Source organism: Halichoerus grypus, chromosome 4, assembly GCF_964656455.1.
Source record: "Halichoerus grypus chromosome 4, mHalGry1.hap1.1, whole genome shotgun sequence".
Classification (NCBI taxonomy): domain Eukaryota; kingdom Metazoa; phylum Chordata; class Mammalia; order Carnivora; family Phocidae; genus Halichoerus; species Halichoerus grypus.
In genome coordinates this window covers 24249187-24321275 of record NC_135715.1, presented here as the reverse complement: position 1 = coordinate 24321275, position 72089 = coordinate 24249187, and the positions used below count along the sequence as shown (strand labels likewise).

Below are 72089 nucleotides of genomic sequence, written 5' to 3'. Positions count from 1 at the left end.
GATGCAGGGCTGGATCCCAGGACCCTGGGATCATGACCCCAGCCAAAGGCAGACACTCAACGACTGAGCCACCCAGGCACCCCTTACTTATTTTTTATTAACATATAATGTATTATTTGTTTCAGGAGTACAGGTCTGTGATTCATCAGTCTTACAAAATTCACAGCACTCACCATAGCACATACCTTCCCCAATATCCATCACCCAGCCACCCCATCCCTCCCAGCCCCCTCCACTCCAGCAACCCTCAGTTTGTTTCCTGAGATTAAGAGTCTCTTATGGTTTGTCTCCCTCTCTGGTTTCGTCTAGTTTCATTTTTCCCTCCCTTCCCCTATGATCCTCTGTCTTGTTTCTCAAATTCCTCATATCAGTGAGATCATATGACAATTGTCTTTCTCTGATTGACTTATTTCACTTAGCATAATACCCTCTAGTTCCATCCACATCGTTCCAAATTGTAAGATTTCATTTTTTTGATGGCTGCATAATATTCCATTGTGTGTGTGTGTGTGTGTGTGTGTGTGTGTGTGTGTGTACACACACCACATCTTCTTTATCCAGTCATCTGTTGAAGGACATCTAGGCTCTTTCCATAGTTTGGCTATTGGGGACATTGCTGCTATAAACATTGGGGTGCACGTGTCCCTTCGGATCACTGCATTTGTATCTTTGGGGTAAATACCCGGTAGTGCAATTGCTGGATCGTATGGTTGCTCTATTTTCAACTTTTTTAGGAACCTCCATACTGTTTTCCAGAGTGGCTGCACTAGCTTAACATTCCCACCAACAGTGTAGGAGGGTTCCCCTTTCTCCGCATCCTCACCAACATCTGTTGTTTCCTGACTTGTTAATTTCAGCCATTCTGACTGGTGTGAGGTGGTATCTCATTGGGGTTTTGATTTGTATTTCCCTGATGCTGAGTGATGTTGAGCAGCTCGAAATTATTTCAATGTGATTTTATTTATTTGAACTGAATGAAGAGTTGAATGGCAGTATACATATCAATTTTTTAGTTTAATCAGAAAAACTTTCTTATTTTTATCAGTACTGCTGAAAGCACTTGTTTGCAAACATATTGGGTAGCAAATGTGATCAATGAGAGCTCACTCTGTCCACCTTGCAAAATGAGCATACTATTTCTAGAATTCAGCAAGATTCCAAGTCAAAGCTAAGTTGCTTACTTGCCATGATGTTCTTCATCCTTAGGTCAATGGTGAGGCCACTTAGGCTAGGTCTGCCTCTTTCCTGTAACTCCACATTTTTATTTTAATGTAACTTAAAAAAATGAAAAGCCATTTTAGGTGTCTGCAAATTTCTGCTGGCTAAAGTAATTGATAAAACTGTAGCACCTTCAAACCTGGTATATATCCATAACATTGGAAAGTTTATGTAATTTATTTAATCTCTTCTTCCAAAGTAGCATTTTAGTCAAAAGAGCTCATAGTTCATCAGCACCATCCATAACCCTGAATTCAGAGTCTTAAATAAAGAATAAATTATTCTTGTAATCAAAACATTGCTTAAGTCAGTGGGTATCAAAGTGCTAATTCTTGGGTTTCACCCCAGACCTATTGAAATCTGGGGGTAGGCCCCAAAACTCTGTGGTTTAACAAGCCCTCCAGGTGATTCTGATGCACACTACAATTTGAAATTCATAGCTCTAAATAAACGATGTTCTAATAAAACCTTGCCATAAAAGAACTCTTTCTGGTCAAATTGTTCTACGAAGGGTATTTCTTTTTCTTCTCAAAATAAAGAACAAAAACTTCTACTTGAAGTTCGATCAAGTTCTTTAAGACTTTCACTCTGGAAATGTAGGAAATTTCTTTTTTTTTTTTTTTTTTTTTTTAAAGATTTTATTTATTTATTTATGAGAGATAGAGAGAGAGAGAGGCAGAGGGAGAAGCAGGCTCCCCGCGGAGCAGGGAGCCCGATGCGGGACTCGATCCCAGGACCCTGGGATCATGACCGGAGCTGAAGGCAGACACTTAACCGACTGAGCCACCCAGGCGTCCCTGGAAATGTAGGAAATTTCTACACATAGATTAAAATGACACATTTTGCTCCCATTTTATAAAAAGCAACATCCTTGATACAGAAAATAATTCAAAGTCTTGGCTCTAATGAAGCTGATGACATTCAGAGTAGTAAACAAGACATTCCAGTGGTATTAACTGAGATTTTATGACATTATATAAATTTGTTGTAAGCAATGATTTTGATGATGTGTGGTGCTACTTTCATCTCCAGAGCCACAAAATCAGATATGTTAACAAATATTACAGGTGATCACCAAAGCACAAAATACTCTGATTTTATTTTATTTGAAGATGTAGTCCTCAAAGAAAATTTTCACTCATTTAAACTTCAGACAACATTTAATGAGAACATATGTAACTATGTAAACCCAAAAGCTGGCCACAAAGAATGAAATGAACATTCTAATCTGCTGAATGTTGAAAGGAAAGAAATTTTAGCATCTATTTCTTCATGACTAGTTTCAACATACCAAGTTGTTTTTGGGGTGTTGATGGGAGGGTGTCATGTGTCATGTGTCAAATGGCATCTCATCTATTGTATTTCTTTCTGCCAAGCCACAACTTGACTTGGCCACTTAGAATAAATATCTTAACAAAATTTTGCCAATTGTCAATTTTTTAGTTTGACTGCATGATAAGCAAATTATAAGATGCTTTAAGGCAAGGATTGAGGCAAATCCAAGATTTAATTAGTGTCCAGCCTGGTTCAAATTGAGCCTATTTTTCACATGTGTTTTCAGGATGGACAGTTATAAAGAGCTCCTTTAGTTCTACTGGCTCCATGCTTACATTGCTAAATCCATGGCCAAAAAGACTCACTGCAGCTTTTTTACAGCATTATATTTGCATAATGACTAAATCCAAAAGATTAAAAACTTCTGTCTCCCTCCCTTCCTTCCGTTTCTTCCCTTCCTCTCTTTTGAGTAAGTCCAATGTAAAAATAAAGAAAAGTAATTCTGGAAAATATCAATGCCTTCCATGTTTAGTCCTCAGTATATATCATACATTTCAAGACAATTATTAACTTTGAGGTATTGAAAATACCAATTTAAAGCTGATTTGTTATTTAAGCTATATTAGTGAAACTCTAAATAAACTTCATTTTCAAAAATTACCCCCCAAATTTATATGTTGTTTGCAAAATTGTGTAGATATTATAGTCTTTTATGCATCGATTCAATATTTTAAATGATATATTTTATACATAAGTTCCTTTTTTAAAAAACCTTTGTATGCAGCAGAGCCATTTTTAATGAATGATGTTTGATCCTCAATAGATGATATAAATGAAAATTAAGTTGCTTTAACTGAAGCACTGGGAGAAACAAAACCCCCACAGGCACAGCCAAGTCCCTTTTTAGCCCATGGGACCACGAGAATATCTATGTATCTACAAAAATCTATCTCTGTATCTGTTTAACAGTCCCATTTCAAATCAGATTTAGAACAATGTAAAAGTAAAAATGTTATATATAAACAGTAATAGTAATAATATTTACTCACTGCAAGTCATAAATTGGGCTCTGACAGTCTATTTATTTGTTCTATTTCACTCAATTCTTACAAAATCCTTTGAGAAATGATTATCCCTCTTTTACAGAGAAGCAACTGCATCTTAACAAGGTTAAATAACTTGCTCATATTTACCAATAGAGGAATATAAGTGTTAGAAGAACCACAGTGAATTTTCAGTCAATACTAACACTAAGCAGATTTTAAGGCATGGATCAGAAAACCAAAGTGAATCCAGAATGTAGGAAACCTCAGGGAGGTAAGGGAAACTTTACAAAAGAAAACAAACAAAACACATTATATTTGTAAGATGTCTAATAGATTAGGCATCAGGTTATAAAGCCCATCTGAGTAAGATCCCTAGATACAAACAGGTAGAGCAGCAAAATCGGCTTATTGATTTGTTGCAACAAGGTAGACAGCAAACCACAGGTCCATGAAGTGTTCAGGTAAGTGCAGTTGGAGTAGGAAAGATTTCTGGTAACTTTTGAATTTGCCATGATTGATTCTAAGGCAGGGTGAGTACAGGAAGGATCAACTCTGGACTGACTGCAATTTCTAAGGTGGAAGTAAGATAAGTAGACTTCAGCCCTGGATTGGTTGCTGACTGAAGAGATGGAAGCTAACAATTAAGTGTCTCACTGCCTTTGATTCATAAAGTGAAAATGGCAAAGCAGGATGACAGTCACTCAAAGAAGGGAAGTCATTCTGATACTTTACAGTAGCAATGAGAGAAGTATTATTTCCTGTTAACGTTCCAGCTGGCTTTATCAATGTCTGTTGTTACAGTCTGACTAACTGCAGAGCCGCTGTTTACTGTCTCAGCCCTGAGAAGATTTTTCTTACTCTTTCAGATTCAGGCTGTTTTTTTGTTTTGTTTTGTTTTGTTTTTTTAGCTTCTTCAGAACTCACAATCTTTTCGTTATTTAAAAGGTGGAGTCTAGAACTAGAGAGTCTGGAAGTTAACTCTGCCCCTTCCAGTCACTTCCAGATTGAGCGACTGTGAGAAACTCACATAACCTCTAGATGCTTTGGTTTTCTTATATGTAAAACTGGTAAAATAATTACACTTTTGTTATATTTTAAACATAAATTTAGTACCGGGTCCAACATTTAGTAAATGCTACGTAAGTGCTAGAACTATATTAATCATATTCAAATGTAGGTAAAGTATTCTTAATGCTCACAAAATATTTGTGATGCAGACAACTTTTGCATTATGCATGGAAATACAATGCAATTCATTGTATATATAAGGACCATAAAACAAATGTGAAAGGCAAAGGAACAGATACTACAATACTTAGACTTTTAGCTTTCAATCTGTTTTTCTTTTCCCTATTCCAAAGCAGAGTCTTGCTGCCAGATCATATTATATACAACAATGTGGATGGAAAATCTAATTAAAACAGTGTGTTCTTGGCTTAATAAGAACTCAGGGAAGGCTAGAAAACTTTTTATAGATCTAAAACTATGATCAATGTGTATGGTCTGTGTCTACTCAGGAGTATGACTACATTTCAGGCAAGGAAACTGAGGTTTTAAGATATTATATAAATTTTATTTTCATTATCTCACAGTTTTCCTCAATTTATAACATAAAATCAGTGATGAGGCCAATACAAATAAGAGAACATGCTGAAAAAGAAAATTATAGAAAAATATCTCTATAAGGTAAAACTGGATTATATCTTTGGGATCGAATAGATCAAGTTTCTAATGTGACAGTAGAAAAAATAAGTAATGTGCAGTTAAAGAATAAACTTACCCTTTTGACTAGAGCTGATGTAATAAGCAATCAAGACTGAAACCACTAATTGTATATAGGTTAGAAAATCTATACATACAGTTAGTTGACCCTTGAACAACATGGGGGTTGGGAGCACCAACCCCTGTGCAGTCAAAAATCCAGGTATAACTTTCAACTGCCCCCAAACTTAACTACTAATAGCCTATTTTTGACCAGAAGACTTACAAACAACATAAATTGTAGATTAACACATATTTAGTACTGTATTCTTATAATAAAGTAAGCTAGAGAAAAAAATGTTAAGAAAATCATAAGGAAAAGAAAATACCTTTACTGTATTTATTTTAAAAAGTCTGCATAAGTGGACTCATGCAGTTCAAACCTATTTTGTTCAAGGGTTAACTGTATTTAAAAGCATAAATAAGGCTACTTATAAGTGTATATTAATTTTTTCTAAGATTTAATTTGTGCAAGCCCTTCTAGAATAGAAAAAAAATTGGATAATTAGGCAAAATATGGAGTTGAAACTATAAAAAATAAGAAAAAAACCCAGAAACTGCATTGAATAATATAATGACTATAGAGTATGATGGAATTCTCTTAATATGAAAGAATTTTGACATAAACTATTACAAGACTCTGGGGGAGAGTGATTATATGTAGTATGTTTTGACAGAATCTAATGTAATATAAAATAACTTCCATATACTTGTCAGTGGATTATGTTTTTTCTCCTAAATCATTCCTAATGACTGTTACATACAACTCAGATATTTTTCATAGTAGGTTTAAAGGCTATGAAACAGTCTCATAATTTTATTCATCTTTTGACTGTATTTTTACTTTCTTGGCTCAGTTCATTTTTCTTCTTTTCAAGGAAATCCTGAGATTGACTCATCAGATATAAAAAAAAGAAAATACTGCTTTGGTACTAAATTGTGAAACCAAGGATTTTGCTCTGTCTGTTCAAGAGCTTAGCAAAAAGAAATCAGAACTATCTGTGTTTGTGACAATATGTAGCACATTTCAGGAAGTACAAAGTGAATTATTCTCGTTACATTTGCCACTTCTTTTTTTTTTTAAGATTTTATTTATTTATTTGACAGAGAGAGGGAGAATACAAGCAGGGGAAGTGGGAGAGGGAGAAGCAGGCTTCCTGCTGAGCAGGGAGCCCGATGCGGGCCTTGATGCGGGCCTCGATCCCAGGACCCTGGGATCATGACCTGAGCCGAAGGCAGATGCTTAACGACTGAGCCACCCAGGCACCCCACTTTTCTTCAGGAATCCTTCCTCTTAAACATTTCTGAAGATAGTTTTCCAATACTCCTTTTTAATAGGATTTTTTTCCCTACTAAAAGATTTCTAGATTGCTCTGTTTTTGGAAAAGAAGAAAAAAATCTTAACGGGGGGAAGGGAGGGCAATTTTCTGATCTTCTTGCCTGAAGAACAGATGACTTACCCTTCAAATGACTCCTGTAATTAGGGAAAATAAATGAGTATAATGCACCAGGCTTTCAAATACTCCATTTTCCTGTCATTATGGCATGCTAAGCTTAACATTTCTAATTATATACATCTATAATTTTTATCCAAGACTCTTGTCCTTTAGTGAAAGAATCTAGCTTTCTCAATCTTAGCTAGTGACAAAAAAATAAATTTTCCTAATCTAATTCTAAATTAGATTAATTGAAAACCCACTGAATTATACTGAATAAAAGATTACATTCATCTAACTTATCACTGGATGAAACAATTTTTTTTTCGTGTGGACTATGATTATTTATCTAATTATAAATTTTCTTTATGCATGTACTCCTCAAGTTTAGAATTCTTACCTCCTTTTTGAAAATCATTTTTACTCAACTTTATCTTCTCTGATTAAATGTTATAAACTAAACTAAGCCAATTTTGACATGAATAACTCTTAGTATCATTTATTTGTAAATAATTAAAATTTTTTGAAATGGATGAAATTCAATATGTCCCGACAACCTTGCTATCAACTTATAATTAAAACAGTCCTCAGACCAAATTCCATCATACATACAGACATTTATTAAGTAAATACATATTAAGAGGCGCAGACTATTTCATAAAACCTATATTCTAAATTGAAGAAATCCCATCTTCTTGCTCTTTTAAAAGGCTATCTGAACACAATTTTTATGAAATTATTGATAGACACATGCCTGACAATATTCAAGAAGGAGGATTCTCTGATTTTGATTACTGGGAAATGGCAAGCTGAAATTCTCCAATTTAATTTCTATATGCAGAATTCTTTATGGATAAAATTTTACCTTTCTTCCTACTTCTTAGATTCTTCTCAGATTCTTATGCTTGTTCATATAAGGTTGGGATTTGTCCATAAAATATTTTAGCCATTTTACATTTATTAACTACTATAAATTTCATCAGAGAGAGAGAGAGCCAATTTGTAACACCTATTGGGCTAATTTTAGATTGACTAATTTGACCAGCTGATCAGCTCTGAAGTGGGACAAATAACTGGCCTTAAAGTGTTGCTTACATCAACCCACTTTTTTATATTGTGCTGTCCTGGTTGATTTGTTTTAAATTAAATTCTGGATTTCATAACACTTAGTTCGCATATTGTCTTCTCTGGGAAGGAACCCTCCTCTATAGTGAAACAGTGAAGAAAATCAGTTATTTATTATTTTACATGAGTTTATTTTCCACTATAAGTGTTATTATGTGGTTATATAGTTAGGGCCATCTATAACTATTAAAAATTATTACAGTAGATTTTCCAAAAGCCTATGCTTGAATGTTGGATAGCAATATTGCAGCTGTATGAGGAAGAGAAAGTGGTTAGTCAGCTATAATTGTCTGTAAAAGACCTTAAAGGCTCACTGGTTTTACTGCTTAGAGATTGGGACTGGTAAAGGAGAAACTGACATGAACTAAATCTGTTAGAGATCCTGAGCAGGGATATGGTAGATTGGCTGCCTTGCTCAGATATGTAGCTGGGCCTAAGTCTAAAAACACATCCTGAGACAAAAAAAAAAAAAAAAAAAATTGAAATCTCCCAGAACAGGCACTGTCAGAGAGGAAGAAGCATCTCTTAAACATAAGGAATCAAGCCAGAATGCCCAGATCAGTCTTGGACACAATAACAAGGACTAAGTACTTAGAAACCTATCAAACTTGAAGAGTGTGTAGAGGTAACAGGAAAGCAAGGATCTCCATGCATGAAAAATGGTACAAATTCATTCAGACAAGCAGGTGGTTCTTCAGCTGTCTTTATCCTGATTACTGCCAGCACAATGTTTTCGCTCTCTGATCTTAAAGTTTCCTCAAATGGCCTCTAAGAGACAGCAAAATAGAATTAACAGCAAGATGCAAATCCTGTTTCCTGAAAATGTGATTCTTCCATGCAATCTCTTTAATCTTTTGATACGTCTCTACTGGGTAAAGGCTGCTTTTAGTATTTAGACTCCAGTGCAACTGACCTCAACCACCTTGGTTATTTGCACCTACCAAAATTTTAGTAACAGTCTAGGAATATCCCTAATTGACGCTTATTCTTTTTAGTCTTGACTGGAAATTAGACAGAAGGGATAAAATCATTTTAATATATAGGCACTCAACGATGTAGAGGTGAGAGATTTTTCTTTCCTTGCTTACAAGGAAGTAACAAAAATAATTTCTTTTTTATGTAAGACTATTATAATTGAGAAAATGATCTATTTATTGATCTTCTTTTGTAGCCAATTCTATTCAATTCTTTTGGAAAGTTTGAATATGCACTAGTGCCTACTATGTTAATCTCCAAAGTACAATGATAAATAATATGCAGTCCTAGACTTTGAAAATTTTACTTCACCTACCAAATAGATTTTTGGCAATATAACAGATTCATACTTTTACAAACAAATTATTTAATGAATTCTAGGTAGTTTGATTTTTATTAAAGTAATTGTAACAAAAATGGCTATCATGTTTAATGAATGATCATGTTATTATTATTGTGTGCCTACACAGTGCTTAAAAAATAAATCAATTCTTGCAATTATCTTATACAGTAGATACTACTATTATTACATTTTACATGTTCAGAGAGGTTAAAGTAACTTTCTTCTGGTCACACAACCAGTAGTAGATAGGAGAAATTAACTGGATGTTGCACCCACCCATCTTATCTGATTCTAAATTAATCCTACTACCATTGACTAAATCTTCTTTTTTCTATTTTTCTGACAAGTACATATTAAATATGTATTATCTGCAGACACAGCTCAAGGAACTTGTAATACATCTGTGAGCAAAGACAGACAGAAAGTACTGCCTTTCTAGAGCGTATTTACAGGGATCATGATATTAAACAAGAAACAAAACTAAAAATAAATAATGGCATATTACCTTAGGTGATGATAAGTGCAATGAAAAATAGTGCAGCCAGACATGTGAAATTTGGAAGAGGGAGATTATAGTTTTAAACGGAGTAATCATATCAGACTTCATTGAGGCTCCGGAGGACTCTTAAGCAGAGACTTGAAGGATATGTGGAATAAAGATATAGATACCTAGGGGAAAAAATGTTCCAGGCAAAGGGAATAATCAGCACAAAGTCTCCAAGTGGGGGAATTTGGAATATTTGAGGAATTACACACACACACACACACACACAAATCAGCATGGATCCAGTGGTGTGAGAGAGATAGCAGTGGGAAAAGCAAAAAAGACAAAGGGAGACAAATGATGTGAGGCTTTCAGGGCTTGGTGTGGTTTTACTAGTTTTCCCAAAGAGCAACAGGGATATATGAAAGCATTTTGAGAGTGAGAATGACATGATCTGTCTGATCAATCTGACAAACATGTTGAGAAAATTATTGAAGGGGTATGTATGTGGTAGGGATGAAACCATAGGGACAAGTTAGGAGGAGGTTACTGCAGAATCTAGGTAAAAGGCCATAATGGGTAGCAACAGGGTAATTAGGGAGAAACTGTCTGAGTCAGAATTTATTTGAAATTAGAGCCAACAGGAAAATTGGGCAGGTTAGTTTTGAGACAAAGAGAGAAATTAACATTAACTCCAAGTTTTAGTCCACAACAACCAGAAATACTAAGTTACCATCAACTGAGAAGGATGGTAAAAAATGTGGCTGGAATATCTTTTTGTCTTTTCTTTTGGGGATGGAGGGTGTGAAAACCAAAGATTCAATTTTAAATATATTTAAGTTTTAGAAGTGGAAATATCAAGTAGGCTTCTGTATATATATTTGGAAAGAGAGTTCTAAGGTTGAAGATGTATATTTGAGAATTAACACATAGATTTATTTACATCATAGAATTTAAACTCCTAAGATTGGATGATATTAGAGAAAGTGAGTATAGATGGATAAGACATGAGGTTTCCAAACTGAGCTGCGGTCATTATGAAGTTGGGAGAGAAGAGGAACCATCATGAAGACTTAGCAAGAGCAACAAGTGAGCAACAAGATGAAAATCAAACAACGATGACAACAGGGATGAGAGTGGAAGACTGAATGGCATAGGTTCAAAATAAAATTGGAGGGAGAAGAAAAGAGTCTGCAAATATAAACACATCCTTCAAACTGTTTTACTGTAAAGGGAACCAAGGAAATGGCATATTAGGTGTCTGGGGAAGTGGGGTCAGGTTAAGTTTGTTTCTAATTGGAGAAATAACATCATTTTGTATAAGGAAAGAAATAATTTAGTAGAGAAGGAAAATGTGATGATATAAGTCAGATGGAAAGGAATTGCTAGAGCAATGTTCTTGAGTAAGTGTGATGAAGATGAAAAGTATAAGAAATATAAGCTATTGATAGGAATATGAGCAGCTAATCTACAGCAAAAGACAGAGGGTGGGAGTGTGTCTGTGTTTAGATGTTTTTGGAGAAACCTGTGGAAGTTCTTTTCTGATTACTTAATTTTGTGAAGAACATTAAGGTCGAGAATAGGGTAGGAAGTGTTGAAGACAGGAACAGGTGTCAGAGATATCTAGGAGAGTAAGTCAGTGATTGGATTAGGGGAATATAGAATGACTACAGGACAGCATTAAAATCCTTTGAGGTTTATAATCAGGAATTTAAAGTAGACAGAATTTTGTGGCTGTATATTTTCCCACATCCACATTGAGCTGCATGGGTACAAGAATGAGGTAGGCAGAGGGTTGGATTTAAAACGGGTTGTGGTTTTGTTAAGTGAGTATGATGAAGAATGAGAGAGGCAGGGAAGCTGAGGTGTTAAGTTTTATAATGATTGATCATGGTATTTAAACTGGTTAAGGAAAGAAGAAAGGACATCAATGAGTTGAGTGACAGCAAAAAGCCGGTAGAAGCACATTAATGGCATCCTGGTAGAGGAAGTTCACAGGAATCAAAGGAGGCAGTGATCAGAGAGAGGGCTGCATAGAACAGAGACAGTGGAGGGTTGAATTTTTGAGAGTGACATGGATGACAGTAGCTGTGAGTGGCAGAAGTAGGATAAAGGTGAAGGTGGAGGAGAGTTCAATAAACAGAGTTCTAGAAGAATCATCCAGGTATATTGAAGTCACTAATATTTTTAGGGAGAAATGTACGAGAATAATCTGAAAGTCAAATAAGGTACATGGAGCTATGTATCCCACACTGGTCATTAAATTCTTAATTACATAGTTTGCTGAAAAGCGAGGTATATCGTTTTACAGTGTTCCTGTAACAATGTAAAATTACAAAGGAAAGTATTCATACATTTCATGCACAGAGGTTTATCTCGTATTTTTAAGATGTGTAATTCCATGCCTGCTACATTTTTCAAGCATCTTCAATATTATATTCAACTATGCTTTCCTGAATCTTCAGCTTTTTTATAGTTAAAATGATTTCCACATCATTTAATACTTTTCTATGAATGACTCTGCTTTTCTAATCTGTTTAGTTAAAAACTGATGCTGTTTATCCAATTCAGTTCTCAGGTGCTTGGTTTCTTGCTTCTACAGCTGCTTTTTGCTCGCCTCACCTCTCGAATGCTGTCAGCAAGAGAGCAAGGCTAAAATGGAAAACACAGAGTTCACATTCACACTCCTTTTCTCTGAATCCTGGCGTTTTTCCAGCCACCTACTCCCTTGTTGCAGTTCACAGTAATTTAATCTCACTCTACACAAAAAAAGTAAATTTTCCAGTTTAATTTAGAGTATATAAGATTAGAAATAAGAAGCACTATACAATTAAAAAGAGGAAAAAAACCCTCAGCCAATCCAATAAAAGAAACTGACATCTCAGAGGGCAAATAAGAAACTCACACCTTGTCCCATAGTGTTCTATTTCATTCCACAATGAGGCCCTGCAGTAGATTTCACTTCTCTATTGGGAAATAAGTTTTCCTTTCCAGAAGAACAAATATATATGATATGTGGTTGACAAGCTGCCCAATAACCCATAGCTATTTATTGCCAAGAATTCCATGCAAAGCAGACTAATACTATCAGAGCTTAAGATCCCATGTACTACAAGATTGACGAGCTTTTTTGGAGAGCTTCCTAAGAATACAGTGATGTGATGTTTAATATATGCAGCCAATTTCTATTCCTGGTGAGTTCCCCAATTACCTGGCTTGATCCTTCTGCATTCTAAAACACATAGCAAATCCTCAAGAGTAATCCCTAATAAATTCCTTAGCTCAAATCAATAAGATATATTTAAAAATATTCTGCTCTCTTTCATTTCTTAATTTTGCATAGGTTAGAGCTGTACAGTTCTGTATTTGTCTACAAAATAATACCACTCCCTTCATGGCTTTTGCCCCAAAATACCTCTCTGTACTTTGCTTTCACATCATTTCTAACAGAGCTCTTTATCTTCCTTTCCTCTTTAGCTTTCTTGGTGAGTCAAAATCTGAACCTTTAAATGAGTTCTTACACCTCTGCCCTTAGAAAACTTGATTTTGACTATAACACCATGGCTAATTTTACATTTTCTGATTTAGTTGTTCTCTTTTCCTCAGAAAATTACCTAAAATTATAACATGAATTTTAGTTTCGCATGTTTAAGTGGAGAAGAAGGCTCATGGGTGCAAATAGTATAGTCATAGTTTCCCTGTGTAATTTCTCAAAAGCTACCCTTAGAATTTGGATGCAATGCTAAATATCCTCTTCCTGAATTCATAGCTTTAACACAGAAGACTCCTTTGTACTTTGAACAAAGGAGCCAAAGCCAATAAAATAAAATTAGAAATACTTACTACCATGGACACATGTACATCCATATACTACATACATTGATACCTCTTCTTACGAGGTCAGATACTGGTTCCATCCCAAGGGGTTTAACCCATTGCTTCTCCTATGCCAAGTATGTACAAAGAAGAAAGGGATCAATTTCTTAGTTTTCATCTTGCTTATTTAACTATAGTTATTTGATGTACTATATGTTGGCTAACTGAACATAAAAAATATATATATTTCCATATATTAAAATAAATAAATAAATAAATCTCACCCCCACCCCCAAATAAAAACAAAACCCCACCAGAATTTACTCCTCCATATAGTTAGAAAAGCAGATAATTAAAGAATTACCTCTTATGAGATCAGTTGATAAAAATATCTTTTGGGGATCACGAGTAACAAAGCCCTGTGAGCTACTGTGGGAAGGGAAGCTCTCTCTGGGCTGGAACCCCTTGACCCCCTGTGGAGAAGAGAGGCCATTCATCCTCTATTTTAAACTTGACTCTGGCTGAAACAAGCTAGAGCTAAAATCTTCCTCCATATTTCCATTTTTCTTAAATGAAGTATCAGTAGTGTTCCAACTGTATTCTTTTTTCTTTACAAATATTTTGGATATGTGAGGCAAAGGGTAAGTTTATACCTGCTGGAGAGGAAGGGGCTATATAGGTTGTTCTTAAGGTGTGAACTACTCTTAGGATTGAAAATCACTTTGGATCTCTACAATTAAGTATACTTCAGCTAACAATCTTTTTTTTTTTTTTTTTAAAGATTTTATTTATTTATTTGACAGAGAGAGAGACACAGCGAGAGAGGGAACACAAGCAGGGGGAGTGGGAGAGGGAGAAGCAGGCTTCCCGCGGGGCAGGGAGCCCGATGCAGGGCTCGATCCCAGGACCTGGAATCATGACCCGAGCCAAAGGCAGACGCTTAACAACTGAGCCACCCAGGCGCCCCTTTTTTTTTTTTTTTAATTTGAGGCTGTACACAGTTTTATTTATTTATTTATTTATTTATTTATTTATTATTTTTTATTTTTTTTAAAGATTTTTTTTATTTATTTGAGAGAGAGAATGAGAGAGAGAGCATGGGGGGGGGGTCAGAGGGAGAAGCAGACTCCCTGCCGAGCAGGGAGCCTGATGTGGGACCCCATCCCGGGACTCCAGGATCATGACCCGAGCCGAAGGCAGTCTCTTAACCAACTGAGCCACCCAGGCGCCCCTACACAGTTTTAAAATATAAGCTCCATCTTTTTATTTTTTTAGATTTTATTTATTTGAGAGAGAGAGAGAGCACAGGAGGAGGGGCAGAGGGAGAAGCAGATTCCCCACTGAGCAGGAAGCCTGACACAGGGCTTGATCCCAGGATCCTGGGATCATGACCTGAGCTGAAGGAAGACGCTTAAACGACTGAGCCACCCAGATGGCTCTATATGCTCTTTTTTATAAATATATCTATCTCTCATACTGATGATTGAATTCTAGTTCTTTTTTCATAACTCTATAGGTATTTAAGAGGTAAAAACAAACTGTTCTCTATATATTTACTGTGAATAGGAAACATTTATGGACCACATTCATTTGGAGGCATTAAATAATGGTTATTTTATATTGTTTTAATATCTGAATAGTAGTTTAATTTTTTAAAGGAATGAATTTGTGTGAATTCCCATTAAGCAAAATGTTGCTTGGTGGATGTGTTTGTATCTACTGTTGTATAACAAATAACCCCACAATTTAGCAGCTTAAAACAAAACATTGATTTTGTCTCAGTGTCTGAGCATCAGGAATGTGGAAGTAGCTGAAGTATGCCTCAGGGTTTCTCATGAGATTTTAGTCAGACTATGCACCAGTCAGTGCTGCAGTAATCCCAAGGCCGGTCTGAGATGGTAGAATTTGTAAGCTCCCTTACATGTCTGTTGGCAAGGCAACATGTTCCTTCGTGGCTATTCACCAGAGAGTTTAATTCTTCCCCCTGTGAGGGTCTCATTAAGGCTTTTTACAACATGGCAGCTTACTTCCTCCAGAAGGAAGAAAGGAAAGGTGGGGGGGGAGGGGAAGAGGAGACCCTAAGATGGAGACCATAGTCTTTTATAACCTAAATTCAAAAGTAATATGCTATCATGGAAGTATATACTATATATACAATAGTACAAAGCATATACTATTGAACACGCAGATCAACCTGAATACAATGTGAAAGGAAATTATACAAGAATATAAATAGCAAACAGTGGGGATCCTGGGCCATCTTGAAGGCTGGCTACTATAGTTAGATATACAACTAAATCTGTTTTATTTACTATTTGAAATTAGAGAATTTGTACTTATGACAAAAAGTAGCAAAATTAAACTCTGTGTATGCATAATTAAACTATAAATGAAATTAGGATCACTTGGAAAATTAAAACATGTTTACTTGTAATAAGTGCATTTATTCAGCATGCAAATTTTAAACAATGGGATACAAAAGGTAACTGATAACTTCACAATTTTATTTTATTTTGTTTTTTTTTTTAAAGATTTTATTTATTTATTTGAGAGAGAGAGAATGAGAGACAGAGAGCATGAGAGGGAGGAGGGTCAGAGGGAGAAGCAGACTCCCTGCCGAGCAGGGAGCCCGATGCGGGACTCGATCCCGGGACTCCAGGATCATGACCTGAGCCGAAGGCAGTCGCTTAACCAACTGAGCCACCCAGGCGTCCCTAACTTCACAATTTTAAACTACTTATTTGAAATCATTAAAATAGAGTTATATGAAGTTCAGATCAGGTACGTAGATTCTAGATAACTCAAATCTTTTCTATTAAGGGCAAATTACAAATTTCAGGTTACTATGAATTCTAGCATTTACACTCTCTGTTGCAAAATTAATAAGCTGCAATGAGGTTATAAATATACAACCTTATAGGTTGAAAATCACTTTGGATCTCTACAATTAAGTATACTTAATTGATGAACATAAAAAATATATATATTTCCATATATTAAAATAAATAAAGATGTCTGAAAAAGACCAAAGATGATGAAAATAAAAGAATACCATTCTGTTATTTCATTCTAAATATAAAAAGGGGGAAAATTACATAATGCTAGGAAAAAATATGAATGGTCAAAGTTTGCATACTATTTATATTTGATCAACCCATTATAGGAAAACACTTTATTTTTTGAAGAACACAATACAAAAATCATAAATTGAATATTTAAAAATTGAATTTATTTTTCCTGCTTATTTTAACTCTGATGAAAAAAAATTAGATCATTCTAATGGAAAAGAGATTGAAATATTAATTTTTTCCACTGTAATCTTTGCAAGATTTTAATCTCTGTTTTATTTTCACTCCTTTGCTAAACACATATTGTCTAACCAATAGTTTTCTAGAGGGCAACCGTCATTTCACTACTTCCCCTGTGTGCTGGTCTGAGGCTGAGGAAATCTACAACTCCCCATTTCTTCAGAGGATAGGAGTAAAGAAGGATTTTAGGAACAAGATGAACTTTGATGTTCCTCAATCTATCCTAGTCTCTCCCCCCAGAACCTCTACTCTCTATTGCTGATTTCATATAGATAAATTTAATAAAGGCTTAAGTTTTTAATTAGCTTTTACCCTCTCATACTCAGTGTGAATAGTAGGATACACATAATGGACTCAATTCAATCATATTTCATGACTACATATAGACATAAATCAGGTATATAAAGTTTAGTGTCATGGCTATCTAATAAATTGCTTAGTTTATGATTAAGTAATGACACTCTTTTTCCCTAACAATGTTTTTTCACTAATAACTAGATAACGTTCCTGCAATAATTTCTCTTTTCAATTAGCCTAGAATACTTTTTTATATAATTCTGACCCTCAATCTGAGGCATATTTTAGTTGTATTTCTGAATCATTTTGCTTTACTGATTAAACAACAACAAAAAACTAACCTGAAATGTGTTTTGAAAAGCAAAATTTTAAAATATTATTTCTGTATTCATGATTAGTTTGAAGTAATCCTGACTATATCACTTTGAATTTTCTTTTTACCATGCTTTTTCTTTGCCTCAGTCTTAGCTTTTCTTTCTTTCATGGTATTGATTACGTGTTTGTCTTTTTGGCTTCCCTCCTGGTTTGGATATATACATTTGTTTTGTATTTCTAAGTGATCATTCTTAATTTTTTAACATGTATATTTGATTCAACACAAATAAACAAAATTAATATTTTATCCTCCTCCCTGCACAAATACCTTAGAATTCTTTAACCTTATATTGTTGTCCATTATTAAGTTCCAACTTTAAAAAATGTTCTCAAATTTGTCACTATTACACAGTTAATATTTATGTATAACAGATGTTTATCATTACTTTTTGTTCAACATTGCTGTTCATATTTCTGACTTCAAATTTTCTTTTTCTGAGGTTTATGTTTAATTCTCTCTGCAACGCCCTATAAGCAGTAAACTCTTCTGTTTCCAAACATATTTTAAATTTTTCATGACATTTCATAATATTTAGCTGAGTGCATAATTTTCAGTTTACAATAGCACAACAGCAGTTTCATGACTAGGATCCATTTTCTTCTTCAGGCTCTACTGTGGATGATAAAAGAGACTAGTCTAATTTTCAATACTTTTGTATATATTTTGCCTCTCTTTTTAATATTTTTCTTTGCCTCTGGTGTCGTACACTTTCAATACAATATCTAAGAGAAGATGTGACTTTGTTTTACTGATTAAAGACATCTTAATTTATCTCTGTTGACTGAATTGAAGATAATTTCTTCAAGTCTATTTCCAGGTCACCAGTTTGCTTTTCAGATGTTTATTTTACCAATTAAGTTTTAATTCCAATAGCTATATATATTTTTCACATTTAGATAGTCTGTTTCCTTTTAAAATTTGATTCTTATTCTTTTACTATGACATGCTTTATTTGATGATCTCTTAAACAATTTTAAACCTACACAATTTATAGATATATTCAGATTACTTTATAGTTTTGGAGGCACCATCACTTGTGTTTCCTCTATCTCTTTACTTTATCACTGTTATTGTTTCTTATGTGATGTAATTTTTTGTTGTGAACACATCTTCAAATAAATTTCTCCACCCCAGGAAGCTTTCCAACAAAAGGACCACATCATCTAAGTTTGCATTTCCTTACTGTGGACAGCACACATCCAATGCAAGAATGTAAAAATCTGGACCCCTCACCCCCACCCTGCATGCTGTATCAATGTAATGTAAAAAACTTTCACAAGCAGTAAAAAGTATGGGGTATTGCTGGAAGGCAATGTGCTGAGGGGTACAATTCCTGAGGCATTTGAGAGTTTAGAGGGAAGTAAATTTAAATCTAAATTCTGTAAAATCATATGACTCTCACTGACCGCCATCAATACAATAAAGACATCAAGGAGTGAGGTAATTACACAAGAATAAGGCAAAATGTGGATATCCAACAGCCTCATTGGTAGAAAAAGACTTTCATCTCTGTAGCTGGAAGTCAGGAAAATCAGGAACTAGACTTAATTAGGCTCCATACAGTGTAAAATTCTAAACCCTTGGGTGTTGGTTTTGCCATAATTAGTGACCTGGTTGAGAAAGAATGGATTCTCAGATTTGGGATGGAGACACAAGGGTTGATGTGCTCAAGATCTTGAAAACTCAGATTTTCTAAATTTTCTGGGCCAGCAGAATTAGCAAATTTGTTCCTAATAAGATTAGCACTCCACTCTTGCTTAAAGACAATGCAGAGGCTTCTGTCTTGCAAGACAAGTGTAACTCCTTTTTGGATTTACAGCCACCTTCAATACTGGCCAGACCTATAACTAAGGTTAAAGCACAGTGTAACGGAGCCAGGGATGTGTTGGCCTATAAAATGAGGAAGGTCACTATAAACTGAAGGAGCTGTAGGACTTGGCCAATGTGTACTGGTAGGAGCTGGGTGAGTATAAATGGGACAAGATCTTGAGAGCTAGAATATGAGAGGGTGGAATATAAATTTGGATAAGAGAGTTTATTGAAATGCAATTACTCTCTCTTACTATAGCATTTAACGTTCTATAGGTTGTGAGGAGATATATAATTAGTTAGGCTAATTTGATGCTTTGAAGCTTGGAAAAAGCAATGGCTTTCCCAGCAGTAAGTAAAAATACAAGGGATACAATGGAAAATGGTGGAGGTAAGAATAAAATGGTTCAGAGAAGTGACAAGTTGGGATGGATATACTACGAAGGTCAGAAAAGCCACTAGCAAACTATGTTCTCTAGGAAGGGATGGAAGACACTATTTATGAAAGCAATAAAGAATATCCTATTGAGAGGGTCACCGGCAATTTTGAGAAGCTCAATAGTGAATGTCTTTTGTGTTCCATGGCTTAAAAGACATGGAAGTGCTAAAGTTACTGATTCCCTGATACTAAGAGGAGGTGATAAGATCCCAACATACTAGAAGCCAGGTGGTGATATATAATTAATAAGAACAGCAAGGTCAGAGTGGCAGCCAGTGGAGACAGATGTGTGGAGAGATATGAAGATGGTTACTAAAATCAAAATGTCATAGAGACAGCCAGCAATGCTGTCTCTCAAATAGCAATGCTATTTCTCAATCTATATAATCAAAATAATAAATTACGGATGATCTGGAGGTGGAGGGCAGCTGGTGCAATAAAAAATAATTATTCTTTCTCAGATTCTGGCCTAGAGCCAGTTTTCAAAACTGGTATAGCACTGATTGATGGAAAGGGCACGTTAGCAAGGGGAAGGAAACTAATATCACAACAAGTACATACAGTTATGATTTATCTACCCTCCCACAAAGAGACCTATGGCTGTTCTCTTGGATAAAAATACACTAAAGAAATGGAAACACACAGATATTTCAAGAACTGTTGGGAAACACAGACGTATGGCACCCCTCTTACAGTGGAAAAGGTGATAAATTGAATCCAGCCTTGTTATAAGTACCTATGTTTCCACTGAGTCCATGGACCCATTTGACTATTTAATTTATTTGACTAAAATAGCTATTTTACTAGAATATGTAATTGGAGTGGATATACACAGTCACTGACAGAAGTCTATATGTGTTCCTTGGCCTTGGGTAACAGCTATCATACAGAAGAGTCCAAGCAGAGGCATCGAGATCTGCCCAGCTAAGAGAGTCAATATTAGAAAAAAAATCTTATCCTAAGGCTGCAATTAATAACACATTTATTTATTTATTTATTTATTTATTTATTTATTTATTTTTTAAAGATTTTATTTATTTATCTGAGAGAGAGAATGGGAGACAGAGAGCATGAGAGGGGAAGGGTCAGTGGGAGAAGCAGACCCCCCGCTGAGCAGGGAGCCCGATGTGGGACTCGATCCCGGGACTCCAGAATCATGACCTGAGCCGAAGGCAGTTGCTTAACCAACTGAGCCACCCAGGCGCCCCAATAACACATTTAAATATCTACAAAATGCAGGGATAGTGACCCTCATTACATCCCCATTTAATTCACCATTTACCATAGAATCTCTCTGGCACTCTTAAAACATCAGATGGATTCTGGAGGATTATATTGTATTACTGCAAACTTTGCAGAAGCAATTGAGTAGCCCAACTGTAGCTGCTGTGCTAGATATATCTTTATTAGAGCACTTAAGGCCTCAGAAACATATATGTAGCAATCACCAGGTGAAGGTGTTCTTTTCCATCTGTATTATGAAGGAGGGCCAAAGTAGTTAATATTCACAGACTGGTCCCAGAGCTATGTTTAATCTCTCCTCCCTTGTCAGTCATAATATAGTTTCAAGGTACCTGGACAACCTAAACATTCTATAGAAATTCCAATTTCAATAACATTATGTAATTAGGATTGAGAAGAAGGGGTGAGTACTTTAATGGACTTGTAATGAACAAAGCACTCTAGAAGGTATGACATAAACACTCTGAAGATTCTGCCTCTCCCCTTGCTTGTGCGCTCTCTCTGTCTCTCTGACAAATAAATAAATAAAATCTTAAAAAAAAAAAAAAAAAACCTGCCAGCATGCTAGTAGGTTCTGGTAGAAACAGAGTAGATGGCCATTAGATACCACATGACTACATTGCCTCTCCCTCAGGGAAAATATATGTCAACATGTGAGTATATCATTATAGGAACCACTGGCCATAGAATTTGCCACAGTACTCAGAATCCAGATAAATAGAATGTCTATTAAAGATAATACTAAAATGTCTTCTTGGAGAGGATATCTGGGAGAATGGAACACTGTTTTTCAGGAGGTAGTATACAGTCTAAATCAATCATAATTTTGTAGTGCTGTATCCTCTGAGGTAAAATATATGTATGAGCACCTAAGGCTCAACTTGGAGAGAATTTGCTTATCATTTCTAGTTACCCACTTGGGAATTTATGTTTCATATCCCCGAAATCTAAGGTATGCTCATCTAGAAGTCTTGGTTCCAAGAAGGAACTCTTTTACCAGGAAATACAGCAAGAGACTCACTGAACTTCAAGCCCTATCTTCTTCCTGGTTACTCTGGTTCCTTGTGCCATGTGACAATCATGGAAGAAAAGAAGTGACATTTGGGTATGAGTAATTGACCATGATAATCAGGAGATGAAACTGAGAATAGTTTCAGGGAAGAATTCATTTGACATCTCTTGGTACTTTTGTTTTTATTTTTGACGTTAGGTGGACAAATGCAGTAGACAGATTGAGAATTACATAGTATAAAGGAATTTAGGGATGAGTGTTTGGGTCACCCTAGCACAGTAACTACCAAGACATTCAGAAGAGCTGCTTAAAAGTGAAAAGAATCTGGAAGGGTAGTAGAGGAGGGGATGACAAATATCAGTTTTGGTCCAGAGATCAGCTATTGCATAAAAAGCTATTGGAGCTATAGTTATTTTCCTCTTTCCCCTTGAATGCTTTTCCAGAAAAAGAGCAAACATTCTGCAAGTTTCCAAATGGGATTAACCTTTCATATAAAGCCCATAGATCAGGCCAGCATAAGGACTGTGGTGAACACTGTGAAGTGCTATACAAATTCCCCCACATTACTTTCAAGACTAAGGCAAGTATTCTTTGAGCAGCCAAGAGAATTTCTGTTTACCACTCACAGCCTAGTTCTTTCCCTCTGCTAAAACTATCTACCTGTCCCAAGGTTATGCCTTCTTTCTGTTTAATATGGGGATACTGTTGTCCACTACTGAGGACAATTCTGAAGGGCCTTCAGAGTGCAGGGCTTTATTTCTCTCCATGTCTTTGCTCACTCTATTATATGTGTTCCTGAAAGCACTCCCCTGTATACTCTCTCCACATACTGATCTCAGCGAGTCTGATTCTTGGGAAGTCAATTTTAAGACAGGGTGAAATTTTTACTTGTGTTTACTAGCCCATGTGGAACATGCAAAAAAAAAAAAAAAATCAAACTTGAAATGTGCCCCACATGCATTTTTAATTTATCTATCACTAAAGTCCTATTCCCCCACATTGAGAGCTTTACAACAAAGCAAACTTGCTTACTGCTTTTCTGGATCATTGGATTGACATTTTCTAGGCCATCAAGACCTTGTTTTGAATGGGCCGACTTTCAAAGCTTCCAGATTCCTTCTCAAACTCAGTTGGATCTGAGGTCATATCTTTCATTCCTAAGTAAGCTTTCAAACTTTTTTTTCCCCTCAAGACTGAAGGATTTGAAACCAGTTCCTAGACCTCTGGATTACTTTGGTAATATCTCAAAGTTCTGGTTATGGATGTGGCTTTTAATACTAAGGTTGTTCCTGGGACCTGTAGATTTCCCTTTCATGTCATGAACCTGGATATTAAAAAATGTTTTTTATTTTGTTATATTATATCCAGATATCTTATGTATTACTGATGAAAGAAGTAACCTATATCTACTCAGTTGGCCATGTAGCTAGAATCAGAACACTCTCATATTCAGTATTTGGCATATAGAAGTTCATAGATTAATATTTATTGAACATAAAATATCTTGGGAAACATTTTTATATAAGGGAAATGTCATCACTTTGACCTATTTCCCCAATGGAACATTTTGCAAGAAAATCTGCACATCTATTTTTTTTTTTTAAATACACATCTATTTTTTTTTTTTTTTTTTGACGTGGCCTCTTTTGAACATTTATTAAAAAAGCAAAATGTATGTTCATCTCAAATAGAACAGTTAAAAATGGTAAAGCAATACAAAGGACTTGTTACTAGCAGCATCCAGTTGTTAGAATTTCCCGCCCTGCTTCTCAGTCTGTTTCGGGCAAGCTCGGCCTTCCAGAGCTTGCTGCTACATCTATATGTGAAAGTATGTCTTGTCAGTTCATGACCTAATCATCTCCCAAAATCCCCACCTCCAAATATAACATTGGGGATTAGGCTTCAACAAGTGAATTATGGAATAGCACACATATGCAGTCTACAGCAATGTTTGTAGTATATTCTTACAAAATATTTGGATTTTTCTTTTCCTTTGGTCTATAATGTCACTACAGTTTCTTCAACATGGTGATACCAATTTTAATGTCATTGAATTCTCTAATCCATTTAGGGTTGTAAATTACAAAAATAGAAGATAGACTGTATACTTTTTTGCATAAAGTATACAAAAAGCACTGGAAATTATGATATACTACACAGCAATCTTTTAATGTGTTTATAAGAAAGGAAAAACAAAAGTTGGTAGGCTTTAGAGTCAGAAAACCTAAATCCCAAACCTGACAGTCTCTCTTAATTAGTCCACTGATCTTGAAAACATTATCAAACTTAGATTAGCATATTTTATTTTCCCTCATCTGAGAAATGGAGGCAGTAACTTAAGTTGTCACAGAGTCATAAAGAACCAATTAATTTGAAGATTGTGAAATTATAAAGCAATATCCGAAATTTAATCATCATCACCATCATCCTATTGGTTATTATAAAACAAAGTATAATTTCTGATATGGACAAATGATAAATTAAATTAACTAAAAAATGTATGCAACTATAACTCTGAAAGTTGAAATGGAATTTCTATCCACAAATGGGAAAGTGTTGAAGAAATTAATTAAAATACAACCTATTAATCATTTATATAGGTTAATAACATAATAATAAGTAAATCCTGGTACTCTATTTATCCTATTCTATAGAAATGCTGTGCCTAGATCTATGGCTTAAATACTTAAATTATTAATAATTGTGGCATTTAAGTAGAGTATTGTTTATGGAAGAAATAACAACTATAATAACTAGAAAATTAACAATTATAAAAATTAAATATAAGCATATGTCACTAATAACAGCTATAATAAGGCCTTCTTCTCCAACCAAACCCTTCCTAAAAATAAAAGTTAAACAGCTTGAAAATACATTGAATGAGAGAAGATTTAGTTATAAACTTAAACTTTAATACCACTGTATCGGAATGGAATTACCTTACAAACAGAATAGATTTCCCCCCGCCATGAAATTTGATCATAACCTATTGTGATGAGCTATTTCTGAGGCTAATTTAATATGATAACATTAAATATGGAATTCCTATTATTTACACTCCTAACTTAATTGTATGCTCACCAAGAAATCTTCAAATATGAAGTCTGTCATTTTCTACTCAGTACCTACAGGAAGAGATGTGCATTGGATTCCCTTCTCTATTTTATTTCTCACTGAAAGCAAATTGTATTGTTATTCTGGCTTATTACATCAAACCTGATCAATCTGCAACTATCTCAGAGAAAGAGGGCCCCTCAATGCTCACAGATTAGCCTGCCTTAGTCTGATATGAATTCTGGACTTAGACTAAAGGATTAAGTTAAGGCATAGAGCGGAGACCTTTCTGGGCAGCCAGGCAGTCATCCTTATGTGTGACTGCATCACTGCATACTCCATGACTCCCTTGGATGTTCTCCAAGTAGATTGTTTGATTCATATCTAATCAATACTGATAAACAATTATAGAATATTTCTCTATTGCAGAGTGATTCCAATCAGAGGCTCTCACTCAGACTGCTTACTACTTACTTAGCCTTACCATGTTAGAAACTGGGTGATTTGGGACATATTTCTGTATGGTTTTATTATTATTAATTATTATTATTATTATTATTATTATTATTTTTAAATATCTCTACCATAGTGTAATGGGAAAACTAAATTGAGTTAATAGAGGTGAGGCACTTAGAATAAGAAGTAATACTGTAAAAAGAATTCACTGCACTTCAAGCATGGGAAGATATAGAGTAAGCTTCATTGTTATCATCAGCATGATCATCACCAGCATCATTTTATGATGATGATGATGATTATCATTATTATTAGCAAAGCATAAGGATTTATATAAAATAACATTTTTCTTAGGAACAGTTAACTATTAGTTTATTAAGAAAAAAGTAAATATGAGAATAAGCAAAGTATTGTGAAACACAACTAGTAGCACCAACTTCAGAGTTCTTGTGAATATTAAATAGCATGTGTAAAATTCCTGACAAATGGCAGTTACTTAGAAGCAGTTATTGTTATAACCAATGTGTCTAGCTTTACTATTAGGTCACCAAAAAATCACACCAAAAAATTTAAGTTTTAGAATCACAGCCAAAAATTTCTATGGTCTTGAGCATCTCTTTCCCATAATATGTCCAAATCCTTGGAAGCTATCCTACACTTTAACAGCAGCCTGAGAAAAGGAGAACAGAACATGTGCACCAGCAGAGCCCTTTCTCTGCTGTGGCAGCTATACTCTATGATTTCACTCTGTGAAAATAGGCACACTCCTTTGCCTTCCCTGTGATCAGCTGTAATGACAAAGAATTAAGACTATACTTTCAGGGATCATTTCTATAGTTTGTAATGACAAAGAATTGCTGCCATTCCAACAGCACACTTTTATACTCAGCCCTTTAGCAGTTAGTAAGAGAAATGAGGTATTGATACTCTGCTCCAAACTAGGGTTTCTCAACCTCAGCACTACTGATATTTTGACAAGATAAGTCTTTGTTCTAGAAGTCTGTACTGTCAATCATAGGATGTTTAGCAGTAGTATATCTGGCCTCCACCCCCTAGATGCCAGTAGCACCCTCTCCCCTTTAAGGATGACAAGCAAAATGTCTTCAGACTTTGTCATCTGTCTTCTAGGGCACAGAATTGTCCCTGGTCAAGAAGCACCATTAGAGACACGTGTGCCTATAAACTTTTAAGTTGCTACTTCTCTCATTACCAAGAAAACTATTGGATTCCTCTTTTACCTGGCATTTTGATACGTTACTATCATTACAGGGTTTTGGATCATTTGAAAAGTTAGTAATTCAGATTAAGTGTACAGGACATGCATTTGAAGAAAGTGGCATTTGTTTGGATTTTGTGAGATAGAGAATAGGTAGGATAAGAGCAGGGTTTTAGCCTGAAGGAAGAGAGTGAGCAGAGGCTTGGATCTGTGATCCGTTCTATGTTGTTTGGGTGGATTACCAGTAAATATGCATGATCAATGCTTAGAAAGTGTGGGGTCTATAGAGGCACATGAATTTATTATTAAGTTTCAGAATAGGACAGAGTAAGGCAACTCTCTTTATTCATCTGAATATGTTCTATAGAACCAAGAAATGAGAGTTACTAAAAGTGGGTTAGTGAATCTTCTCCTAAGCACAGGTTGATTGTGATGTCCTAACAGAGTTAACTTAGATTGGTATATTAGGAATGCTTGATTCCCTCTATCTCTTATTTGACAAATCAGTTAAACATCCAATAACCCAGATTTAGTCTAAAAGTTTATATTTGAATATTCAAAACCATTTACTGTACGCTTACTATATTCCAAGAAAGTACTACTTTGTTGTGCCAAGTGTTTACTAACATGTGTTGTTACTTTGTCTTTATCACAATGTGACATGTGGTAAACACCCTCACATCTATTTACAAATAAGGAATGTGAAGCTCAAGGGGCTCCTGTGTGGCTCAGTTAAACATCTGCCTTTGACTCAGGTCATGATCCTGGGGTCCTGGGAGATTGAGCCCTGCATCGAGTGCCCTGCTCAGTGAGGAGTCTGCTGCTCCCTCTCTCTGCCCTTTCCCCCCCACTCGTGCTCTCTCTCTCTCTCAAATAAATAAATAAGATCTTTTTAAAAAAATATGAAGCTCAGATAGTTTGGATTTCAGATCTTCCAAGATTTTGTTTTGTTTTCCTTCACAACTCAATGAAATGTAATAAATACACCAAACATTAAATTTTGGGATATAAGCTTCCAGTGGCATTTAATAAGAATGTTTAATTTTATATGTCAATTCAATTCCAATAACTTTGCACTCATATTATAACTCTAAGTAGTCAAAATTTGTTATAAAGTTAAACTGTCCTCTCACCACATTCCACTTCTGTAGGCCTTTATAATATTGAACAATCAAGATTTCTGATGTCTCTTTTTTCCCTCCACTGCTTGCTCACCCTCTCCTCCATTTCATTAGCAAATTAAAGATCTCAATAGATTCTGAATCTCAGTGTTTTGTAATCCAATATAAAATTTAACAAAATCTTAGCTGCCAGGTACATTTGAAGACTGCAAATTGATTTGAAAATGTATAAATCTATTCATGAGTGAAATTAATATTCAAGCATCAACAAGTTATAGTCTAAGTTCAGATTTAAAATATTCTTTTTTTTTTTTTTAAAGATTTTATTTATTTACCTGAGAGAGAGAATGGGAGACAGAGAGCATGAGAGGGGGAGGATCAGAGGGAGAAGCAGACTCCCTGCTGAGCAGGGAGCCCGATGTGGGACTCGATCCAGGGGCTCCAGGATCATGACCTGAGCCGAAGGCAGTTGCTCAACCAACTGAGCCACCCAGGCGCCCCAGATTTAAAATATTCTGACTCCAGGATTTGTAAAAACTAAAAAGCACACATTGCTTTAAAATGCCAAGAGAATTCAATTTGAGAGTAGGATATTAGACTTATGATAAATATGAACTCTCTAATATAGGAATTACAAAAACAGGAGGAGAGGTTCAAGATGGCCACACCAGAGAATCATAAACCCACTCACTCCCATGGATACAACGAATATACAACTATATGTGGAATAATTTCCTCTGAAAAGGACCAGAAAACCAGAAAAACAGAGCCTTCACAACAAAGGACATAAAGGATAATATCAACGTGGGTAGAAGAGGCAGAGACATTGTCTCACCAAAAAACACTCTACCCCAGGTGTAGTGATACATAATTGAGAGGGATCTCAAAAGCATGGAATATTTCCTGAGCAGTGGGGGTTTGTGCTCCATGTCAGGCACCTCAACCCTTAGATCCTGCATGAAAGAGACAAGCTCCCTAAACAGCAGGCCTTGAAAACCAACAGGGTTCCAGGAAAACCATAGAACTGTAGGGAAGAGAGAATCTGCTCTTAAAGAGCTTGTACACAGACTCACTCACCTGGGGACTGACCAAAACACCAATTTGAAAAGTACCTAGACCATATGTGAAGGACTTAAGATTTTATTAATCTTAGTGCCTGCTGGAGAGTCAGAAAACCATTTGAGATTTTTTTTTTCAGAGATGGAAACATGGGCACGCACCATATTGGCAAAATTGTCCTAGCTTGCTAAGGTTGGTGCCAGCATATGCCATTTTGGAACTATCCCTATAACTTCCTAGAGCCAGTGGCACACCCAGCTGAGAATGAGATTTGTTCCACAGATGGAAGGATGGTTAAATATCTACAAACCAATCAATGTGATACACCACATTAACAAAGTGAAGGATTAAAATCACAATCACCTAAATAGATGCAGAAAAAAGCATTTCACAAAATTCAATATCCATTTATGATAAAAATTCACAACAAAGTGTGTATAGACAGAAGATATCTAAACATGATAAAAGCTATATATGATAAATCCATGGTTAATATCATACTCAGATTGAAAAGCTAAAAGACTTTCCTCTAAGATCAGGAATAAGACAAGGATACCTAGTCTCTCTACTTTTACTCAACATAGTATTGGAAGACCTAGCTGCAGTAATCAGACCAAAAAAAAAAAAAAAAAAAAAAAAAAAAAAAGTATCCAAATTGGAAAAAAAAAAGAAATAAAACTGTCCCTATTTGTGGATGACATGATACTCCAAAGAAAACCCAAAGACTCCATCAAAAAAATGTTAGAATGAATTAATTCAATAAAATAGCAGAACACAAAATCAGCATACATAAATCTGTGATGTTTCTATACCCTAATAAAATATTATTAGAAAGAGAATTTAAAAAACAATCCCATTTACAATTGTTCCAAAAATAAGAAAATACCTAGAGATAAATTTAACCAAGGAGGAAAAAGACCTATATGTACAGAAAAGCATAAGATAGTGATGAAAGAAATTAAAGAAGACAAAGTAAATAGGAAAATATTCCATGCTCAAAGAATGGAAGAATTAATATTGTTAAAATGTCCATATCAGCCAAAGAAATCTATAGATTCAAATTAATCCATATCAAAATTCCATTGCCCTATCTCACAGAACTATAACAAATAACTCTAAAATTTGCATGGAACCACAAAAGATTTCAAATAGCCAAAAACAATCTTGAGAAAGAAAAAAGCTAGAGATATCATGCTCCCTGATTTCAAACTATATTACAAAGCTATAGTAATCAAAACAGTATGGTATTGGCATAAAAACCACACACAGATCAATAGAACTAGAGAGTCCAGAATTAAACCCACACACATATGGACAATTAATTTTTGACAAAAGTGCCAATAATATGGTGAAAGGATAGCCTCTTCAATAAGTGGTGTTGGAAAAACTGGATAGCCACATGCAAAATAATGACACTAGGTCACTAACTTTCACCATAAATAAAAATTAACTCACAACCAAACCTGAATGTAAGACTTAAAGCCATAAAATTCCTAAAAGAAAACATAGGCAATAAAATCCTCAACATGGACCTTAGCAGATATCTTTGTGGCTCTGGCTTCAAAGGCAAAGTAAACAAAAGCAAAAATAAGCAAATGGGATGACATCACACTACAAAGCTCTGCACAGTGAAAGAAACCATCATCAAAATGGAAAGGCAACCTACTAAATGGGAGGATATTTTTACAAATCATATACCTGCTAAGAGATTAATATCCAAAATATATAAAGAACTCATAAAACTCCATTAAAAAAACAACCTGATTAAAAATGGGCAGAAGATCTGAATAGAAATTTACACAAAGAGGACATACAGATTGCCAAGGGGAACATAAAAATATATTCAACATCACTAATTATTAGGGAAATACAAATCTAAACTACAATGATATATCATCTCATTAGAATGCCTATTATCAAAAAGATAAGAAATAACAAGTGTTGGGACTTCTGGGGAAGATGGCGGAGTAGGACCCTAAGCTCACCTCATCCCATGGCTACAACTAGATAGCACTCACATCAGTGTAAATAACCCAAAAAATGCCTCCAAAGACTGGCAGAACAAACTCCACAACTAAATATAAAGAGGCCACATCAAAGAGGGTAGGAAGGGTGGAGACATGATGAGAAGTTAAATAGATATGCAGGCCATTCATAGGAGGGAGCCATTGTCACAGAGAGGGGAGAGAAACTGACCCTCACACCAGGGGGCACACACAGGGACAACCCATAACATTTGGCTTTGAAAACCAGAAAGGCTGAATTTTCTGAGTTCTTAGAACCAGTGGGACTTAAAGCCTTGAATTTTATTTTATTTTATTTTATTTTTTTTTTTTTTAAGATTTTATTCATTTATTTGACAGAGAGAGACAGTGAGAGAGGGAACACAAGAAGGGGGAGTGGGAGAGGGAGAAGCAGGCTTCCCGCGGAGCAGGGAGCCCGATGTGGGGCTCGATCCCAGGACCCTGGGATCATGACCTGAGCCGAAGGCAGATGCTTAACAACTGAGCCACCCAGGCGCCCTAAAGCCTTGAATTTTAAAAATCAGCAGACTCAGCTCTGGGAGAGACCAGAGGGCAATAAGAAGCTGCATCCTGTCCTTAAAGAGACAGCCCAACAAACAGCCTGCAAAGATATAGTTTAGAAGTAGCAATTTGAAAAACTCCTGGGACATAGAGAAGGGAGAATTATTTACTCATTTAAGAGCATGTCCTAACGGGACCGATTTCACTGGGAGACTCCTCTGGGGACAAAGGAACTGTCAAGTGCCATTTCCCTTCCTCAAACCCCAGCATAAACACAGGGCCACCTGCAGAAACCAGCATGGTGCCAGCTTTTACTACATAACTTGCTTACACCATGCCCAAGCCGCACGAGCTGGACCTGCCTCAGTCCTAATGCTGTGGATGCCCTTCAGGAGAAAACCAGTGCAAATCTTGCCAACATTGTATCTCCCAACTGCACACTTAGCAGGGCCTTGCTGTTTGTGGCAGTTGTGGCCAGTCACCTCCCATGGACACCTTGTTAAAAGTGCACACCCTGCCCATGACTTCCAAGAGCAGAAGACAGCTGACTTTTCTAACACAGAGGAACAGATACAGAAAGTAAGACAAAATGACGAGACAGAGAAATATATACCAAATGAAAGAAGAAAACAAAACTACAGCAAGAAACCTAAGTGAAATGAATATAGGAAATATGATCATAAAGATACTCACTGGACTTGAGAAAAGAATGGAGAACATCAGTGAGACGCTTAACAAAGAGAAAACATACAAAGAACCAATCTCCAGAGATGAAGAATTCAATAACTGAAATTAAAAATACATTGGATGGAAAAAAGTAACTAGAGGAAGAATGATTTACTGACCTGGAAGACAGAGTAATGAAAAGTAATCAAACTGAGCAGATGAGAGGAAAAAAATATGCAAAATGAGAATGACTTAGGGAACTCAGCCACTTCATCACCCATAATAACATTTGCATTATAGGGATCTCAGAGGAAGAAGAGAGAGAAAAGAAGGCGGAAAATGTATCTGAAGAAATAATGGCTGAAAACTTCCTAAATTTGGGGAAGGAAACATATCTAGATCCAGGAGGCATAGAGAGCCCCCAAGAAAATCAACCCAAGGAGGTTCACGCCAAGACACATAGTAATTAAAATGGCAAAAAGTAGTGATATAAAGAGAATTTTAAAAGCAGCAAGAGTAAAGAACAATTACAGATACTAGAAAACCTCATAAGGCTATCAACTAATTTTTCAGCAGAAACCTTGCAGGCCACAAGAGAATGGCATGATATATTCAAAATGCCAAAAGTAAAAGAATCTGCAGCGAAGAACACTACCCAGCAAGGCTATCATTCAGAATAGTAGGAAAGATAGTTTCCCAGACAAACAAAAGCGAAAGGAGTTCATGACCACTAAACCAGCCCTACAAAAAATGTTAAAAGGGACTCTTTGAGAGGAAAGGAAAGACTATAAGCAAAAGTAAGAATAATACGAAGCATAAAAGCAGTAAAAATAAGTATATCTGTAAAGCTCAGTCACAAAATAAAAGGATGTAAAGTATGATATTATATACCTAAAACATGGGGAGGAAATGAGTAAAGAATGTGTTCAAACTTAAGTGACCATCAACTTAATATAGAATGCTATACGCAGAAGATCAAAAATCTGTGGTTACTATCAGGTTTGTATATAACATCCATATATTCCTCTATATCAGTTGTAAATATTTATGCACCCAGCATGGGAGCACCTAAATATATAAAATAGTTAATAGCAAACATAAAAGAACTAATCAATAGTAATGCAATAACAGTAGGGAACCTAAACACCCCACTTACAGCAATGGATAGGTAATCCAAAAAGAAAATCAACAAGGAAACAGTGTCTTTGAAAGGCACACTGGAACAGATGGATTTAACAGCAGGTTAAACCTGTTAAATAACCTGGAGGTTAAATAACATGCTACTGAACAATGAATGTGTCGACCAAGAAATCAAAGAAATAAAAAATTACATGGAGACAAATGAAAATGGAAACACAAGGTCCAATCCTTGGGATGTAACAAAAGTAGTTCTAAGAGGGAGGTATATAGCAATACAGGCCTACCTCAAGAAGCAAGAAACATATCAAATAAATAACCTAAAAGAGCTAGAAAAGGAAAAACAAAATCCAAAACTAACAGAAGGCAGTAAATCATAAAGAACAGAGCAGAAATAAATGATAAAGAAACTAAAAAAGGAATAGATCAATGAAACTAGGAACTAGTTCTTTAAAAAATCAACAAAATTGATAAATTTCTAGCCAGACTCATTAAAAAAAAAAAGAGAGACAGAGAAAGAAGACTCAAATAGACAAAATCAGAAATGAAAGAAGAAAAATAACAATTGACACCTCAGAAATACAAAGGATTATAAGAGAATATTATGAAAAATTATATTACAACAACGAGGACAACCTGTAGATAAATCCCTAGAAACACATACCTACCAAAAACTGAAGCACGAAGAAATAGAAAAAAAATTAAACAGACTGGTTACCAGCTATGAAATTGAATCAGGAATCAAAAAATTTCCAACGAACAGAAGCCCAAAACCAGATGGCTTCACAAGTGAATTCTACCAAACATTTTAAAAAGAGTTAATAACTATTCTCCTCGAATTTTCCAAAAAAATAGAAGGAAACTGCCAAATTCATTCTGAGGCCAGAGTTACCCTGATTCCAAAACCAGATAAAGACACTACAAAAAACAAAAACAAAAACAAAAACAAAACAAACAAAACAAAAAAACCAGGCCAATATGTCTGATGAACATAGATGCAAAAATCCTCAACAAAATGTTACCAAACCAAATCCAACAATGCATTAAAAGAATCATTCACTACAGTTGAGTGGGATTCATTCCTGGGATGCAAGGAGGGTGTAATATTCACTAATCAATCAATGTGATACATCAATAAGAGAAAGGATAAGAACCATATGATTATTTCAATAGATGCAAAAAAAGCATTTGACAAAGTACAATATCCATTCATGATAAAAGCTGTCAAAAAGGTAGGTTTAGAGTGAACATACCTTAACATAATAAAGGATTTATATGAAAAACATAATTAACATCACATGCAAAAACTTAGAGCTTTTCTTCTATATCAGGAACAAGACAAAGAGGCCCACTCTCACCACTTTTATTCAAGATAATACTGGAAATTCTAGCCACAGCCTTAAGACAACAAAAAGAGATAAAGGACATCCAAATTGGTAAGGAAGAAGTAAAACTCTCACTATTTGCAGATTACATGATGCTCTATATGTAAAACCCCAAAGACTCCACCAAAAAAACTACCAGAACTGATATATGAATTCAGTAAGGTCACAGGATACAAAATCAATGTACAGAAATCCATTCCATTTCTATATAATAATGAAGTAGCAGAAAGAGAAATTAAGAAATCGATCCCATTTATAATTACAGCAAAAATAATAAAATATCTAGGAATAAACTTAATCAAGGAAGTGAAATATCTGTATTCTGAAAACTAAAACGTTGTTGCAGTGAAGATGATAAAAATAAATGGAAAGCCATTCCATGCTCATGGATTGGAAGAACAAATATTGTTACAATGTCTATGCTACCAAAAGCAGTCTACACATTGAATGTGATCCCCATCAAAACACCAATAGCATTTGTCACAGAACTATAACAGCAATCCTAAAATTTGTGTGGAACCACAAAAGACCCTGAATAGCCACAGTGATCTTGAAAGAGAAAAACAAAACTGGAGGTATCACAATTCCAGAGTCCAGGTTCTATTACAAATCTGTAGTAATCAAAACAGTATGGTACTGGCACAAAAATAGATACATTAATCAATGGAACAGAATACAGAGTCCAGAAATAAGCCCATACGTATATGGTCAATTAATCTAAGACAAAAGTGGCAAGAATATGAAACCGCAAAAAGACAGTCTCTTCAACAAATAGTGTTGAGAAAAGTGGACTGCTACATGCAAAATAATGAAACTGGGCCACTTTCTTACACCATACACAAAAATAAACTCAAAATGGATTAAAGACCTACATGTGAGACCTGGAACCATAAAAATCCTACAAGAAATGACAGGCAGTAATTCCGCTGTATCAGCCATAGCAACGTTTTTCTAGGTAGGTATCCTGAGGCAAGGGAAACAATAGTAAAAATAAACTATCAGGACTACACCAAAATAAAAAACTTCCTCACAGGAAAGGAAACAACCAACAAAATTAAAAGACAACTTACTGAATGGGAGAGGATATTTGCAAATGACATATCTGATAAGAGATTAGCATCCAAAATGTATAAAGAACTTACACAACTCAACACCAAAGACCCCCACAAATAATCCAATTAAAAATGGGCAGAATACATGAACAGACATTTCTTCAAAGAAGACATACAGACGGCCAACAAACACATGAAAAGATGCTCAACATCACTCTTCACCAGGAAAATGCAAACCAAAGCCACAATGAAGTATCACCTCACATCTGTCAGACTGACTGAAATAAAAAACACAAGAAACAACAAATATTGGTGAAAAAGGAACCCTGGTGCACTGTTGGTGGAAATGCAAATTGGTGCAGCCACTGTGGAAGACATTATGGAGGTTAGGCAAAAAATTAAAACTAGAACTACCATATACCCCAGTAATTGCACTACTGTGTATTTGTCCAAAGAATACAAAAACACTAACTTGAAAGGATATATGCACCCTTGTGTTTATTGCAATAGTATTTATAATAGTGAAATTATGGAAACTGCCCAAATGTCCATCAATAGATTGATGGATAAAGAAGTGGTATACAAAAAAGAAGAAAAGGAAGAGGAAGAAGAAGAAAAGAAGAAGAAGAGGAGGAGGAAAAAGAAGAAATATATATATATAATGCAAAATCAATCAGCCATAAAAAAGAATGAAATCTTGCCATTTGTAACAACATGGATAGATCTAGAGAGTAAAATGCTAAGTGAAATAAGACAGTCAGAGAAAGACAGATACCATAATTTCACTCACACATGGAATTTAAGAAATAAAACCAATGAACATAGGGGAGAAAAGGGGACAATCCAAAAAACAGACTCTTAACTATAGAGAACAAACAGAGTGTTACCAGAGGAGAGTTCAGTGGTGGATGAGTGAAATAGGTGAAGGGGATTAAGAATACACTTGTCTTGATGAGCATTAAGTAATATATGGGATTGCTGAATTGCTATATTATATACCTGAAATTTATACAACACGTATGTTAACTACACTGGAATTAAAAAAAAAAATAAAGAATTAAGTGTTGGCAAGTTGTGGAGAAAAGAAAATACTTGCACACCATTAGTAGCGATGTAAATTGGTGAAGCCACTATGGAAAACATTATGGAACTTCCTTAAAAATTAAAATTGGAACTACTGTATAATCTAGTTATTCCACTACTAGGTGAAGAATACAAAAAAAAAAAACTGATTCAGAAAGATATATTCACTTCTATGTTCAGTGTTTAAGAAATGTTTATTGACATGGATTTGAATTTATCATGTATGACAGAATATTTTTCCCCTATCTCCCTCCCTCTTCTTCCTGAGATTTGGCAAATTAGTCTTGGAATATAAAAAGATACATTCTTTTGGCAGAATATTACATGCAAGATGCCATGAAGGATTGGGATTTGACAGCATAAATGTTTGATTATCTTATATACAACACAACCTGAACATTTTTACTCATCATTCTCACTCCTTATGGTCCCCTAGGTAGGCCATTCAAAACTTCTTGGGTACTCTTGAGATTATGTTTTATCTTTGCAAAAACTCTCCTCCATCTAATTTGTTTCACAGAACATGTTTATGAAGATTTCTATTCCTTGGCACCAGAAAACTTTTCCTACAACAGGAAGGAAAATGGCACCAAAAGTCAAATAGAAAGAATCCATTATATGAAATTATGAGGGAAAATGGCTGCACTATAGGAATGTTAGATCGTGCCCATTTACAGAATATTTTAAGCTATCTTTGCTTTGATTTGTAGTCTTTGTTCCTTGCCTTATGTTTAATTTTACTTCAACCAAACAATGCAAACAATTATAACTTGCTCCAGAGTTATGCAATTATGGAAAAGAATGAATGTGTCAAATATACCAACTTCAAATTTAGTAAATCAAATTCATTTTTTTTCCAGAACTAAAATCTACTATCTCACAACCTGCTCCTTATCACTGATTAACAAATAAAGCATCTATATTTTTGCTACATTATTTCTGTTAGAAAACAGTGCTGTAGGCAAAACACCTTTCCTTGTACTTTGTTGAGCTAACAATTATTAACTCTACAATAGTAGCCTGAATAAAATATCTTGCATTAATAATTACTTTAAAAGGCTACTGAGCTTTTATAAGATATATTAATCACAGAGAAAAAATATAATTTTTGTGTAAGCCAATTTAAAAATAAATCCAATCACACTCCCACAAATGAAGCCTTCAGCATGTACAAATTTTCACTTCTTAAATAGCAATGGCAATGCTATATATCATAAATAAAACCTTTTTGTTGACTTAATAAATTGATAGTGCTCTATAATCATTCTGAAAAATATCAAAATTGTATGTGTGGATGGATGGATCCATGAATGGATGGATGGATGAATGGATGGATGGATGGATGGATGGATGGATGGATGGATGGATGAATGGATGGATGGATGGATGGATGAATGGATGGATGGATGGATGGATGGATGGATGGAAAAATAAGTAGGAATAGCAGTGTAGCCCCAGCACGTGATAATTTTTCATTCCTGTTAGGACTTTAAAGTAATTTAAAATTTTTGATGTCTGGTAAGAATTATTTTAAGAGAATCAGATTTGAATGGTATTAATTGAATATTTCATGGAAAACAAAATTTGAGTGGTAGAGTTGTGCTTTTAAGTAGTGAAAAATATATATTCATTTGCATTTTGGATGCTTTTCTTTGAATTAAGAATTTTGATTTAAAAAACACAGGATGATTTAAAATTTAATACTGAGATTTCTTCACAGAAGGATCTATGTGCAAAAAGAATGAAGAGGGATGCTTGGAATACACAGTGACAGATTTAGGTTTTTATTTGTGTCCCAGATATATAAAAGCTTGTAAAATTAAATGGGACATTTTTGGTGCTTACCCACTCCCTTTTTCATTTCTCTAGCTCCTATTATCCATAATATAATACTGTTTTAATCGCTCAGGAGACTTTAATATGAAAAAGTTTTCACAATTATTTATTCAACAGAGCTGTTATAAGCTCTGCATATTTCTGATGACATTTCTTATATTAAACCTAATTATTCCTTGCAAAAATATAAGTAGAATATTAATTAGATAATTCTGGAAAGAGTCACTTGCAAATATGTATCGAAAGTTTAAAAAAATTATACTCTCTAAACAAGAAATTATTTTTAATCTATCTACTAAGAAAATAATCTCATCCATAAAATACCGATCCACTGAAATATTATTTCTAACAGAAAAATATAATGAAAAGTCTGATACCAGTTGACCCTTGAATAACTCAGGCATTAGGGCTACTGACCCCCATGCAGTTGAAAATATGTGTATAATTTTTGACTCACCCAAAACTTAACTACTAATAGCCTGGAAGCTATTGACTGGAAGCTTTGCTGATAACATAAACAATCAGTTTTATAGAGATATTATATATTTTGTAGAGGCATTATATACTGTATTCTTACATATTTTGTAGAGGTATTATTACTATCTTTTTAAAGATTTATTTATTCATTTGAAGAGAGAGATACAGAAGAGAGAGCATGAGCAGGGGGAGAGGGAGAAGCAGACTCCCTGCTGAGCTGGGAGCCCGATGCAGGACCTGATCCCAGGACCCTGAGATCATGACCTGAGCTGAAGGCAGATACTTAACCATCTGAACCACCCAGGAGCCCTATTGTAGAGGTATTATATATTATATTGTTACAACCAGGTAAACTAGAGAGAAAGAGAATGTTATTAAGAAATCCTAAGAGAAAATACATGTAGCGTACCATGAAAAAACATCTGCATATAAGTGGGCCCACACAGTTCAACCTCTATTATTCAAGGGTCAACTGTAATTGTACATTAAAAATACTGATTATGTTCCATTGATATGTGTCTGTTTTTGTACCAGTACCATACTGTTTTGATTACTACAACTTTATAGTGTATCTTACAATATGGGATCGTGATACTTCCAGCTTTGTTCTTTTTCAAGATTACCTTAGCTATTTGGGGTCTTTTGTGGTTCCACACTAATTTTAGGATTTTATGTTCTACTTCTGTGAAAAATGCTGTTGGTATTTTGATAGGGATTGTGTTAAATATGTAGACTGCTCTGGGTAGTATGGGCATTTTAACAGTATCATTTCTTTAAACCCATGAGCATGGAGTATCTTTATCATTTGTGTCATCTTCAATCGCTTTTATCAATGTTTTATAGTTTTTGAAAACATATCTTTCAGCCCCTTGGTCAAGTTTATTCATAGATAATTTACTATTTTTGGTGTAATTGTAAATGGGATTGATTTCTTAATTCTCTTGCTACTTCATTATTAGTATATGGAAATGGGATGGATTTCTGTTTATTAATTTTCTATCCTGCAATGTTACTGAATTCATGTATCAGTTCTGGTAGTGTTTTGGTGGAGTTGTTAGGGCTCTCTATATATGGTATCGTTATCTGCAAATAGTGAAAATTTTACTTTTTCTTTACCAATTTGAATGTATTTATTTCTTTTTCTTGTCTGATTGCTATACCCAGGACTTCCAGTACTACGATGAATAAAAGTGGTGACAGTTGACATTCTTGTCTTGTTCCTGATCTTATAGGAAAAGCTCTCAGATTTCAACCATTGAGTATGATGACAGCTGTGGGTTTTTCATATATGACCTTTATTATGTTAAATTATGTCCACTCTAATCCTACTTTGTTGAGACTTTTTATCATGAATGGATGTTGTACTTTGTCAAATGCTTTTTCTGCATCTATTAAGATGATCACATGGTTTTTATACTTTCTCTTGTTAATGTGATGTAGCATGCTGATTAATCTAAGTCAGAGAAAGAAAACTGCCATATCATTTGACTCATATATGAAATTTGAGAAAGAAAACAAATGAACAAAGAAAAAAAAAAGAGGCAAACAAATAGTAGACTCTTAAATATAGAGAATAAACTTGTGGCTGCCAGAAGGGAGGTGGATGGGGGAAATAGATAAAGAAGATTAAGAGTAAACTTATCTTGACGACGACTGAGAAATGTATAGAATTGTTGAATCATTATATTGTACATGTGAAACTAAGGTAACACTGTGTTAATTATACTTCAGTAAAACATTTACTTTTGAAGACTGACTAACCCTCCATTTTACATATATATACCTTTTCTTTATCTATTCATCTGTGGATGGACATTTAGGCTGTTTCCATATCTTGGCTATTGTGAATAATGCTGCAATAAGCATGAGAGTGTAGATATCTCTTCAAGATCCTAATTTCAGTTTTTTGAATATATACTCAGGAGTGGGAACACTGGGTTATATGGTAGTTCTATTTTTAATATTTTTGTTAACTCCTATGATGGTTACATGTAGTGTCTGTACGATTTTACATCCCCACCAACACCGTACAAGGATCTCAATTTCTCCACATCCTCATCATCATTTGTTATCTTTAATTTTTTTATAATAGTCATTCTAACAGGTATAATAGTCTACCTCACTGTGTTTTGATTAGTGATGTTGAACACCTTTTCATATACCTGCTGGGCCTTTGTTGGTCTTTGGACAAATGTCTATTCAAGTCCATTCTCATCAAATTGTATGCATTAACATGTATTTTTTTAATATCAATTGTATCTCAATCAAGTTGTAAAAGCATTTTAAAAATACTTTGAAAGAATACATAATATAATACATATTTACATGTAATAGAATATATAATAAGATAAGGATATATATAACACATATTTATATATAGTAATATAAATGGAATGGACCTAAATGTTTAGCTCTGAAGAGCAGAGGTTTTGGCATTTCTATTTTCTCCTTCACTCTTTTCTGAGTTCCCCAATATTTGACAAGAAAAAAAGTAATACATATTGAAAAGATTTTCTCAGTCTTCAAAACATTCAATTTTGTTACTATATATTAAATTATAATAGATATTGCTTGGTATAAATCATTATTCATATTTAGAATTATTTAAAAGATCATCAATAACTAAAGAATATCTGGTTCAAAATTATAATTATTTTTAAGATTTTTAATGAATTTTGCAAATCAGTTTGGAGGGGATCTATTTAACCTTTTCATCAGCAGAGCATGAGCTTACTTGTTTCACCTCAGTCTCACAGTATTCTCTTTTTATACTTTGGCTAAGATAATTATTGAAAATCATATATTATTAGTAATATATTAGTAATATATGTACTGTATAATATGTATCTTTAAAGTGGATTAGATTTACTGTTAATTTGCATATTAAGGATATTAACCCTTTCTCTGATATCTTAAACTAATCTGTTTATTTTTTCTTGTTTTTTAATTTAGATTTTTAAATTATTTTAACATTTCACATATTTTTTATAACCAGAAAAACTTTTTAAAAATACTCAAGTTCTGTGGGATTTGTAATGATATTCTTTTACTCTCTCCCTTATGTAACATTTACTTGCATATTCATAGGTATTATCATTTACTTATGGTCTCCTAATTATGTTCATGCAAACTTCTATTGCACAAACAAAAAAATAGGATATGCAGGAATATAAGGAATGATGGCAGCCCAAAGAATGGTTAATATGCATAACTAGTATGTCTTTTAATTTAAATCTTACCATTAGAGAAATATTCTATTTAATTTAAGAGTAAAACTTTTGCAGATATTAAAGCATAAATAACATTAAAAATTCTCTTTTCTATGTTAAATTTTTCAGTCCACTGAACTAGTGATAATACAATATTTTTTTAATTTAACTAGAAACCTCTGTTGTAATCCATGTAAAGTCTAGTCTAAGTGAAATCCTTAGTTCATGGCAATTTTAAATCTAAATGAAATTCACAATAAATTTTCTAAATTGTAAAAGAATTTGAATTTAGACATCAGATTACTTTTACTCACACACTCTACTTCATTATTGTGTTCTTATCACTTCTTATGACTCATTTCTTCCAAAAATATTGGCCTGAACCTAAAAAATAGTAATGTTGCTAATAAGTGGTATTTACTGAGCACTTATTAAAGAAAATGTTTTAAGTATTCTTCCTGTATTAACTAATTTAATCTACATGGCAAATTTTATGTGGCACATATAATTATCATTCTCAGTTTTCAGCGGCAGAAACCAAGACACAGATATTAAACAACTGTCTCTTACTAGAAAACTAGAAAGTAAGCCAAACTCTATCCAGTCAAGCTGAGGTTCAAAGGCTGTTTTTTGGTCTTCACACTTGTGATAGCAATATAAATTCTCATGCTTTATACTCCCTTTTCTGTCTTGTGGGGTGTCCTACAACAACATGTTTGGTCTTTTAGGCAGAAGCACTAGTTTAAATCTGACAGACAGGAACTGATGTTCTGAACAAGAAAGCTTCCACATCTTTTGAATTTGATGTTGCATGTCTTTTTCACTGTTTCATTCTTTCTCTTCTTCTGTCTGGAGTCTCCAGAAATTTGTTTTTCTCCTGTCTTGTTTGACTGATAGGCGTAACCAACTTTGTGAAAGCTGTTCAGGTTTGCAGACATACAAACTATTAACAAGGAAGTGTCATGACTAGATTTACATCTGAAATGATAGGAAACATTGACAAGAATACTTTAGAAGCAGTCTTTTGTGTCTGATCATGGTAAAAAAATGATGAGAATGGAACAATTCAGTAATCAAAATGCTGATTTTTCCTGACTGGACAGACTAAAACAGTGCAGCAATGAATCTTATCTTTTCTCTCTTTTCTTTCTTTATATAGATCTATAAAGTAAGTTGCTTTCTTTGGATACAAATGTCTAGCTCAATGAGGGACAAAGAGACAGTGCAATACTTATATGTCAAGTCAAGCACAATGCCAGTCCTGATTTGAAATTAGAATACAGTTTTACACATGATAATAAAACAATAACATATTTCTTAATATTGAGGTTCAAAATTTCACTATTTAAATTGGCCTGAAATTCCATTTTATCTTAGACAATGTTGAACGTAAGATTCATATGTTTTGTCTCAGCACTTTAGGGTATCTTTCAATTATCAGACACAGAGAGCTATTGCCTTTGGTTCTTCCCATTCTAAAAAATGGGGCTTTTATAATACCAATTCCTAACGTACATGTTCGTAGAATTAATATCTATAAGGTAGTTAGAGCAACATGCAGAGGATTAATGTTAGATAGTATCTTCATCATCACTGCTATTTTATTGCAGACAAGACAATACTATACATCCACACAAGAGATGATTTGTGCCCTTGGACTCTCAGGAGGGAAGGGGAATAGGGAAAGGGGTACAAACAAAAAGGACAACTTCTGTTTCAATAGCTTTGGTTGTCAACATATTAAATTTAACTCTGAAGAGCTGGGAGTAGGGAAAATGTGCTTGGAATTTTTAGCTACTTTTAATCATCTGTTGCCAAATCTCAAATTAAGAAACAAAATATCCTTAAATATCCTTAAAAGGCATGTGGTTTCATTTATCCTTCAATTAGGATAATATTTAAATTACCCCCAGAGAAATAAAAACATACATTGTTGAAAAACAAAACAAATCATAACAATCAAAAGCAAAACAAAACAAATCCAAAAAAGAAAGCTAACATGTTCAAAATCCTTTCATGTTCACAACCTACAGTCCATATGCTTAAGTCTATTGTATCTTGATCTAAGAAGAGTTGCAGAACAGATGGTATGTTGGTGGTAGGCTTAGTTAAAGAAAGATTGTTAAGAAAGATTGCTGCTGCCCATATTTGATTTATTCTACTCATTTTTAATGTGCATGTTAAATGGCAAGTGTGACAATAGAAGCAATTAAATATTTATGGTATTCTAAATCTTGATGACCATTTATGGACATAGTTACTATATGAAAAAAAATACAGCTATTTTCAATGTTGAATTTTAAATCCAAACTATTTCAAGCTTTTTCTCAAGATAAATCCCAAAATTCTCAGGTGCTGAAACAGGACTTATTTCTGTATGCTCTAAGTGTCCATGGCCAAGACACATTACTTATATTTATGTAGCTTATCTTTGTTTTTCAAAATAATCATTCTATCCTCAGTTCATGGTTGTGGCACATTGACTTGGGTGGATTGTTTTTCCAAATACATCAGCTATATAAATATATATATATTTACATATATGTATATATATTTATATATTTATATATATATATATATATATATATCTGACCCTGGAACTACATGGGTTTGAACTTCATGGGTAGACTTGTATGTGGATTTTTTCTGTAAATGCAGTACAGTCCTGCAAAGGTATTTTCTTTTATGATTTTCTTAATAACATTTTCTTTTCTCTAGCTTACTTTATTGTAAGAATACAGTACATAATACATAAAACATACAAAATATGTGTTAATCAATTGTGTTATCAGTAAGGTCAACAGAAGGCTATTAGGAGTTAAGTTTGGGGGAGTCAAAAGTTATACATGGACTTTTCATTATTTGGGGGTTTGGCACCCCCAGCCAATGTATTTTTCAAGGGTCAACTTTTTACGAGATTACAATATCAACAATTTCATACTGCAGATTTGGTAAATATAGTCTACATAGGTATAAGTAGCATACCCCAAAGTCACCAAAAATTTTGATAAGAAAAATAGTACCCTTGAGAGAATGCTGTTATTATAAGTAAGCACCTGTTAGGAGTAGACTCAATTAGTATTGAATTTTTTCCTATGTTATATTTGGAACTGAGCAGCACTGAAAACACAAAGAGATTCTATTTTTTTTACTTAAGATTAGGTTAGAATGCTGGATTATCCATTTATTAGCTTATGCATTTGGAAAACTTTATGATTCTCATTTTTTTCATATTTAGAATAATACTAACTGTATCATGGGTTTATCTTTATTTATTTTTTTATTGCAGCATTATTTTTATTGTTATGTTAATCACCATACATTACATCATTAGTTTTTGATGTAGTGTTCCATGATTCATTGTTTGCGTATAACACCCAGTGCTCCATGCAGTACGTGCCCTCTTTAATACCCATCACCAGGCTAATCCATCCCCGCCCCAAGAACCCTCAGTTTGTTTCTTAGAGTCCATAGTCTCTCATGGTTCATCTCCCCCTCCAATTTCTCTTTAAAAAATAAAGGGACACTGCAGGCATTGGGAGGGGAGAGGAGCAGGTCCAACACCAGGCACTCCAGGCACCAGGGACGTATACTGGGAAGACAAATCTCAATAACATTTCGTTTTGAAAACCAGAGGGGCTTAAATCCATGAGTTTTTACAACATATGGAGATTAAGATCCAGAATTTTAAAAAACAGTAGGCTCAACTCTGGGAGATGGCAATACGTTACTGAATCCCTGCCATCAAGGAAAGAGCATAACAAATATCCCAACTGAGATACAGCATAAACCAGCAGTTTGAAAAGCAACTGGGCCAGACCAGAATTATTTACTAATGTCAGAACATGCACTGGAATGACAGGGATCTTTACAAGACTTCGCCAATAACAAAAAAGTTGGTGGGTGCCATTTTGTTCCCCTTCCCCCCAGCCTAGATACATGGACACCTGTGGGAACCAGTCCAGCATGAATACTCTCCACCTAGCTTGCTAACAACACACCCTGTGATCTCCTGAAGATCCACCCACACAACACCCACAGGGCAAGAGTCTACCCAATGCAGCACCACAAGCATGACAGTGTGCAAGCAGCCCCAACAGGGACCAGTGTCACTTCAAGTGACACCTGCCCTAGGGAGAAGGAAAGATAACCACACATACCAGTTTGTAGCCTCAATAGTGGGCAGGGGGCAGACATTTGATCCGACTGGAGCCCTACTCATCATGAAAGCTTCTCTGGTGAAAGCATAGGCAGAGTGCCCTGAAGTTCAGTGTGACTGTAGCTCTGGTCAGTACCTGGTCTGACTGAACTGAAGCCCAAAGTGGCCCCAGAATGGCCAACTAACAACACAGGAACCAAAACCTGCCCATAAAAGGCAAAGAGATCTATTGCTGATAATTGGACTGACTGCAAACTCAGCCACAATAGTAGAGTACCTGAAACACACAAAGGAAAAAACCCATGAAGCACCAGGTTCTGGTGAACAAGGGAACATTGCACTGCAGGACACTACAGGACCTCTTCTTCATAAGGTCACTAGTTTCATCAGGAGATGTAGCTGACTTTCCTAAAACATTAGAAACAGACACAATGAGTTAGACAAAATGAGGAGACAGAGGGGTATGTCCCAATTAAAAGAACAAGACAAATCACAGCAAGCGAGATAAATAAAATAGAGATAAATAATATGCCTGATAGAGAATTTAAAGTAATGGTAATAAAGATACTCACTGGACTTGAGAAGAGTGGAGGACTGCAGAGAGGCCTTCAACAAAGAGAAAGAAAATATAAAAAAGAAGCAATCAGAGATGAAGAACTCATTTACTGAAATTAAAAATACACCACAAGGAAGAAATAGTAGACTAGAGGAAGGAAAAGAATGGATCAGAGACCTGGAAGTCAGAGTACTGAAAAACAATCAAGCTGAACAAGAGAGAGAAAAATAAGAAGAAATAAAAATAGCCTAAGGGAACTCAGCAACATCATGAAATAAGAACATTCATATTATAGGGATCTCAGAAGGAAAAGAGAGAAAAGTGTGCAGAAAATGTGTTTGGAGAAATGATAGCTATAAACTTCCCAGATCTGGGGAAGGAAATAGAAAACCAGATCCAAGAGGTACAGAGAACCCCCAACAAAATCAACTGAAAGAGGTCCACACCAAGACACATAGTAATTAAAATGGCAAAAGGTAATGTTAAAGAGAGAATTTTAAAAGCAGCAAGAGAAAAGAAAGTAATTGCACATAAGGGAAGTCCTATAAGGCTATTAGCTGATTTTTCAGCAGAAATCTTATAGGTCGGAAGAGAGTGGTGTGATACATTCAAAATGCTGAAAGAAAAAAAGTGCCACCAAGAATACTCTATCCAGCAAGGCTACTAATCAGAATAGAAGGAAGGAAGAGAGTTTCTCAGACAAACAACAGTGAAAGGAATCCATCACAAGAAAACCAGCCTTACAATAAATGTTAAAGGGGATTCTTTGAGTGGAAAGGAAAGACCATAAGTAGGAGTAAGAAAAATAGGACAAAAGCAGTAAGATTAAGTATAACTATAAAAATCAGTCAAGGACTCACAAAATAAAGTATGCAAAGTATGACACTACATACGTAAAATTTGGGTGGGGGTAAAAATTTAGTGGTTTTAGAATTAGTTCAAACTCAAGTAACCATCAACTCAATATAGACTGCTATATGCATAAGATGTTATACACCTGACAGTAACCACAAATCAAAAACCAGTAATAGACATGCAAAAAATAAAGAGAAATGAATCGAAGTATATCACTAAAGAAAGCCAGCAAACCATAAGAGAGGAGAGCAAGAGAAGGAATAGAGAAGACCTAGAGAAGCAACCATAAGACAAGTAATAAAATTGCAATAAATACCTACCTATCAATAATTCTTTTTAGATAAATGGACTACATGCTCCAGTCAAGTGACATGGGGTGATGGAACAGATAAAAAAGCAAGACCCATCTATATGCTGCCTAGAAGAGACTCATTTTAGACCTAAAGCCACATATACATAGAAGGGATGGAAAACCATTTATCATGCAAATAGAAGTGAAAAGAAAGCTGGGGTAGCAATACTTATATCAGAAAAAAAATAGACTTTAAAACAAAGACTGTAACAAGAGACAAAGATGGACAATACACAGTAATAAGTGGAATAATCCAATAAGAAGATATAATAATTGTAAATATTTATGTACCCAATATGGGAGCACCCAAATACATAAAGCACCTATTAGTAAACATAAAGGCAATAACTGATAGTAATACAATAATAGTAGGGGACTTTAACAACTACCTGACATCAATGGATAGATCATCCCAACAGAAGGTCAACAAGGAAACAGTGGTTTTCAATGACACATTGGATGAGATGGAATTAACAGATATATTCAGAACATTTAATCAGATCATTCAATCCTAAAACACTAGAATATACACTGTTTTCATGTATACATGGAGCATTCTCCAGAACAGTCTGCATATTAGGCCACAAAACAAGTCTCAACAAATTAAAAAAGATCAAAGTCATACCATACGTCTTTTCTGACCATAAGCTACAAAACTAGAAATCAACCCCAAGAAAAAAATCTAGAAAGAGCACAAACACATGGGGGCTGAATAACATGCTATTAAATAATAAATGGGCCCACAAAGGAATCACAGAGAAAATAAAATACATAGAGACAAATGAAAATAAAACCACAACAGTCCAAAATCTTTGGGATGCAACAAAAGCTGAAATTGAAGCCTACCTCAGGGAGAAAAAAAAATCACAATAAATAACCTAGCCTTACACTTAAAGAAGCTAGAAAAATAACAACAAAACCCCAAACCAGTAGAAGGGAGGAAATAATAATAAAAAAATGAAATAGGGCACCTGGGTGGCTCAGTCGGTTAAGTGTCTGCCTTCGGCTCAGGTCATGATCCTGGAGTCCCAGGATGGAGCCCCATGTCTGGCTCCCTGCTCAGCGGGGAGTCTGCTTCTCCCTCTCCCTCTGCTCCTCCCCACTCTCATCCTCTCTCACTCACTCTCTCTCTCAAATAAATAAATAAAATCTTTAAAAAAAAATGAAATAGAAACTAAAAAAAAAAAAAAAGTACAGATCAATGAAACCAGGAGCCAGTTCTTTGAAAAGATCAAAAAAATTGATCAACCCTTAGCCAGACTCATCAAAAAATAAATAAATAAAAGATAGAGGACTCAAACAAAATCAGAAATGAAATAGGAGAAATTACAACTGACACCACTGGAATATAAGGGATTATAAGAGAATATTATGAAAAATTACATGCCAACAAATTGGACAATCTTGAAGAAATGGATAAATTCCTAAAAACATGTAACTTCCCAAAACTGAATCAGGAAAAAAATAGAAATTTTGAATAGACTGATAACCAGCCAAGAAATTGAACAGTAATCACAAAATTCCCAACAAAAATCAGGGCCAGATTGCTTCACAGGCAAATTCTACCAAACATTTAAAGAAGAGTTAATATCCATTCTTCCCAGACTATTCCAAAAAAGAGAAGAGGAAGGAAAACTCCCAAATTCATTCTGTGGAGGCCAGCATTACCATGACACCAAAAGCAGGTAAAGAGACTAGAAGACCACAGGCCAACATCTCCGATGAACACAGATGCAAAAATCCTCAACAAAATATTACACCAAGCCAAATCCAACAATATGTTTAAAAAAAATCATTCACCATGATCAAGAGGGATTTATTCCTGGGTGCAAGGGTGGTTCAATATCTATAAATCAGTCAACACGATAGATCACATCAACAAGAGAAAGGATAAAAACTTCAATAGATTCTGGAAAAGCTTTTGACAAAGCACAACAGCCATTCATGATAAAAATATTCAATAAAGTAGGTCCAGAGGGAACATACTGAAAAGCATAATAAAGGCTATAAACAAAAAGCCCACAGGTAAAATTACACTCAATGGTGAAAAACTGAGAGTTTTTCCCCTAAGATAAGGAACAGGATAAGGATGTCAACTTTTACTACTTTTATTCAACGCACTACTAGAAGTCCTAGTCATAGACAACAAAAAGAAATAAAAGGCATCCAAATTGACAAAAAAAAAGTAAAACTCTATTTGCAGATGAACAATCCATGATACATTCACATAATGAAATATTATTGAGGACTAGAGAGACATGTTTCCAAGTCATGAAAAAACATGGTGAACGATGCCAGTCAGAAAAAGCTACATACTGTATGATTTCAGTTATATGACAGTCTGGAAAAGGTAAAGCTATAGTGGCAGTAAAATGTGGGGAGGGGAAGGAGTTGAATAGGTAAAACATCTGTGATTTTTTTAGGATGCTCTTCCACAAGCACTTCGCATGTCAGGGTTATACTCATTCCATCTCAATTCACATGCAATCTTTGAGACAGAATTCCTGATCAAGCTTTCCAAAGAGGGTTTTTCCCACAATGCATAATTTATTTCCTTCATAAAATTTACCATAATCTGTAATTATGGCTCTTATATATTTTATATCTATTTTTTATTTCAATATGTAAGCTCCATCATGGCAGAATCCTTATCCACTCTTTTTGCTACTCTTTCCCTCATATGTGCCATTTTTTTTCTGAATCCGTATTTTTTTTAAAAAATCAAACTTAAAGAAAATTACAAGAATTGTACAACAAATATCTTTATACCCTTCACCTAGATTCACCATGTGTTAATATTTTGTAATATTTGCTCCTTTGTTTCTATGAATTCACACACACATTTACATTATTAGAAATGTTTGAGAGCTAATTATAGATATAATTAACTCTTCACCTCTTCAAATGTCTTCAAAAGAAAATTACTTTTTATAACCACAGTACAAAGAAGAATCCAGAACACTTAATATTGATGCTGTTATTTTCCCAATAATGGACTTTTGCAGCAATTTTAATATTCCCTTGATCCAGAAAGATGAATTGTATTACATTGTCCTATGTGTTCTTAGTTTCACTTACTCTAGAACTGTTATGAATTGTTTTGCAAAAAAAAAAAAAAAAAAAAAAATACAGGATGGTTGTTTTGTAGAATTCTCTTGTTTGGTTTTAACAGTTTTCTCACCTGATTTGGAATTTGCATTTCCATCAGGAATGCCACATAATGGGCCATGCATTCTATAGAATTCCATTAAGAGATACTTGATGCCAGTGTGTCCCATTATTGGTGATGTTAATTTTGATCACTTGTTTAAGATGATGTGTCCCAGTTTTCTCCACTGTGACGTTAACATTTTATTCTTTATAGTTTATAATAGGTGGTGAGGTATCTTAAGGTGGTATAAATACTCTGGTCCTCTTCAAGCTTTTATCCAGTGGTCTTAACATCCATCCATTTTTCTAGTTATATTATTCCTTTTATGTTTACTAGTTAGCATTAGAGTTTAAAGAAAGCCCTCCCACCCATTTTATTAATTCATATACTATAAATACATTTGAAATAATTTGTGATATGTATGTTTCTGCACATGAAAGCAAGCTGGTTTGTCAAAGAAGAAAGTAACAAAAGTATGAAAAAAATGGCATAGAAATGACCCTAGATGCATGTCAGGTAATAAGGACAGAGAAAACTTTGTAAAAGTAGCATAAAAAGTGTAACTGGCATAGTAAGAACTCAAGTTATTTGTTGAGTTAATTATAATTGAGGAGAATGAAGACTACAGTTTTATGAAAACCAGGGTGTCAAAATGAAGAAGTGTTCAGCTGGGTCAAACGTTATTGTTTTACAGGGTGATAAAGGTATGCAATCATCTGCTCTGATGAAGGTCATTGGTAACATATGCAAAATTAGATATGGGGACTTGGGGGCATGAAGACATATTTAGGGGACCACCAGCAGAATGAGTGAATTAAGTCAATTAAATTTATATTGATTTTCCAGGAGATACTGTGGTACAGGTAGAGAAAATTGTTTTAGCTTAAATAGATGAAAGGAGGTGTTATCTTTTTAAGATAAGAAAATAGAAATGTGTGTAATCAATTTGTGGGTGTCTGCAGAGACAATGTACTACTGGTAATAAAGAGGTAGGAGGGAAATGTAAAAACAAAGTCCTACAGATGTAAGGTGATGAATGAACAATGACTTGACACAACTGCAGTTCTCTCCTTACTTCAAGCAGGTGTAAAAAATGCACTAAAATATATAAAGAAAAAGGCCAGGTATAATATATTTAAATACAGACAGTCCCTGACTTACAATGGTTTGCCTTATGATTTTTTGACTTTACAACGGTGTTAAAGTGATATGCATCCAGTAGAAACTTGGTTCGAATTTTGAATTTTGCTCTTTTCCCAGGCTAGGGATATGTGTTGTTGTTGTTTTTTTTTTTTTTAAAGATTTTATTTATTTATTTGTCAGAGAGAGAGACAGAGAGCACAGGCAGGGGGAGCGGCAGGCAGAGGGAGAAGCAGGCTCCCTGCTGAGCAAAGAGACCAATGCAGGACTCGAGCCCAGGACTCTGGGATCAGGACCTGAGCTGAAGGCATCCGCTTACCCAACTGAGCTACCCAGGTGCCCTGGGATATGTGTTTTGATGCTCTTTCATGATGCTGGGTGGCAGCAGTGAGCCTCAGCTCCCAGTCAGCCATATGATCACAAGGGTCAACAACACATAGACTGACAACCATTCTGTACCCATACAACCATTCTTGTTTTTCACTTTCAGTACTGTATTCAGTAAATTACATGAGATATTCAACACTTTATTATAAAATAGTCTTTATGTTAAATGATTTTGCCCAACTGTAAGTTAATCTAAGTGTTCTGAACATATTTAAGGTAGGCTAGGCTAAGCTGTGATGTTCGGTGGGTTAGGTGTATTCAATGCATTTTTGACTTAACTATAGTTCAGCTTATGATGGGTTTGTTAGGGCATAACCCCATTGTAAGTCGAGGAAGATCTGTAATTCATTAGACTTCACATGATGTTTTCTTTCACCGATAGTCATATTTAATTATCATAAATACCTAATGAGGGAAGTACTATATTCTTATTTTTACTTGTGAACTAAGTCTCTTGGAGTTGTAAACCATACACTACAGATGCAGAGGACAATTTGGGGAGGTATGCTTGTGCAAGTGTTGGGGTTGAAGGTGGAATCACTGACAATTTAGTCTTTTAAATTGCCTTCAAAATTCATTTCTGGGAATTATACAATGATGTAAAAACACATTATAGAATTAGGATTCTATGTGATGAAAGGCATGAAGGCAGAAATGTCCAAAGTTGTCTGTGGAGAGACAGGCTGACTGGTAGAACTAGGACATCTCTGTCTCTTTTTTGTGTTACCAGGAGGCTGGATATGTATGTCTGTTACAGCTCTTAGAGCCCTGCACTGTCATTCTTCCAGCTTTTCCACCAGGCTCTGCACTCTGCAAACAGTGGCCGTGTTTTTCTTCTCTTTATCTCTATTGCCTAGCACAGAGATTTGTACCCATGGTGTATTTGTTGAATAGATGATACAAGCAAGAGATGAAGCTGAAAAAGTAATTTGAGGCAAGGGCAAGGTTTCCTGCTTACAAAGTGATTATGTCAAAGAGTCACATACCTCCCAGTTGTCTTGATTTAAAAGGAGTCATTCATTTTAAACTTTAAATTAGATCTATGGCTTGAGAATATATTTCCATCAAAATGTAAGTAAAGTGTTCAGAACTGTGTCCCTGCCTATCTTAGAGGATTTTAGTGGATTAACAAGGCTGATGAATTTAGCTCAATTTTGTTAGAATTCATTACTGATGGAACATGGGAGAAAGTAATTTTTAAAACGATACCATATTAGAGTATACTAGCGCAATTAATAATAGTCTTGGAGGAAGGGAATTACATTTTGGCTTCTAATCATTCTTAAAAAAAAGGAACCAAGCTAGAGTTAAAATATGGTGATTAAAGACCATCATTCTTGCTTGGCCTTTCCAACATGTGTGTGGGGGCCAGAGGGGAGATGTACTGGAACCAAAAAAAGAAAATTAACATTATGGCTGATCTCTCCATATAGAATAAGGTAGATATTTTCGTTTACTAGGAATTCCTTACACTGAAAAAAAAAATAGGAATTCACACTGAGGACCAGCATTTTAATTCATGCTAGGTTAATAAATAGGACAGGTGGATATTTTAATCAAAAATACTCTTAGTCCCACCAGGTGTGTTTTCTTAGCACTCTTGTATATTTCTGTGACATGACAATGTGTGCTTTCCAAGGGTGAGGTATTCCAATGCATCCAAATCAACCCTAGCAGTTAAGAGTGTACTTAGGCACTGACGAAGATTTAAGTATCTATTTTGATTATATTTAATGTATGTAAAGTCAATTAGCTATCTATGATGAGAGAAAGGGACTGGCATTGTTAAATGAAATTCTCAGGTCATTTTGTGATTTCCTTTTAATTAAGATAGTCAAGGTCCTCCTAACAAAATATTTAATTTGAGATGCATCTATTGTAGATTTAAAAGATCCATGGAAAAAAACAGTCATGTAACCGAAGATACAAACGCAATTACAATCCAAATGAAACTGATCAAAGTTTTTCAATATAGAAATCGAGTCACCACTTAATTTAAATGTTTCTAGAGTTATTTTTAGATATGCATTATTAAAACTTCTGATATTATAGTTCAAAGATTGTTATAACTTAATTGTGACCAAAAATGTGACTTCGATTTTTAACATATAAAGTAACCAGAGTACTGTGTAGGTACTGTGCAGATGGGATCAAGGTTGCTAATTAGCTGATTCTAAAATAGGAAGATTATTCAGGGTAATCCTAGGCTCAATGCAATCACAGGAGCCTTTAAATATAATAAATGTAGTAGCGTTAGAGAGATTCCCGCGGAAGAGGGAAACGAAGTAAAGGGTGATGGAGAGGTGGAATAGATTTAAGCTTAAGAAGAATTCAGCTCACAACTGATGGCATTGAAGGCAGCCAGCTATTAGAAAACACAGGTGGCCTCTAGAAGCTGAAAGTGACCCCTCGCTTGTAGTCAGAAATGAAAATGGAGACCTCGGTTCTACAGTGGCAAGGAACTGAATTCTGCCAACAACCTGAATGATTCACCCCACTGACTCTGGCAAGAAACACAGCCTTGCTATCTCCTTGATTTCAGCTCTGGGATGCTCACTGGGCCTACCTGGACTTCTGCCCAACAGACATTGTGATATAATAATTTTGTGTTATTCTAAGCTGCTGAATTGCTGGCGATTTGTTATGGCAGCAATAGAAAATGAATGCAGTTACTATTTTATTCTCACATCCACATCTCATATCTCATATATGACCTCATTAAGAATTATTTTGTTAGGCAGTTAGTTAGGCATGAGCGAGTGATGAGGGATAAAGCAGAAGCTGGCCACACCCTCAGAACACCCCTCACTTTGCTCCCCCCCAGCAGCCATACCTTCAGAGCTAACAGAATAGGAAAGGCGGGGCCACAGAGCTGGTTCCAAAACCACAGGGGGACGTCGAAGAGCCAAGCATGTGCACAAGGGTTGAAGCTTCCCCTTAAGTACCTTTAAGGCCACAACATAGGCTCATTAGACACTCATAAATATATAATACATAAATAAATACAATTATAGTAGAATTCATCACGGGTAGGTGCATGCACAGATGCCAAAATATATAACCACCAGCTGGCAATCAAAAATGTCAATCAATGCCAAATTTCCCTGTACACAAAGCAGGCTTGAAAGGATACAGTTAGGGACGCCTGGGTGGCTCAGTCAGTTGAGCCCAGGTCATGATCCCAGGGTCCTGGGATCGAGTCCCACATCGGGCTCCTTGCTCAGCAGGGAGCCTGCTTCTCCCTCTCTCTCCCTCTGCTTGTGCTCTCTCTGTCAAATAAATAAAATCTTTAAAAAAAAAAAAAAAAAGGATACAGTTAGAGCTTCTGGGTGCCGTTGCCACTTTTGATCAGGCAACGGCCCGCTTTCTCTCTTGAAAGTGTACTACACCTACCTATTCAATAAGCTCTGTATCTCCATTCTGGTCTCGGGTCTCCAATTCTTTGGTGCATCTGGGACAAGAACTGAGAGACCTGGTAACAGTTTCACCATTAAAAATTAGGAAAATGCATATCGTTGCAGATAATAAAGAGAAGCTAATGTTATAAGAAAGGGTCAATCATTTCTTAGAGCGGATGTATAAATGTAATTTGACCTCTATCAGATTCATTTCTGTGTCAGGGAGTTCATTTCCTGTGAGATTATGTAAAATCCTTTTGAGAACCAACAGAGCAGTGTTCTCCTATGACCTGAATTTTGACATCATTCTTTCGGGGTTAAAATTACTAATTTCAAGGGGCGCCTGGGTGGCTCAGTGGTTGAGTATCTGCCTTCAGCTCAGGTCATGATCTCAGGGTCCTGGGATCGAGCCCCGCATCGGGCTCCCTGCTCAGCGGGGAGCCTGCTTCTCCCTCTCCCTCTGCCTGCTGCTCTGCCTACTTGTGCTCTCTCTCTCTCTCTCTCTGTCAAATTAACAAATAAAATCTTAAAAAAAAAAAAAATTACTAATTTCAAAATGTTCCTGGAAGTTTGTAAAGTGTTTGAACAAGAGATGAGAGACCTGATGGGGTTTAAATTTTAGATATAACAAATTACAAAACTTTTCATCAACTGGTAATTGCATTTACCAAGAATTTTTAGAGATCACGAAATAGAATAGTGTGTTACAACAAGTATATTACATAGGGAATGAAGAACGTTTTATTAATGTACTTTAATGCATATAAAAGCCTATGTATATGCTAGGGAGAAAGTTTTTGCAAAGGGAGAATTTTTCATTGTATCTAACTTTAAATAGCACTGTCAACATTTTAGCAACAGAGACCTGGGTTAGACCCTAAATTCTGCTATTTACCACTGAGTGACCTTAGATGAGGTGTAGAACCTGTCTAAGACGCAGTTTTCTCATTTGCAAAATGAAGAATGATAATAGCTCCTTCCCTGGGTTGTTAGAAGGATTTAAGTTAATGAATATAAAGTGATTAGCACTATGCTCACCATGTAGTAACCTAAACATCTGATAAATATTGTTAGAAAAATAGTCACAATCATTCTATATTTTATAAAGTCCAACTAACCTATGAAATTTCCCTTTTTTCTACAGTCCTTTTACTGTTGTTTATATAGTTCCTTAGTTTTACACAGTTGTAAATATAGCACAGTCCTTTGTTTCACTTACTATGTTGCTTTATGTCCTTTACAAATTATGGACAAAACTGTTTTCTTCCAAGTTCCAAGATTTTGCATGGACAGGATAATTCCAATTATTTGTAGTAAAAAATTCCGTGATAAACATCTCTGAACCTATACCACATTCCAACCTTTGAAATTACATCTTAAAGGTAAGTTGCTAGGAGTAGAATTTATGTCTTTAAAATATAATGCTTCATCGCTTTCCCCTTGTGAGATGAATAATATTGCTGAACTTCTCCCTCATTTATGTGTTATAATTTTATATGTCCTCATAAGTATTGGCTTTGTTCACTTTATATGAAATAGTTTATTCTTTGTATTCTCCCATAACATTTATATTGCAAACATGAGATCATTTATAATTTTCTTATATATTTGTATATTTATATATAAAATTTTTAGCACAATTATATCAGTTTTACCAAGTCTATTTTTACTTTTTCAGTTACTTTTCACTTTGTGCAGGTTTTATAGTTTATATAATCCAATTAGTACATCTCTTCTCTGTGATTTAATTGTTTCAACATTTCGACAATCATTACTGTCATAATATTAATCCAATTAGACTTGAATTTTATTTTTTGCTTGTTCTTCTAAGTTTATCTTGCATCTGTTTATATGAGTTTCTAATCAGTTATAATAGAATTTGTTCTGATGATGGAAGTGTTCTGTATCTGCACCGTCCAACGCAGTGATCAGTAATCAAATGAGGCTCTTGAGCACTTGAAATGAAAATGATAGCTTTGTGTTAAAACTCTTGGTCTTAATAATACTTGCAATACATAAAAATTTTAAAAATATGTGATTTGTACTTCCTGATACCAATGACATAATTCATTTTCCCTTTTGGGTAAGGAAAAAAATGTGTATACAGGGCTGGTCACCTCTAAAATTATATAGTTGAGGTTTATATTGGTTGATAAAATTCTGGATTTTTCTTCATTCCTCTGTCACTTACTGGAATATGCAATGTGCCTTTTATTGACCTATTATGAGATGAGTGCTGTCATTTTTGTGATATATTCTGAGTTATAAATATGAGAGTATGTAGGTTCCATAATTATGAATATATATTTTTCACATATATGAGGATCTGAAGTGGGTGTCACACATGAAATCCAATATGAAAGAGTACCTAGTCATAAATATTTCAAGAAGGTGGAACTGGAAAATGTTTCAATAGGAGAACAATATGCATACCTAATCTCTTATGCCAGGAGATAAATTCTCTGAATGACCCTACTAATTATAAGGATCCAATAATCAGAAACAGCAAGATAAATACTGAATGAAGAGGGAAATCCCATCTTTAAAACTAACAATGTCCCTGCTTCCACCCTTGCCTTTGATTAAGTAGGGCTTAACAGTCCCCTCAGCTTGACTAAACTTAAGACAAGCTTCATTTTGAATCAAGGAGTCTGACCTCACCTTTTTCATAGCATTTACTTTACAAAACTTTTTTTTTTTTTTTTTTTAAGATTTTATTTATTTATCTGACAGAGAGAGACACAGCGAGAGAGGGAACATAAGCAGGGGGAGTGGGAGAGGGAGAAGCAGGCTTCCCGCGGAGCAGGGAGCCCGATGTGGGGCTGGATCCCAGGATTCTGGGATCATGACCTGAGCCGAAGGCAGACGCTTAACGACTGAGCCACCCAGGCGCCCCAACTTTACAAAACTTTTTAATTGTAAATTTTCTCTGCCACTTCGAGATACTAATCTATTAAAAGTCTGTTGCCACATCTTCTTTATCCATTCATTTATCAATGCATACTTGGGCTGCTTCCATAATTTAGCTATTGTAAATAATGCTGCTCTAAACATAGGGGTGCATGTATCCCTTTAAATTAGTGTTTTTGTATTTTTTGGGTAAATACTCAGTAGTGCTATTACTGGGTCATAGAGTAGTTCTATTTTTAACTTTTTGAGAAACCTCCATAATGTTTTCCATAATGGCTGCACCAGTTTGCATTCCCACCAACAGTGCAAGAGGGCCATTTGCAACAATGTGGATGGGAGCTAGAGAGGATAATGCTAAGTGAAATAAGTCAGACAGAGAAAGACAAATACCATGTGATTTCACTTATATGTGGAATTTAAGAAACAAAACAAATGAGCAAAAGGACAAGAGAGAGGCAAACCAAGGAACAGACTCTTCACTATAGAAAACAAACTGATGGTCACCAGAGGGGAGGTAGGTGAGAGGATGGGTGAAATAGGTGATGGGGATTAAGGAGTGCATTTATCATGATGAGCACAATACCATTATTGTTGAATCATGAATCGTGTATACCTGAAACTAATACAACACTGTATGTTAACTATATTGGAATTAAAATAATAAAAAATAAATAAAATAAAAGCCAAAAAAGCCTGTTGCCAGTTTTACAACCCAAGAAAGTCTTTTTTAAGGACCTGGGAGCCTTCCTTTTTAAATGTAAACTTCAAGGGAGATAGTGTCCCCATCTCCCAGTTTCTGTGTAAGGGTAGAAAACTAACTTCTAAATTTAGTGAACACCTTGCTTAAAGCTGTAAAACTATATACTCTCATGAAGATAAGGTAATAGTTACTTTTCCTTTGGATAGCCCAATTAGCAACCACAAGTGGACTGTGATTTTCCCCACCCTCATCTTCTACCCACCACAGCCCACGTCTTAAAAATTATCCAGCCCTTTGTTTTAGTGAAGTTCAGAGTGAGTTCTGGCCTCTTTCACCTACTGTCTTTTTTATTATTATGATGATGATGATGATGATGATGATGATGATGATGATGTTATGTTAATCACCAAAAATTACATCGCTAATTTTTGATGTAGTGTTCCATGATTCATTGTTTGCATATAACACCCAGTGCTCCATTTAGTACGTGCCCTCTTTAATACCCATCACCAGGCTAACCCATCTTCCCAACCCCTCTCCTCTAGAACCCTCAGTTTGTTTCTCAGAGTCCAGAGTCTCATAGTTCGTCTCCCCCTCCGATTTCCCCTCCTTCATTTTTCCCTTCCTGCTATCTTCTTCTTCTTCTTTTTTTTTTTAACATATAATGTATTATTTGTTTCAAAGGTACAGGTCTGTGATTCAACAGTCTTACACAATTCACAGCGCTCACCATAGCACATACCCTCCCCAATGTCTATCACCCAGCCACCCCATCGCTCCCACCCCCCACCACTCCAACAACCCTCAGTTTGTTTCCTGAGATTAAGAATTCCTCACCTACTGTCTTAAATAGTCTTCCTTGACTGTTGCTATAAACTGAAAGCGTGCCCCACCCACCAGGACCCCAATTCATATGTTGAAACCTAATCCTCAATGTATTTGGAGGTGGGGCCTTTGAGAGATAATTAGGTCATGAGGATGGAGCCCTCATACATGGGATTAGTGCTTCTAAAAGAGACTCTAGAGAGCTCCCTCACCTCTTCTACCAAGTAAGGACACAGCAGAAAGATGATCATCTATGAACCAGGAAGTGAGGCCTCACTAGACACAGAATCTGCCACAGTCTTCATCGTGGACTTCCCAGCCTCCTACTAACAAAATGATAGTTTGTTATTGTGGCCTGAAAGGACTAAGACACCTGTGTAATTTGTTTGGTAAAATTTTTGCCTTGAACCTTTCAACAAATAGTCAACATGATCACATTAAAACCTAAATCAGATCATGTCTCTACTCAATACCTGAAGTGTCTTCTCTTTCATTCAGAGTAAAAGCTGAAGTTTGTATAAGGAGCTACTGGACCAGACCTCTTCAGTCTTATGTCCAAATTTGTAAACTTTGTACCTAAATCATGCCCTTTTCCACCACATATACAATTCTGTATGGAGGAACCTATGAGCCACCCTTGAAAACCTCCTCTCCTTGAACTCCCAATAGCCAATTAATCATTCATGAAATCCTGTCACTTTTACTTCCTGATAGATGCAAAGCTGTCCTTATTTCTTTTAATTCACTATTACCCTCCTCTACAACTATGTTATTCCCTGCCTAAGTGACCGCAGTAGCCTTCTAATCCTGTCTTCGATTACTAGCTGCTTCACTGCCCTGCACTCTCTACATTAATAGGGTAAGGGGGCAGCTAGGAGGAACTTTTAGAAATAAAAATCTGGTCATACCACTCATGTGTAAATCCCTTTTGTACCTTTCCATTGCTATTTTAATAATTCTTAACTTCTAGCAGATGACCTTTCATGTCATCTTTGATGATCTGACCTCTGACCACCCATCCTCCTCTTCCAGTATTCTCTGGGCTCTAGCTCCAGCTCATCTCCACATCCTTGCAATTACTGTAACTCTATCCATTCCTACCTTCAAATGTGCAAACATTCCAGTTAGCAGCACCTTAACTCGCTAATTTCCAATTCTCTCTCTTTTCTCAGCTGAGATATAACGTCCCCTGAAATGTTATCCCCAGTCACTCTTGACCAGGTCATTTTCATCTACTATTTGTTTCCATAATCCCCATCTTTCATAGTACTTTTCTCTATTACTTATTGCATATAGCAAAGATAATTTATCATGTTTTTAAAATCTATTTAACTTACTAGACTATAAAAACTTGAAGAGGGATTGTGATTATTTTGCTAAACATTTTATCCCACAGTACGCTTTCAAGTGATAATTGAATAAATACATCTTCATTAATTTCCACTTAAAGTTTAATATTTTTACTAAGGTGCCTGAAATTTATTTTCAGTCTTTTTTTAAACCCTTTTCTCTCCTGCATTGCATCTCCATGGGGGCAGCTGGGGGGGAGTGTAGTGTCCTAAGACTGGGAAACCTGCAGGATGTGTCACCTATGGCTCTTTGTCTTCCATTCTAGACTGAAAAGTCCTTTATTCCTTCTGGTCCTTGGTAACTGATTTACTCAGACTTTTACTCCCCTTGCAGAGGGAGCCCTCATTTATCTCCATGAAGATACGCCAGGCATAGCAGGTTTACGTATGAAGATAATACTTTGATTAAAGTATTATCAAAGCCTTAACAGTCCCCTCAGCTTGACTAAACTTAAGACAAGCTTCATTTTGAATCAAGGAGTCTGACCTCACCTTTTTCATAGCATTTACTTTACAAAACTTTTAATTGTAAATTTTCTCTGCCACTTCGAGATACTAATCTATTAAAAGTCTGTTGCCACATCTTCTTTATCCATTCATTTATCGATGCATACTTGGGCTGCTTCCATAATTTAGCTATTGTAATTAATGCTGCTCTAAACATCTTGAAGATATGGGACATTTCTGCTTACTTTAGGTTCTTCTGCAGCTCAGATATCATTGACAGTTGTCTTTTCTGTATCATCTCATTATCCAACTATATGATCTCTGTGATTTCTTCACCTGCCCTGGGCTTTGCCTGGAAAATGAACTGCAGATCCCTTTTATTCATGAACCATCATGTCTATTTTGTTTTTGTCATGCCTGGGGGATGATTTCCTAATTTCAAAGGGAATGCTCACTTGTGTGCATGCACTCTCTCTCAGTGAATGAGGTAAATTGAGAATAACTATTTCTACAATACCGTTTTACTAGTATAATATCCATGAAGGAGACTACAAGCCTTTTTAAAAATTCCTGATTCCTTCTGTGATTAAATGAACCTGAGAAAGGGAAGGAGCTACGTAGTTAATAGGGGGAGTTGGGAGCTTAGGCAGTGGGAAAAAAATAATCATGAGGGGAAAAGACGTCATCCTGCTACCTACTTATATGAACTACTAGACAACACATGGTCTTACACCATTTTATTACTAGAAAGAAAACATTAATTTGCATGCAACTAAACTACTGGTTTTAGTAGGTCTCTACTATTGGACATCCTCATTAGAAAATGTAAAATCCCAGGGCGCCTGGGTGGCTCAGTCAGTTAGGCGACTGCCTTCAGCTCAGGTCATGATCCCAGGATCCTGGGATCGAGCCCTGCATCGGGCTCCCTGCTCAGCTGGAAGCCCGCTTCTCCCTCTCTCACTCCCCCTGCTTGTGTTGCCTCTCTCGCTGTCTCTCTCTCTCTGTCAATTAAATAAATAAATAAAATCTTAAAAAAAAAAATGAAAATGTAAAATCTAGAAAGGAATAAGATGGACTGAAGCTTTGAGCTGCCTTTTTGTTTTTCTAACAGAGACCTATATTTACATTTTAGCAAACCACCACTTCATTTTTACAAAAAAACAAAACAAAACCAAAAACCACACACACAAAAAAACACTCTAATGGGCCACCTTTGTTATTCAAAGATATCTTGAAGATTCCACTATGAAAAGCAGAGTTTCAAGACAATAAAGACTTAAGTTGTTCTGCATAATAAAGGACTTCCTTTATTGTAGAATGATTTTTACCTTTGCATTTTAGGTATTCTTTATCAAAAGTTATTCAGAGTAAAGTTGAAGTAGTCACTGGACAATGACAAAGAATGAAAAGGGAGTCACTTCAGGCCAGATAAGAATTTAGAGCGGAATGCACTTGTGTGAAATTCAACCTGTGGTGGTGGTCCATGCTGAATGTTTCGGACTTTGCAAATAGGGCAAATATTTTCTAATATAAATGGAAAGGATAAATATATTTTAATAGATAATCCTGTTTGTAATGGCAGAAGGCAGGGGCAGAGGATGGTCAAATTAAAGGAGTAGATAAGAGATAGAGCTTATTTTTGTCTGAGAATAGACAGTCCAACTTCCAACCTGAAAAGAAAAGATCCTTGGATGATGCTATGGACTAAACTGTGTCCCCCCAAAATTTATGTTGAAGCCTGAACGCCCCATGTGATGCTATTTGGATGGGGTCTTTGGTGGAGAATTAGGTTTACATGAGGTTAAAAGGGACTTCATTATAGGATTAGTGCCCTCACAAAACAGATACCAGAGAGTATGTTCTCTCCCCCGACCTCCAACCCCATGTGAGGACAAGTGAGAAGGCTGCAGTCTACATGCTGGGAAGACTGCTCTCAGCAGAAACCAACCCTACTGATTTTTTGGATCTTGGACTGCTAGCATCCAGAACTGTAAAAAAATAAATTTCTATTGTTTCAGCCACCCAGTTTTGATAGGTATTTTGTCATGGCAGCCCAACTGGTCTGACACAGATACTGTGGTGTTTGACATGGGGGATTTTGTGGAGGAAAAAGATAAGAATGGAATAATGTTCTCCATTATTCAAGAGAGCAAGGAAAATCCCTATTTTCCAGATACTGGGGAGAAACAGGACTGGTAGGGAGAGAAACTTCATCAAAGGAATCTAAATGTGTGTTTATGTGTGTTTGTGTGTGTGTGTGTGTGTGTGTGTGTGTATGTGGTATTGTAATTCATTTACAAGCTTTTTGTAAAGTCTCATTAAATGTGACAAATTTTACAAGTGTTGTGAGGAAGTAAATGATGTGTCCATTTTTAAACATACTGTGAAAAGTCAGTACCCTGGAAAGTCAGGGGAGGTAAGGCATGAAGTGATCTGCAAATGTGTTCAGCGGCTGGCTAATACAAGATTGTTGGCTGAAGCAGAATGTGAATTTCAGGTCAATTCATGTTACATGCATTCATCATGAACTTACTGACAAACATGAGGTGAACCTGGAAGAAGACTAGATTTTCTGTTGACAAGTGAAATGAGATTAGAAGAGTGATATCTGAAAGCTGAAGAAGCCAAGAATTTCTGGAACAGGCAATGATCTCATTATTTCGGATCCATCAAACATCTTATCCATGAAGAGGGAGAAGCAACCTGTCCTTGGCACTGCTCCTTGACTCAGATCATGAACTTAAACTCCCTAGTCTGGCCTTCCTTGATCTGAACTATAACATTACCACCTAAGTATTATTTTAACAAGAGTGGGCTTTTTTTTCCCCTGCTAATAGCATTTTATTTCTTAGCCAAATGAATTGCTAAAAATAGATAACTATGGAGTAACAAGAAGTTCACAGATTTCAAAGATTATTTTGAGCTGTAATAACTGACCAGCCAGGAAAGATTGTCTGACACTACATTAATACAAATGCAATGACAGGGCAATTCCATGAATACACAGAATACATAATGTGTAAACATTGAGTAGATAGGCTGAATATGTGCAGTCAGAAATAATGAATAATTCAAGAAAGTGTCAATACTGTGTGAAGAACTTTTGGGAACAGCAATGAATTTTCAAGGAAATGTTCATTCAATTCCAGAAAAAATAAAACAAACAAATAAACAAACAAACAGGCAGCTGTCATGAAGCCATAAAGTATATTTTCTCCCCCAAACATTTTTCTTTGGCCATGGAACATTTGGAGTAAGAGTCATATTCTAATTTTCCTTTTGACAATTCATTTCTCTCTTACTGGTGAGAATAAACAGAATTTGTCAAACTTCCTGGACTGATTCCAGGCCATTACTCTAAAGTCATGTATAGAAGAATAATTTGCTAATGCAATTCAACAGGAGAAACATCTTCAGTCAAGTTAAATATATTTCCATAATACAATAATTTAGACATAACTATAAAAGAGATTTCAAAAACAAACCAGAGACTTCAAGCCTGATATCCCAATATGGATCAATACCATTATTATATTTCTGACTAATAAATGTTTCTCACTGAGATGATATGATCCATAAGATTTTAAATAAATTAACATTATAGGCAATGATAAATTCAAAAAAGAACACCTAGAGAATAGGCAAAAAAAACCCCTTCACGTATTTATTTCGGTTTTAAATAACCAATAATATATCTGACATTACTTATCTGTTTTTCAATGATAAAAGGACATTTAACCAGAAGGTCACATTATTTCAACTTACTGAAGCAATTTGATGAAAGTAAAAGGTATTAATGTAAAACTGGCAACATTTTATTGTCTTTTGTTAAAAAAGCAAGAAATACAACTTTCATAATACACCAAGATTTCTACATAATATCTTAAAAGTAATATCATATTAGACTAAAAAATTTAAAATACTAGATTAAAAATGTATGAAAATTGGGGCACCTGGGTGGCTCAGTAGGTTAAGGGACTAACCCTTGGCTTTGACTCAGGTCTTATCTCCCCACCAGATCAGCCACTCCTTGGGCTCTGTGCTCAGAGGTGAGTTTGCTTCCCCTCTTCCTCTGCCCCTCCCCCCAAACATTTCTCTCTCTCTGAAATAAATAAGTAAATCTTTAAAAAAAAGTATGAAAATTGCAAAATAATGTAATAAAAATAGGAAAGTATTAACTTGGTTTCATCACAGTGGTACAGAATTTTGGTTTAGGTATGGAAACTTCTAATAAAATATAATTAAATCAATACTTAAGAAATTAGATAAAATCACTCAATAAGATCACTGAACAAGAAATGAAGTTTACGGATGAACACAATAAAGGTCAGAGAGACACTCCATGCCAAGGGCATATATATTACAAGTGATGATGTCAGGTTTATAAATATAGATTTCTCCTCAATCGAATTTCACCTTCCTTATCATACATCATACTGTGTTCAACAGTGGGCATTTAAAGATTATTATTTGCTTTATTCCATGTCTATTTCATTGAACCCCAATTGCTTTAAGACCAACAGCTTCTTGAGAATACAGACTACACTTTGTGCTCTATTCAACTGTCCATACCTTCCAAGATTCTGGGCTCATAGAAATGGCTCAACAAATATGTGCTGAGAAAAAATTTAGAGGAAGCATGGCTTAAGGAAACCACTGAAAGCAACAGAAAATTTTATACTAAGAATGTTATAAAAGAGCTTTGAAAACAGAGCATGCAAGTAAATATGCTCATGAATTTTATGCATTTGGAAAGAATAGTACAATGATGAAAAATAGTACAGTTGAAGAAAATGAATGGAATTGTTCTAATAGATAATTATGGGTCCTTGTAAAATTTATAGAGAAATTTGACTCATTTATACTTCCTTCTTTCTATAGTAAGTATACTGTCCAAGGGTATTGCTGTTGATCAGGTGTGAACAAAAAGTGGCAAGATCTCACTTCTCCTTTGAGTCTGAACTAAATTGGTCCATTATATATTCAAAATAATTCTAGTCATGAAGAAGAAAAGCATAAAGGCCAGAAAGCTGTAGGAGAGGGAACAAAAATGGAGAGAGAAAAAAATAGGCACTTTTGCAGGCTTATAGTAAGTCCAAGAGTGATCCAATTGCTAAGAGTTAAATCAGCACAGAATGGGAAAATGTTTGCAAATCACATATCTGATAAGTGACTAACAGAATCACTGGATAGAATGTATTAAGAACACCCAGAACCCAACAATAAAAACCCATTTCAAAAATGGGCAAAAAACTTGAATAGACATTTCTTCAAAGAAGCATAAAAATGTTCAATAAGCACATGAAAAGAAGCCCAACATGACTAATTATTAGAGAAATGCAAATCAAAATCACAATGAGATACCACTTAACAGCCATTGGGATAGCTATTAAAAAAATCAGAGAAAAAAGTGTTGGCAAGGATGTGCAGAAATTGGAACACTTGTAGATTGCTGGTAGGAATGTAAATGGTGCAGCTGCTGTGAAAATCAGAATAGTGGTTCCTCAAAAAACGAAACATAGAATTACTATATGAAGCTATTACTATATGAACAATTCTACTTTTGGGAAAAAACCCAAAAGAACTGAAAGCAAGAACTCTAACAGGTATTTATATACCAATATTTATAGCAGCACTATTTGCAAAAGGAAAGAACTGGAAACAACTCACATATCCATTGATGAATGAACTGAGAAAATGTGGCATATGTCACATTATTACTAAATGTTATTATTAAAATCATCAATTTTATCATTAAAATAATAAATTTTATGTTATAAGTATTTTACCACAATTAAAACAAACTAGGCCTTTATTAAATACAGAAAATATAGTCTTTAGTAATTTAGCTTTTTTTTTTAAAGATTTTATTTATTTATTTGACAGAGAGACACACAGCAAGAAAGGGAACACAAGCAGGGGGAGTGGGGGAGGGAGAAGCAGGCTTCCCACTGAGCAGGGAGCCCGATGTGGGGCTTGATCCCAGGACCCTGGGATCATGACCTGAGCAGAAGGCAGACGCTTAATGACTGAGCCACCCAGGAGCCCCTTTAGCTTTTAATTAAAAGTAACTTCAGTTATTTGGACTTGTCAAATATTTAACAAATACTACCTTTATTTTTTTCTTCCTCTTCCTTCCTCTCTCTATTCATATCTTTTATCTGGCTTTAAAAAAATAATATTGCATGTTCACATAGAAATACATACACACAATATTCACAGAGTCTTTTGAAAACTAATAAACATATATAATGCACAGAACAAAATTTTATAATAGACTGGTGGCATTTACTGAGAAATGATGATATTTAATTCTGGTTACAGCAAGCAAACAAAGATGAAGCATATGGATGCTTCAACTTACAGTTCATCTTTGAGAAAAGGAAAAAGGAAAAACAAAATACTACCCAAAACAATCAAACAACAATGAAACTAATCCAAAGTGTCATCCAGATTTAGCACTTCTGTAATTTTACCCCCATGAGTGACTGACTTTATTTTATGGAGAGAATGAGTTGCATTATTTTATTTCTGTGCTTATTTATTAAGGTATAATTGACAAAAATAGATGCATATAATTAGAGCATACAATTTGATACTGTGAAAAATAATAAAAGAACACATCAGGGGCACCTGAATGGCTGAGCCAGTTAAGCGTCGGCCTTTGGCTTGGGTCATGATCCCAGGGTGCTGGGATTGAGCCCCTCAGCGGACTCCCTGCTCAGGAGGGAGCCTGCTTCTCCCTCTCCTCCCTGCTCATGCTCTCTCTCACTGTCTCTGTCTCTGTAGCTATCTCTCTCTCTCTCAAATAAATAAATTTTAAAAAATCTTCAAAAAAAAAAAAGAAAGCAAGAAAACATCACTAAAATGGAGTGGGGAGGCTGGAATGGGGGGACCTCACGTGTTACCAATTTTCCAGTTTAATTCAATGGACTTTTTGTTCCTAACAGCTCTCCCAACTCACCCATTTTTCTCTATAAGAGAGCAATCCTCTCCTTTATTCTCTGGACTTTCCTATGATTTTGCCATATTTTGATTGTCCCAAATTGCAATTCTCTATTTCCAAGTAAATCCATTTTTGCTGGTAAAATAACAGTTTTACGTTTAAGGTTAACAATATATTTTGACATATGTATGCTCTCATGACACAATCACTGCAACCCAGGTAATGAACATGTCTATCACCCCAAAATATTCCCTCATGACCCTATTTATTCTCTCCCTCCTGCCCATCGAAATGTACTCCTCACTCCAGGCAACCACAGATCTCCATCATTAGAGATTTATTTGCATTTTCTAAAAATTTACATACGTAGAATCACTGACTATGTATTTCATTTTTTGCCAGACTTCTTTTCCTTGAGATCCATCAATGCATTGGCATGTATCAATAGTTCATGCCTATTTGTAGCTGAGTAGTATTCCATTATATGTATATGCCACAATTTGTTCTTCCAATCACCTGTTGACGGACATTTAGGGCTGTATTACCCTATACTGTATACTGTTGTTTTCCATTTAGGGCTATCACAAATTTACTATGAACATTCATCGGAAGTCTGGCTATATGCGTTCTTTTCTCTTAAATAATTAGAAGAAGAATGTTTCGTTCACATGGTAGGTGTATATTTAACTTTATAATAAACCACTAAAATATTTCCCAAAGTGATTGTATCATTTTATATTTTCACTGGTCATGAGTGAGAGTTCCAATTCCTCCTCCTCTTCAGACACTTGCTATGGTCAGTTGTTTTTATTTTAGCTATTCTAGTAGGTAGTGATATTTCCTTGTGGTTCTAATTTTAGTTTTCTTATGATTAGTCATATTAACCATCTTTTCAAATGCTTATTTGCCATCTGTATTTCTTCTTTGGTGATGTGTCTATTCAAATATTTTGACCATTTTCTACTTGGTTGTTTATGTCCTTATTGTTGAATTCTGAGAGTTCTTCATATACTAACAATGCAAATCTTTTAGCAGATATATTTTGCCAATGTTTTCTCCCAGTCTGTGGATTGTCTTATTGATCTTTTAACTGACTTTGGTTAAGCAGACATTTTTAATATCAATCCAAGTTCACAAAGTTTATCTATTTTATTTTCTTCTGGAAATACTATATAGGTTTTGGTGGTCCATTTAGGCCTACTTTCCATTTTTAATTAATTGTTTTATAAAGGGTGAGGGATGTTTTAAAGCTTTTTTTTTTTTTTTTTTGCAAATGGACTTTCCTTTATTCCAGCACCATTTGTTGAAAACAAACTACCTTATCTCCACTGAATTGTACCTTTGTCAAAAATCAGTTTTCCATATATATCTGTATCTTTTATCAGATTCTTTGCAACCTAGATCATTCATCTCTTTGTAATAAAACTATACTGCCTTGATCACTGTAGATGTATGTTAAGTTTTGAGGTACCTTGAAATCAGGTAGCTTTCTAGTTCTCTAACTTTGTTCTTCTTTTTCAAGTTGATTTCATTATTTTAAGTTCTTTGCATTTCCGTATCAATTTTTGTAATAACCTTATCATGTTCTACAAGAAATATTGCTAGGTTTATGTGTGTGTGTGTGTATGAGTGTGTATATGGTAACAACAGCACAAAAACATAGCATTAAATCTGTCTTAACCAGTTCAGTAGTATTAAATATACTCACATTCTTGCACAGCTGATATCTAAAAGTTGTTCATTTTGCTAAACTGTAATTCTACACCCATTAAATCTCCTTTCCCTGCAAACTTTGACAATCACCTTTCTTCTTCTGTTTTTATGATTTTGACTACTTAAGATACTTTATATCAATGGCATACAGTAGCTGTCCTTATGTGACCAACTTATTTAACTTAGCATAATATCCTCAATGTTCTTCCACAATGTAGCATGTGACAGGATTTCCTTCTTTGTTAAGATTGTATAATAGTCTGTTGTGTGTATATACCACATTTTCTTTATCCATTCATCTATTGATGAACACTTGAATTGCTTCTACCATTTGGCTATTGTGAATAATGCTGCAATGAACATAAGTATGCAAATATGCCTTGAGATCCTATTCTAAATTCTTTTGGAAATATACCCAGAAGTGGGATTGCTGAATCATATGGTAATTCTATTTTTAATTTTTAAGGAAATCTCTAAGCTTTTTCCATAATGGCTGCACCATTTTACATTCTTACCAACAGCACATAAGGGTTCCAGTTTCTTCACATACTCACCAAATTTGTTACTTTCTGTTCTTTTGATAGTGACTATCAATGGGTTTGAGGTGAGTTTTTTTTTTTTTTTTTTTTTTAATAAATAATCACACCTGACTGGCCTGTTTTTATTGGAGAAGGGCACATGGAGATGTGGAGTTAACAATGTAAAGAAAGTTGGGACCTGAGGTCAGGGAAGAACAGCCTCCCCTCCCCATACATACCCATTGTCCCATATAAAAAATAACCAACTATGAGAGAGCAGCTGAGACAGCTACTGAGAGCGGGGAAGGGACCAGGGAACCTGAGGGCAGTGGAAGAGACCATGGGTGTGCTGGGCGGGCCCAGAGGCAGCGGTGGTGCAAGGAGCGTGAGCACAAGTCTCTGTATCTTCCACATAGGTCTATATAAATATATAGAGAGAAGTTCT

The 72089-nt window shown here is 35.2% G+C and overlaps 1 pseudogene; it reads left to right on the top strand.

Moving 5' to 3' along the window:
• Window positions 1-26278: 26278 nt before the first annotated feature.
• LOC118537229 (small nucleolar RNA U3) lies at window positions 26279-26356 on the top strand (annotated as a pseudogene).
• Window positions 26357-72089: the final 45733 nt, after the last annotated feature.